This window comes from Drosophila ananassae, chromosome 3L, assembly GCF_017639315.1.
Source record: "Drosophila ananassae strain 14024-0371.13 chromosome 3L, ASM1763931v2, whole genome shotgun sequence".
Lineage (NCBI taxonomy): Eukaryota > Metazoa > Arthropoda > Insecta > Diptera > Drosophilidae > Drosophila > Drosophila ananassae.
Genome location: NC_057929.1, coordinates 3,861,399 through 3,924,693, shown reverse-complemented (window position 1 = coordinate 3,924,693; position 63,295 = coordinate 3,861,399). Strand labels below are relative to the sequence as shown.

At 43.0% G+C, this 63,295-nt stretch overlaps 7 protein-coding genes and 1 long non-coding RNA gene across 19 annotated transcripts; 6 read left to right on the top strand and 2 right to left on the bottom strand.

Annotated features, from left to right (window-relative positions):
• Positions 1 to 9,451: 9,451 nt before the first annotated feature.
• LOC6495058 (carbonic anhydrase 13) lies at positions 9,452 to 12,879 on the top strand. The gene is made up of 3 exons (XM_001959115.4): positions 9,452 to 9,574; positions 11,736 to 12,228; positions 12,284 to 12,879. The coding sequence occupies exons 2-3, from the start codon at positions 11,741 to 11,743 to the stop codon at positions 12,696 to 12,698; spliced, it is 903 nt and encodes a 300-aa protein (XP_001959151.2). The 5' UTR covers positions 9,452 to 9,574; positions 11,736 to 11,740; the 3' UTR covers positions 12,699 to 12,879.
• Positions 12,880 to 14,857: 1,978 nt separating this feature from the next.
• Positions 14,858 to 15,206, bottom strand: LOC6495585 (daisho1). Its single transcript, XM_001959114.4, has 2 exons — positions 15,049 to 15,206; positions 14,858 to 14,978 (listed from the first exon to the last, which is right to left on the bottom strand). The coding sequence occupies exons 1-2, from the start codon at positions 15,122 to 15,124 to the stop codon at positions 14,926 to 14,928; spliced, it is 129 nt and encodes a 42-aa protein (XP_001959150.3). The 5' UTR covers positions 15,125 to 15,206; the 3' UTR covers positions 14,858 to 14,925.
• A 1,021-nt stretch (positions 15,207 to 16,227) lies between these two features.
• Positions 16,228 to 16,639, top strand: LOC116654705 (daisho2). The gene is made up of 2 exons (XM_032450645.2): positions 16,228 to 16,448; positions 16,509 to 16,639. Exons 1-2 carry the CDS (start codon positions 16,382 to 16,384, stop codon positions 16,580 to 16,582), a joined length of 141 nt encoding a protein of 46 aa, XP_032306536.1. The 5' UTR covers positions 16,228 to 16,381; the 3' UTR covers positions 16,583 to 16,639.
• A 73-nt stretch (positions 16,640 to 16,712) lies between these two features.
• LOC6495059 (inositol-pentakisphosphate 2-kinase) lies at positions 16,713 to 25,900 on the top strand. 6 transcript variants are annotated; one of them, XR_004309880.2, is made up of 12 exons: positions 16,713 to 16,978; positions 17,580 to 17,768; positions 17,836 to 18,488; positions 19,123 to 19,275; positions 20,188 to 20,288; positions 21,976 to 22,290; positions 22,360 to 22,418; positions 23,288 to 23,434; positions 24,000 to 24,618; positions 25,045 to 25,283; positions 25,356 to 25,707; positions 25,768 to 25,900. XR_004309880.2 is itself a non-coding variant. In XM_032450641.2 (12 exons), the coding sequence occupies exons 4-12, from the start codon at positions 18,161 to 18,163 to the stop codon at positions 25,510 to 25,512; spliced, it is 2,118 nt and encodes a 705-aa protein (XP_032306532.1). In that variant the 5' UTR covers positions 16,739 to 16,856; positions 16,921 to 16,978; positions 17,580 to 17,768; positions 17,836 to 18,160; the 3' UTR covers positions 25,513 to 25,900. The 6 variants fall into 6 exon arrangements, 5 of the variants coding, with proteins under 5 accessions (XP_044571398.1, XP_032306535.1, XP_032306532.1 ...); XM_032450641.2 differs by having other exon boundaries at positions 16,739 to 16,856; positions 16,921 to 16,978; positions 25,356 to 25,900; XM_044715463.1 differs by having other exon boundaries at positions 25,356 to 25,900.
• A 400-nt stretch (positions 25,901 to 26,300) lies between these two features.
• Positions 26,301 to 29,072, top strand: LOC6495060 (calcium and integrin-binding family member 2). Its single transcript, XM_001959112.3, has 5 exons — positions 26,301 to 26,418; positions 26,507 to 26,541; positions 26,962 to 27,104; positions 27,217 to 27,339; positions 28,731 to 29,072. The coding sequence occupies exons 1-5, from the start codon at positions 26,368 to 26,370 to the stop codon at positions 28,946 to 28,948; spliced, it is 570 nt and encodes a 189-aa protein (XP_001959148.1). The 5' UTR covers positions 26,301 to 26,367; the 3' UTR covers positions 28,949 to 29,072.
• Positions 29,073 to 30,332: 1,260 nt separating this feature from the next.
• LOC6495584 (homeobox protein orthopedia) lies at positions 30,333 to 49,995 on the bottom strand. 7 transcript variants are annotated; one of them, XM_032450853.2, is made up of 8 exons: positions 49,335 to 49,995; positions 48,621 to 48,917; positions 42,699 to 43,000; positions 41,940 to 42,095; positions 32,623 to 32,827; positions 32,401 to 32,526; positions 31,481 to 31,647; positions 30,333 to 31,419 (listed from the first exon to the last, which is right to left on the bottom strand). In XM_032450853.2, the coding sequence occupies exons 2-8, from the start codon at positions 48,649 to 48,651 to the stop codon at positions 31,084 to 31,086; spliced, it is 1,323 nt and encodes a 440-aa protein (XP_032306744.1). In that variant the 5' UTR covers positions 48,652 to 48,917; positions 49,335 to 49,995; the 3' UTR covers positions 30,333 to 31,083. The 7 variants fall into 7 exon arrangements, with proteins under 7 accessions (XP_032306744.1, XP_001959147.2, XP_044571395.1 ...); XM_001959111.4 differs by having other exon boundaries at positions 41,940 to 42,074; XM_044715460.1 differs by having other exon boundaries at positions 49,340 to 49,995.
• LOC26514313 lies at positions 43,238 to 43,951 on the top strand. The gene is made up of 2 exons (XR_001408690.3): positions 43,238 to 43,784; positions 43,846 to 43,951. It is a non-coding gene; the product is annotated as an uncharacterized LOC26514313 (long non-coding RNA).
• Positions 49,996 to 57,180: 7,185 nt separating the features above from the next.
• LOC6495061 (carbonic anhydrase 1) lies at positions 57,181 to 58,423 on the top strand. The gene has a single exon (XM_001959110.3). It carries the CDS (start codon positions 57,266 to 57,268, stop codon positions 58,361 to 58,363), a length of 1,098 nt encoding a protein of 365 aa, XP_001959146.1. The 5' UTR covers positions 57,181 to 57,265; the 3' UTR covers positions 58,364 to 58,423.
• The last annotated feature ends 4,872 nt before the right edge of the window (positions 58,424 to 63,295 follow it).

Here is a 63,295-nt window from a genome sequence, read left to right as displayed (position 1 = left end):
ACTAGCCGGGCATACTTTTCCGGAACAATAGTTCTTTCCGGTTGCGGTGCGGCAGCCATCGTTGCTCTCTTCTTTCCGCCCGCCATCTCTCCCGCTCTTTTCCGCCAATTTGTTGGCTGGCCTTTGGCCGAAGGCTGTGAGATTTTTTCTCTGTAGGAAATGTGAGGAGCTTTTCTAGCCGCAGAACCTTAGAGGCGACAGCAGCTTGTTGTTCGTCTAACAAATTAACGAACGCCTCGAGTGTTGTTGCATGCTATCCCGCTTCTACCAATCCACACTCCCACTCGCCTCCTTCCCCCCATTCCGTTTGGGGCAGAAACTTTGAAGTGTTAATGAATTGTGCGGCATGGGGTGGTGGCGTAGGCGTGGACGGAGAATAAGAGCCAGATAGGCAGAGTAATGACCGCTGGCCGCTTTTGTGGTCAATTTTCTTGTAATTGAAATTATGATTTAATTTAATTTGCCGCAAAAGAGTTGACAGTCCGATGAGATGAAAAAAGGATAAAAGTAAAGGGAGAGATAATCTTAAAGAAGTAGGGACATGCAGAAGACTCCTCCCGCGTTTCAGAAAAAGTTTGCTAACTTTAGTCTACATAAAATATTTATTAAACAGTTGTCAAAACCAACAAAGGAATATTAGAGCTTTGTCTAATTTTTTGTTATTTTCTATAAAATATACATAGGTATAAATGGAATATTTACATTGAAAACTATAATGGCAAATTACAGAATTAAGTCTGTAATTAAATTAATGAACTCAAAATCCCCATTTGTCGAGATGTATGCTAATGACATTCAAACGACACTGAACAGATGATCCGAGGCCATCCTAAATAATTCAAATGGGATTATGTAATGGGGCATTTAATAATTCGAAAGTGCGATATGTGTTTTAGGTGTCATTACAAATCATTACAACCCCAATAATCCGCCCAAATGGCTCATTAACAATTAATTAAAGCGCCTTATAGATGTTTCAAGTTTCTCCATGTCTCCCGGCACAGACACGCATATAAACAAACACTTGCCCATATGCATAATGAATGTGATGGAAAACTAAGGAAACAAAGTCCTGCCTGGCTGCAATTTCAAAAGTGTCTGAGTGGGTTGGGGGTGGGGTGGTGGTTGCCACAAAACCAATTACACACTCGATTCCGAATCGAGATGAGGACGTTGTGAGGCGGAAAGGCGTAATAGCATAGAGGAGGGGGCGTGACGGAGCAAACACTTAACATAAACCCAGGAAACTTCGCAACTGGTAAGTCTGGCATGGGAGAGTGTGAGTGGAGAGGAGCATCCGAGTCCCTGATGGCACATAAAAGCATTTAATTTAAATACTGTTCCAATGCTAATAGCATGAAGGCGGTTTTTAATGGCTACACTAGTGTAATGTCTTGACTGAACTTGATTTTTTCTTTGGAATCTGCAATCAGAGATCTCCTAGAAAGTACATGTTGCCTAAAAGTAGGCAACATTTTTGGGCGAAACCATTTTAAACCCTTGCCACGTTAAAGCCCCATAATCCCCGTGAATTTAAGACTTCACACATCCCATTTAGAGCTGCCATTCAGTTACGGTTCAGCACTCCATTCGTGGAAATGAGTAGCCAAAAATTTTTAATTAGGAAACTTGCACATATGCTTCTAATGCGCCCAGTTAATGGCGGCGCAAAACGGAAGTGCGGAGAGGCGAAAAGCGGGGCCAGGAAATCGCCATTTCCGATTAGGCTCCTGCCCTGACTAACTGGCAATTGTTAGCCGTCGACTGCCGCACCTGGCCCGATGACAAAAGCCCTTTACGATTGTCGCCGCTCTCGAGTATCCTGTGTGAGAGTGTCCTGTGTGCGCTTACAACGGTGGTTAGTACAATAGGAACTATTTTTAAACGACATATAAGGACTAAAATGCAGATTTAACGAAATGGAAATATAATATTTCAGTTGTTTCCTGACACCTTCACCGTTTGTTTAATCCTTCCTTTAAATTCGATGAGAAATCCTTTCGATGTGTGATGACACGTGTCCTGGCAGCCAATTAAACTGTTCATTTTGTCGAATTTTCTTTGTTTGCAGTCACTTCTGTGGAGGCCTCTGTTTGCCAGTTCCCATTGAAGTCTCATAATTGCTCATTAACCTGACAAAGGGGGAAATTGAGGGACAATTACCATTTAATTACATCGCATTTGTGTTGTAAACAAAAAAAAAGTAAATGATATGGGGAATCCGAATAAAATCAGGGAAACGCGGATATTTTTATGTTTTTCTTTTGAAATCGAGAAGCCACTTAGCCAAAACTCTCTACTCGGAGTCCTTTTTGGGCAATATAGCTGACAATGAAAGCACTTTGTTGGCTATTTAAGCCAGCAGACAGAAAACAAAAAAAAAAAACTTTAATTTAGTTGCGGTGGACTTGTGACTCTGTCTCTCTCTATGTTGCATGGAGCCGTCTCTTTCGATTTCTGGCTGCGCACAGCACAACATAAAACATAATAAAAGCAAATACAGCAATGGCAGGAGGGCCGAGATAAAAAAATTAATTTTCCACAAGCTAAAGCCTTCGAAATTTATGCTCTGCCTGCATAAACAAAAGCAAGAGGCAAAACGGCAGAGGCTAAAAAAAACAAGAAACAATTCAATTCATTGGCTGCAAAAGATGCAGACACACGGGGCCATGGATGGTCGTGGTCAGAACGCACTGGTGACCGGAGGACAAACTTTCTGCTGGCGAAAACTGGAAAATAGAGGGGTAGAGTCTGGCAAAGGCCAGCAACCAAGTAACCAGCAGCCAGGAGCCAGGAGCTATTCCCAGGCACTGGAGTCGACGCTGCAACTAACCGCAGGCATTCCATTCAACAAGAAAATACAACTTTGCTGCTTCTACTGCTGCTGCTGCTGCTGCGTTTTTATTAGCTCAGACACAATGCAAAAAGCCTCTGACTGCCAGGACCTGCGTATAAATAATGAATAGAGACCATCGACAATGGCAACAGCAACAACACAGCTTGCAACATCCTTGCGCAGCATTAACAGCCAAAGAAAAATACTTAGAGAGCAAAATAAAAAGAGAAACATACAAAAACAGGAAGCAAGAAGTGACTAGAAGTCGAATATGGCATATCCTTAAAGGATATTTAATAAATTTATACCAAAACAGAGTTTTAAGCCTTCAAATATGCCGCATCATTTTATTTTATTCAAATAAAATGTTTTTTAACTGAAAGATGAATTAAAAACAGGACATATTCTTGAAGGAAAAGGTTTAATTTTAATGAAAGCTTAATTGAAATAAGGACTTATATATATACATATTTTTATTTTTATTATAAAAAACATAAACAGCCAAAAATTTATAAAATTAAAGAGTATAAATCGAAAAGAAACGCATTTAAAGTTGCCAAAGCAATTGGAGCGAAGCGCAAAAGTTTTTACTTCTGCCGCTGTCAGTGGGTTAAGTGCACACCCCCACCCACACACACACTCTCCCACTCGCAGCACCAACACCAAGGCACACAGTCATGCAGCAAATTCGATGCATTGGAACTATCATTAATCAGGCAGTAGCAAATGGCAACCACTTCACCTTGCCTGCCACCCAAACTTGCCTCATTATTTCCCACCACGGAGTCTCTAAAGCCGTTCTCTTTTTGGCCAGCAAAATTATGCAGGATATGCCAAAGGAACCTGTTTATTTACAATTGAAATTCAAATTAGAGAATCTGTGCGAAAAAATCTGTTAAATTACTTCCCAGAATTTAATTTCGGAGTCCATGAGATGTTCCCATTAAATATTCCAGGACTATTTGGCTTTCATTCTGTGACCACATTAAAATACACGCGTTAAAGCGACTCGTTTGAAATTAGAAGCCACTGTTTGCTTACATCCTTTTTCAACTTTGATTCCTTGGCAAGTCTCCGAGGCTGGATCGTGGAGTTTTTCCTAAAGGGGGCGGCGGGTGCTGTGTCGCAGTCGCGTCACCCGGCGTGTCCTTGCTGGACTGACGTCCTTGCGTGTGTCGCATGTGAGAAATGTCCTTGTGCCAGCGAGTTATAACTTGCTCACCCACCTGGTCCACCCACTCACACACACACCTACATGGATAAATCCTTGCATATCTGTGTGGGTGTGTGTGGGTGGTTGCTTGGTGCAATTTATTTTGCGCTTTGCTGCTCCACAGCGAATGCGTTCTCCTCCTGACGTAATTAGCGAAGTTTACCGTTGTGTATTTTTATAATACTATTTTTCCACTCGGTTCCCTCCCAACCACCCCCGCAGGATTACAAATTGAGAGCTCGAAGGAGGATTTACTTTCATTAGCGTTTGATTAACGCGTTCAATTCCGCTTTGAGTTATAGCCGAGCTCCCTGGCCCCCGAAGATGTATGAATATGCAAGGACAGTGATGGGAAGGGTCCTTAATTTTTGGTAAAAAAAAAAATAGAGAATAAATAGAAGGCTCAAAGGGTAAAGCATTGAAAATAGTATTATGAAAAACCGAAATTAATATTTTTAATTAAAAAAAAAATAAAGATAACCTTTACCAGAATCACTCATCACTGGTCCTTTGTTTTTCTGGCCCTGGCAGTGAGGGGAAAATGGAGAATGGTATGTCAATTGAATGGCCAGAAATCACTGTTTAAATTTGCATGCATTTGCAAAGGCAATCGGGCCAAAGGACAAACGGAAGCAGGTCAGCGGGATAACAACGGTCGAGTCGGCTCTTAGAACCGGTAACAGCTACGGCACCGGCACCGGCACCGGGCAACTGGCAACGGCAACGGTTAACGCGCAGTTGCCACATGCATAAAACATAAGGATAACGAACGGGCATACACCCCCAGTCATCCAGCACTCACACAGACGCAGCGCTTGCAGAATACAAACAGGGACTTACAGGACTACAGCAGATACAGGACCCTGCCGGAGGCATTGTATAATTAAAACTGCATTCAGATGCAAATGCAAATGCGAGTGTAAGCTACAAAAGCGTAAGGCGAGCGCTGCCAGATTAGACAACTTCCTGGTCCTTGCCAGGATCCTGCCCTTGCCTCTACTCTTACTCCCATTCGTACTTCATTCATGATCCCGGCAGGCCATAGGATACCACAGTTCTAAAACATGGGGTTTTGCAATCCTATTAGCAGGACTGTTCAATAGGCCATGAGAAACACATTAGTGCCTAGGGCTTAGCTCCGGCTTAGGCCAGTTTAGAGCGGCAAAGGTCTGGCCAATTGTGTGTACTTGTACTCGATCCTAGTGAGCGCGTCCTGTGCATCCTACCTGATGAATGGCTGCCTCCTTCCCTCCCAGCCACAACGCTTGCTTCCACAAAAGTTATTTGATATGCTCTGGAGAAGAATCCAAGATATGAAATAACTTGGAAAAGCATATTAAATGCGTGGCCATGCTATTCGAGGCATCGTTTTTTCGCATTTTATGCAAATCCCAGGCCAAGCATCTCTGCAAATTCCAGGCATATTTTTACTGTGCATTGCATTTTCGCACCTCGGATTAAGTCGCCCGCCGGTGCACCGGTGGGTTGGAAATCAACACGTTACCTTTTTTTTGCAACGCCCTTTAACCTTTAACCCTTAACCCGCAGCGGCTTAGTGCACACGTGTCCTGGCAACAGGTAGCAATTGTTGCGCTGCCCGCAGGTCGTGTGCCGCTGTCGCTGCCTCAGTTGGCCAGACACGCGTTCGGCAGCCAGGTGACTTCTTGGCCGGAACGATTTCGAATGCGGGCCAGAAAGGGTGACACACGTGCTCCTCTAATTGAAATGCAATGCGAGGGCTCTGCCACAGGAAAAAACGCTCCACAAAGTTGTCAAAAGGCACCTTGAAGTGAAAAATGGTTTTAAAACTGTGAAAATATGTACATCTGGGGAAATCGTTCTGAGAAAAGAGCACTCCGATGCTTTAGTAATTTTTTTTTAATTTAAAAAACGAACAACTTAAGCTGCAATATGAATTGAAGTTCTTTGCTTAGCAACTCTGATTATTTTCTGTAAAGTGTTCATCTGATTTCACAAAAGGAATGTTTTCAAGTTGAACTTCCAATCCTGGAATCATAATGCGATTAGTTTTGACAAATCCAATTTCGATGGCACTAGTAGCTAGGGAAACCTTAATGAACTGCAAATATTTGCTCTGGTTCTCGATTCCTCCTTTTTTGTGCCACACCATTGGGGGGCACCATGGCCACGGTGCACGTGGCTGGCGTTTCAATATTTGCTGCATGTCAATTTAAGCTCGAGCAATCGAGTGCAACAAATCGCAGCTCAACAGCATATCATACTTTGCATATTAATGCCCCTGGCAGAGACAGTTCCCAGTAAAAAGCGTCCACAGCCAGCCACTCCAATGAGATTCCAGCTGAGGATAGGTGTCACCACAGGAGGTACAATGGGATCTATGATTTGACCTTATTGGTTTGCTTTTTTAGAGGAATTTGAACTATTTTATATATTATTTTCTGTTTACCAACAGGGCTTCAATTCAGTTGAAATGAAATACTAGATTATGGTATAGATTTTTTTTAAATAATTCTTTTTCCACTGTGCTCTACAACTAAAAGCAAACTAAAGCATCACTTCCAGAGAAAAAATCTGCAAATGAAAGAAGAACAAATTATTTGTTTTCCCTCATTGAAAATCGCGAAGAGTCCACATTGTAAAAATAAAAAAAATCTGCACTAGAATCAGTGGCTGGATAAAAAAAAATGTAAATGAAATTGTGCTGGGGTTCGAAATGGTAATGGCGAATAAGCATGACCATGATAGTGAATCCATTACCAGAGATTCCTGGGGAAGCAGATATTTTGCAAAAGTCAATCAGTACTCCGATCGATGGTTTTTAATCAGGCCTGTGGTGAGCGCTGGAATGATTCCGGCCTTGATTTGGGAATCATTTCGGAAAAGTATGAAATTAACATAGTTTGCACTCCATTGCAATTTTGCAAGTTCTGGCTTGAAAATTGAACAGAAATGGGAAATGACTTGATGTGGTTTATAAAGTCTCCAGCTTAAATAAACTATGAAGGGTTTCAAGCTCAATATTCCAGTTTTTGAGCTTCAGTTTTTGAGCTAAAATTTGAAGTGCCTTTCAGCATCTTTTTTATGTTGTGACACATTATTTTCGCTTTGGCACTTCCGACGATCCAACAGCTGGCAAGGTTGAAAGGCGCATTTAGGACCCATTACCATTAGAGGACACTTTGCCTTGCCTCGAAATCAGCCATAAGCCGGAACGGGCAGGCCGCTTCCTCGACTCCTGCCCCGATGGCATCCTTTGGACAGGACATTTGCATGATTTTTGCAAGAGTAATAAACGTGGCAAGCGAAAAGATGGAAAAAAAGCAATGAGAATAGAAAGGGGATTGGGGATCGAGGGCCGAGGTTCGGGAAAGGCCATGGTAAGGGCAATGGCAATACTTAATGTCAGTCACGTAGCTGGGACACTTTGGTCCATTGACATGACCAGTCCTCCTCTTGGCATTCCTAGGAGTCGTGTCCCTGCAAAGCTGTCGAATGTCTGTCAGATGGGTCAGTTAGTTGGCATGCAAAATGTTTCTTGTCGGGCACTTGCACCTCTTCACTTTGTCATTGATTTGCAGTCGCTCCCGGGGGGCAGAAAAATGGAATATTAAAGTGGCGTCAACACGGTTATCACTCAGCTGCTGTTGCCAACCTGTGACTGTCGTGTAATTCGATAAGCCCCGGCTTGAAAAATAGTTGTGGCTCAAATGACTCGATACGCTTTTAATAGTTTTTGCTCTGTCGACTCCTGTTCTCCGGAAAGTTTGAGGAACTTTCTTTCCGGTCCACACCCGTTCCCGTTCCCATTTTCTCCTTGCCCCTGAAACTTTTGCACTCCGATAAACAACAACAAAGGCTCAGGGGAGCGAACAAGGACCAAGGAAGCGCTCGATCCCAGAGCTGGAGAACCGAGTCAAAGGCAAAAAGTGTTGACAGCTTGATGGGACACACGAAGGAAGGGACCCTGAACTTTGGACAGCTCAAATGCATTGTATACAAATGCAGTTTCTATTGGCTCAACTGCAGGAAAAGTTTGCTTTTCAATTTCCAACTTGGACGAAAACACACATATGTAGAGAGCTCTAGAGCTGGAGTGCTGGGGAGCTGAGGAGCTGCAGAGAAAGGAGCTGCTGTAAAGCTCGGTGTGCAAAAGTTTTTAGCAACACAAAAGCCAATCTCCTCCAAAGTTATGCCCTGTGTTCTCTTCGGGGTATTATTAGAAATTGAATTAGATTTCATTTGGCATGGGGCAAAAGCAATCATCATCATCCACTCAAACTGCAATAGCCCAGCTTGCTAAGGAGCCCTGATACTAAGGCACCGGATACCGGAAGTTCCACCACTTTCCGGCTCCTCTTCATTTACGAGAGAATTTCGCTGTGGCAGTCACATTGAAAGTTTGCAATCAAAAAACTTTTTCGCGAGCCCAAAAATTTGCGTGGTGGAAAAAATAACCTTAGCATTAAATAGAGTACAAAGTTGTTTTTGTGGCCCCCGACTCCCTTCCCGGGCTAATCCTTTTAATTTCGAGCAGCAACTTTCTCCGGCGAGTTAGCTGGAAAAAATAAGATGGAAAATAACCAAGCAGAGCCAAACATGCGACGCACTTGGCCAAAGTTTTTTAATAACAAGTCCTGTAAAAGGACGAGCCAGATCCATCGCAGTTATCAGCTGGTTTGGGGCATAAATTGCGCTCTAAACTGCACGTACACTGCATACATTTCCCCGTACTGTGCCGTGACTTTTGTTGCCCAAAAACCGAAAACTTTCAGCAGCAACTGTGCCGGAGGCGGCCTCGGTCGAGCTCTCTCCCATCTCCACTCATGCCCCTGCACTACTCCTTGCTGTAAAGTCCGGCCAGCAAAATGCAAATACAAGTTATAATAATTTCTTTTCAATTTCCAGCCAAAGCAAGCACTTAAGGGGATCTCAGTTGGAGGAAATGAAAGGGAGGCTTTCATTTCTAAGTAGAGAATTGCAGCTGACCAGCCGAATAGTGGGTGGTGGCGTGGAGGTCCTTGCCGTATTTGTCATTTGGGCTCATCACTTCTGTGATTGCGCTGAAATTTGCATAATTCCAAGTAAACAAGCAATTTCATTGAGTGTGCTAGGAAGGCCCACCGAATTGAAAAGGGGTGGGGCAGGGAGTTGGTATTAATAACTCCTTGCAGTCGAAATTGGATATTATGCCGTCCTGTTGCCCCGACAAATTCCATTAAAAAGTTCATTTAAGCACTATGGACAAAAGGGTAATCAAGATTTGTTTTTCTAAATATCATTTAAACCACAAAGGGTTAAAGGTTTAAAATGTCATACATGTCGTATGAGTTATACAAAGAAACTGGCAGATTCTGCAAACAGTCGTTAAAAAATATTACAGATTAAAATCATCAAAAAATGGAATTAACAATCAGATTAGCCTAGAAAAGTTTAGTCACATTACAACCTGGCTTCCCAGCCGAAAATCGAAACATTCTACCGGAATTCCTTATATCGAATTAATTTACTAATTTCCCCGAAGTAGCTCTGGCAAAGGAAAGAGGGTAAGTGTTTCAAACTTCCTTATGCCCACAAATCAGGCTTTATTTCAGGCAACGGTAAAGTTTTCTTTTAGCGGCGATAAAAGTTGCCGGTATATACTATATTTTCCCCGGAGAGTGCAAGTAAGTGGCATAATAAATTTGTTATTATGTACCTACTTATGTCAACTCACCTGGTTGCAGCGATATTTGTGTATTGCCATGTCAAAAGTTATCGCCAGGACCCACTGAGCAGTAGTCCACCCAGGAGTCTGCCACACACCCCCCCCCCTTTCCCCCTTTCTCTTTCCTGGTTTTGACATCCTTTTGGGTGCTCATAAATGGAAGTTGCACAATTATTACGGGACCTCCTCCTAGGACAGGTCTTTTCATTTTTGTGTGCTCCTGCCTTGGTCTCAATTTAATTACCAAACAGTAGTTCGCATGGCGAGTGACCCGCAGTCCACAGCTCACATAAACGGGCTCCACTTGGCCGTAAAACCCATAACCCATGAGCCTGTCAATCGCAAAAGGTCGGTTGCCCCCAGCCCTTCAAAAAGTCTGCTTGGCTGTGAACTTTACCTATAACCACAACAAACAAGCATTTTAAATTTAAAAAGCAACTAGGATATTCAGAAAATGTTGAGGCCTTGAATTAACTTTAAACTGAAAACTAAAAAGTTTTAGGCTTTTGGCAAAAATTCTGGTAATGGGGCACTTTTCGCTTCGTAACTCCTTTTATTTATTAAATGAAATACCTGTTTTTGACCCAAATTGCTTTTAAATACTTCTCATAAGTCCGTGTGTCCCAATTTTAATTACCGAATACCATGTCCTTACATTTATTTTTTCAGTAAGTAGCGCAAACCCTTAAATCTTCTCGGCAAATACTCTGTTGCTGGCAACAGATGATTATTTTATGGAAGCCAAGACCGAACTCCCAATGCAATTTCACTTCTTTGGTTTTACTCTCCCGGGCGACTTTGCAACTTTTAATGGCCTCACTAATACATTTAAGACCCGGCACAGACACCCACATCCACACACGCACATGGATGTGGGTGTGGAGAGACGGATTCGGGGTCGTATACAAATAATTACATGGCAAAATATTTACATTTCGGTTTTGGCTTATGCACCGACTAGGCCAGACTCTAAAAGAGTAGGAGCTGCCAGGGGAGGGGACGTTCTGAATGCCCACAGGCTGGGCTGGTTGTGCTTGGGCAGCAACTTTTTCGGCCACTTCATATTTCATAAAAACATGCATTATGACTATTTTATGAAGCACGCGCCGAGAACTTTGGCAGTCAGGATGCAGGACCACAGCCCAGGACCTCCTCTGGCCACAACTCCCGTGTTTCCTAGCTGTGTGCGTTGCCGGTTTGCCGGGCTAGGTATTTATTTGAATTGCCAGGACAGCGGTGCGTGTGTGTGACTGTGTCAGTGTCTGTGTCTGTGTCCTGTGTCCTGGCAGAAAGCCCCATAAACCGACATCGTTGTTGTCCCCTATCCTGGCCTATCTGCTTTATGGCTCAGCGCTTCCAGTGCATCCAACGTGGCCCAAACAAAAGGATCCCCATATTTAGGACCTGTGGGGTCACAATTCCGTGCGGCCTAAATGGCTCACTTTGGGCCAACAAAACTTCAAAGCCTATCTCGCAGGCGAGGCCAGCTGGAAATTAATATAGCGATCCCAGTCAGGGGCAGTTTGCTTTGGAGTGTCTGGTCCATTGTTGGATGTTCACTGCGGCAATGACGGGTATTTGAAATTTCGCACAAGCTGCACCTGAAGCGCCTTGCACTCAACGCTTTGATTGGCCCAAACTCAAAGCCAGCTCTTCGTTAAATTATTAGTCGATTACCAACTGAGCAATAAGCCGGCTAATTGAGTAGCTCAGCAAAGCAGTTGTGCAGGTTTCCCCTTCAGTTCTTCGGTGTTTGAAAGCCACACGAGGATGTCCATCTTAATCATTCGCATCCGGATCAGAACAAGGTCAGTGATTTAGGTGGATGGATAGATTTTGTGGCCTGGACTTGACGTTTTGCATCGCATGCATGAACCGAACACCTAGTAAAGTAAAAACTTATTATTCTTCACTTGGAAATACACGTCAAATATAGTTTATATGTTTGATACTAGTCAAAGGCTATTAAATAATTTTTTGATTATTTTTAAAAACTCTAGGTACCATGAGAAACTTCTTTGAGATGTTTTCAATTTTGACCTCCTTTTGGGATAAGCTAAACTATTGTTTTAGCCACATTATGGAACTAGCAGAACAGTCAAGCTTATTAACATGGGTCATAAGCTGTATAATGGCCGCCGCCTTTATTATGCACTTGCAGTCGGGCACCATAATCTTCCAGGATGTAATGCAGACAATTGCGAATACAAGGAGTCGCTCCAAGTCTGCTCACCAACCATCGCCGATTCACATTTTGGGCACCAAGGTGAGCAGACGCCAGTTGCGGTTGCCATTAAGATGGAGCCACTATGAAGTCCTTCCATCAGCTGCTGTACTGAAAAATAACGGGAGCACGGTCATCCTGAAGTTATATACGCCATCAGACAGTAGACCCGAAATATGTGGAGGAGAATTGGGAGGAAGCTACCATTTCGTGGAGGCCAGCTTCAAGTGGGGTATACATCGGTCCGAGCACTCCATTGATTCCCATACGTATGTTGTCTAACTTCACATACATTAAACGAATACTAACCAAACTTTTTCCTAGATTTTCGCTGGAAATGCAGGCTCTACATCGCTGTCCTCAAAAAAGAGGACTTTTTGAATACCTGACAATATCGTTTCTGTTTATGGTAACGCCTTTCAAAAACGGTCCCTTGCAAAACATCTCCGATCATCTGCGTTGGATTACGCGCCCAGAATCAACTATTGAGCTGCCGCCCTTTGACCTGCATCTGCTAATGCAACCATTTTCTGGCGGATACTACACCTACCAGGGCACCTATGACAACGGCGATATTCTGCTGCCCACCATTTGGGTAATTGGCTCCCATATCTTCGGGGTCAGTTCCCACCAGTTGGCTCAGTTCAGATCCCTCTGTCGCAACGACTGCAGCAGGATAAACACCAATGCCCGCAAAATGCAGCCCCAGGGCAACCGTTGTGTTCAGTATCATCCTTAAAAGGTGCCATTCCAGGAAAAGACTATGTTAAAATGGTTTCTGTAACTTCATAGACAAATTTGCCCGTTTAATTCTTTGGAAATTATTAATTGAAAGTTTTATCTTTGCTTTATCTTTTAAGTTGAACGATTCCAGTAAACGTTCTCAAATAAAACTTTTATTAAAAGTTGAATTCAATGCACACAGTAAAAAAATCATTAAAGGAAAGCTAACTTCGGAAAGAGCTTCGGAGACATACCCTGTTAGTTGGAAGTTTATATAATAAGAAGTTTATCCGATATATATTCGGATCGAGAATGTTGAAAATGCCTGGAGACCCCAATATGACCCACTGTGAAGGCCATATCTTGGCCAATTCATACGATTCTTGAGCGGAATACCTTAAACGATTTGTGGATCGATTCTCCATAAATCTGCATCAAAATCTTAGAACGAAATATTTTTTCAATTTTTTGTCAATTTTCCTGATGGGTCCTCTTCAAAATGTTGAAACTGTACAATTGTAGATTTCTTATAGTTCTTGTCCTCCTAACTACCTAACCTAAAACTACCAATATACTTCATCCTTTCAGCAGAAACATCTAAGGTAACGAGTGATGAAAGGCTGTTCCTATCATTGCACTTAAAGTTGAGAACTTTGAGTTTCCTCTTTGAATATGGCCAAATGCATCGGCAGGCACACACAGTAGGGTGAAAAGTGCAAAAGGCAAAAATGTTGGCCAAGCACGAACTGGCCCCGAGAATTTCTGTTCATTTCATCCGAGTTGAGTTTGAAAAAAAAAGGTAAAAATGCCTCGAAGCTAAAAAATGCTAAAACAGTTGCGCAAATTGTCGAAATTAATTTTCAATAAAGCCCCGCCGGTCAAAGGGAATCGAATACTGATTGGCTTAAAAGTTTCCCCATGGTGCCAGTGAAAATTCGCTTTGAAAATGGTAGCTGTGGTAACCAGAAATGACTTTGGCCAGAGCCGCTGGCGCAAATCAGTGAATTCCTCCGACTCCCATTGGGTCTGGAAATATTCAGTTATTGACTTGGCCAGCACCCACACTCAGTTATCCACCTCAGTCGGAGGGCAGACAAAGGGGACGGCATAGTTGGCCATTACCTCCAACTTCAAACGCGGCCAAAAGGAGCTCTGAATTCCTTCCCACGGTTATCAAAAGGATTAGCTGTAGGTCCAGGAAGCTAAGAAAGCATAGGTACCCCTTCCTCTTTGGTCCACCTTGTCATTGCCAGACATTCCAGACGGTTAACTAATACACAATAAAAACGAAATTTAGAATATTATAGCAATTAGATAAAAATTTACAATTTAATTATTTTACTATTATTTTTATATATTATTCTATTTAATTTTATTATCTTTATGATCCATTTAATGTTTGATATTTCTCTGTGTATTAGAAACTCTCATAAACGATTCATTTCAGGCGTAAAACCAGCGAAGGAAATATTTGCGGCAAAAGTTTAAAATAATTGCTAATGTAACGAACCATATAGAGGCGGTGGGCGTGGCCGCCGGCGCCACAAAGTCTAACAATGGGCCAGAAGCGAAGGAGCAAAAGGGTTCCAGTTGCATAAGCTAAGGGGCTACAACTGAAGTCCAAATAGTTTTAGCTTGGAAATTGTTTAAAGTTTTCACTCAACTCTGCTGACATATAATATATATGTATATATATATATAAATATGAAGGCATCTGTGGTGTTGTTTTCGAGTGGTCACAGTTTTGGGTTGGAATCGGAATGGAGCTCTGTAGCCAACCTTTTTCCTTTTGGCCGTCAGCAGTTTTCAAGTCAAACAATTAAAACAAGCACCAAACAATTTCCATTTAGATGCGAATAACAAGTTGTTAGACGCATGTCAGACTGGGGGCTATTTTTCCGGTGGATTGGGTGTGCAAGTTTGTCAATATTTTTTATAAATCAGGTGCGAAAGAATTGAAAGGTGACAGCAAGCAATAAAGAAACTGGCTGGGAACTTTTTTATATTGAATTTTAATTGGAAAAATAGCAATCATTTACGAGCGTCTACAAACTTGTAGACGATTATAATGATTGGAATTTTTCCCCTTTAGGAATTTTTAATTTTTGATAAGTAAAAATTTCTGAGACCCTGAAAAACTGAATAGCTGAAAACGAATAAATATACAAAGACAGATTTTACAATTAATAAATTTTATTTACAAAATCAAAGGGAAGACAGTTTTAAAGTTATTGTATCTGGTTCTAGCCGGTGCGAATGTACTGGGTGTTGTCGGTCTGGATGAGCACGGTTCCAGCTATAAGATTGAAAAATGTGGAAAATTAGACATATATAATTAATTAACTAGAATTAAAGTTTAAACTTACGTTGGGGAACGGGCTCGGCGTTGGCAAGGGCGGCAAACATGGCCAGGAGGAGGGCAGCGGCTTGGAAGAATTTCATTTTGGCGGTTGAGTGGTTTGTTGGTTGGCTGGTTGAATAGCTTTGAGGTATGACTGTGATACTGATGCTCCACTGCAGACCGGGAGCGCTTTTATAGCTGCACAATCGCCCCACGTTCTGGGCAATTCCAGGCATGGGGGATTGCACAGGTTAAAAGATCGGCTAATCAGTTCAATCGTCAATCAGAGCTTTGTGTTGTTCATAGCACTCTCTTGTTGTTGTCCGGTCCAAGCCAAGATGCGATTCGTGTGAAGCGGGAACCTGTCTGGGTTTTCTACGCAATTTAATTAGTGATGGTTATCGGCTTTCGAATATGACCACACGTAGCATTAGAATAACTGGAACTGAGTGTAAACAGCGTAGTATGCAATCCAGTTTGCGTGGAGTTTCATCAGAAAAGCAGTTAAATGTGCATGTGCCGCCAAGAAAGGTTCTGCGGCAGACAACAATTATTATAATTTAATTATTTGTTTGTTTATAAATTGTTTTATTTTGAAGGATGCGCATGTGCTTGACTTTTAGGTGCAAGAAACTCAAACATTCATTGGAAAACACTTTAATTGATTATATGTTTGACGCATTTTATTTTAATGAAACCTACTTTTAGTCTAAAACGTTTTGAGTATTTTGGCTTTGTCATTTTGCAAAGCTATAATTTTCTTTTGAAGTATCAATAACAGAATAAATAGAAAATATCTGTTTGTCTGCCGGTATGTGTTTAGAAATAAAATAATATACAGGTGACTGACTTGATAAGAAGATAAGACAAAGTTCGTTATTTGAAATAATTTAATAGTTTACATTATATACTGTAGGATGATTAATCTTAACGGAATTAAGCTGAAAATAATTTAATTACATTGATTAAAAGTATATATATTAAGGTATAACTAGTAATAACCGCATTATTTCTTCAATGAGGGTAAAAAAAGTTGTAAGTTTACATACTTGTAGGATTTATAATAAATACTGTAGCATGTTAATCTTTATTAAATTGGTTACTTTTTTAAACACGTGAATAAAAATATAAAATATAAAATCTTTGGGAAATTTATTCACAGACTCTTCCTATATAAATAAATAAAATTCACATATCAGTTGCAGGCGTATCAGCGTCTTTGGGTATTTTTTGTAGTCTATGGAAATTCCAGATTCTCAATCCAGCTTTAGCTCGTGCTCAATGCATCCGACCCAGCTATATAAGAAACGCTCCCAGATCTCTCCAATCAAAGTAGAATCTGATTTTACGCTGTAAACATGAACTGCCTGAAGGTCTGTGGATTTTTCTTCGCGCTTATTGCGGCTCTGGCCGCAGCAGAGGCTGGTAAGTAATACAATAAACCATTTTTTAATTCAGTTATTCATAGTTAACTATCATCATCAGGTACTCAAGTGATAAATGCCGGTGGCCACACGCTCATCCAAACTGATAGAGGGCAATACATTCGCAAGAACTAAATAAGAAGCAATGGAAAATACAAATAAAATAAGCTAAAAAAGTATAAAATATTTAAATTTGCGTGTTTCGAATTTTAAAAATGCCGCGCAGATGGGAAAAGGTCACTTTAAAATACCAGGGTAACAAACAGTGCTACCACACCTCAATATTTCAGAGTGATCGTATATTGAAAAATCAATATCGGTTATCGACTACCAAAGTTATTGTCTTCTTTGTAAACAAAAAATGTAAACAAATTTCAATCTGTATATTCTAGTTAAAGATAACTAAAAGGTAGCTATATAAATGATGTTATCTTAGTATAGAAGGGAGCTTGAAGGAATCCAATCTTTTTTAGCGCTTCTGAGGCTACCAGAGCAGCACCGACTACCTCTTTGCAATGAGGCGCTCAAAAAGTAAACAAACCAAAACAATTAATGGAAACTAAAGTTCTTTAAATATTATATCTGGATGGTAATTCTAAAGAGAGCATAATCCCCTGAGAAGTACTCCCTGAGAAGTATAGCCAAAAAGAAAGGATTTTGTGAATAAGGAACAGAAGCCGAGCTGCTCCACTTCGCTACAGTATTTTCTTCGAACAGCTGTTGTATTTTGAAATCTGATTTGTCCAGAGGTTTCATAGATTCCCAGATACACCTCTTAGATTCTCTAATGACAGTGGAATTCGTGCCTTCTTTCCTAATATGTGGGAATTGTTCAACAGTGACAATTCAACCTGCACTTGAGTGCACTGCGCAGTTCACCATTGAAGATGTCAATCCCGATTCCAGCGACTGCCTCTTCCAAGAGAAGAATCATCAAAATAAAACTCTTTCTAATATAAACCGGTTGTTTTATGGCCCTGACCAGTTACAGTCTAGATTCCAGAGATTCCCAATAAAGCCTCAAGATTCTCTCTTCCCGCCAGAAATTTGTATTTAACTTCTTCTCGGGAACGATCGGGAATACAGATTATCTCGTATTATATATATGAACTGATGATTATTTTTATTTCAGAAATTGAGGAGACAACTAAGGAATTGACATTGAAACTATGACCGTTGTAATCGTAATTAATTCTTAATCACAACTAGAATTTTTCCTACCTCAATAAACAGTCTAGTGTTAGTTTTTATGAATACGAATCTATTTAAAGAACTTCTTAAAATAACACATTTTCTTAAATCTAAATGCTGAAAAGTTCTGGTAAGTTAAATGAAATACACCTTCTGGTGACACCGTTTAAATTGAATTTAAACCTTCTGTCCTTTAGTTCAGCGCGTAGCAGGCGACGAAGAAGACTTCCTGGCAGCCACATCTTATCGCCGCCCGGCTGACGGTCAATAAATGTGCCCACGACAGGACAAACAGCAGCCACAGAGGCAGCAGAAACAATAACAATAGTAAAGCCGCAAAACTCAACCACAACAAGCCACAATCGGCAATCATCAACACTGGCGCGCCGCAGACCGAGAAGGGATCAGAGGCCACGGCAGAGGACGAGAAGGAAGGAGTGGATGGGTTGAAAGCTCTCCCATTTTAAGGGCGCCAGTTGCATTTTGACAGCGCCAACGAACCAAAAACACCCGCGCACAGCCATGACATCTGCACCAGAGCCCGCCCGCGAGCAGGAGCTCCAGTTCCAGCTCCGGCTCCAAATGGAATCCCAACAACATAGCCAGGCCAAGAATCTGCACGCCCTGCTGGATCTGCCCGCGGCGATGGAACTGCGCCAAATTGAGTTGATCTATCGGGCGGAGGGTAATGCAAATTTGGTGCTCGCCTTGCCGCAATTTAAAAAAGTTTTACGTTTGCCAAAAATGATATCCAACAGACTGCGGCAGGAGGAGTCGGCGCTGAAGCGGAAAGGGGACTGCCAGCCGGAAGGGCAGTGCGAATCATCCGTTGGAGCCGTTACCAAAAAAGGTTTGTACGTTGGCACAGCTGTGGTCAGAATAACAGTGCTAGAATAACTTCATTATCAATGCAAAATATCTGGAAAGCGTAGTTATTCGATTTCTCTTTCAAAATATATATTTTATGAAGAAAATTTGATTCTATTCCGGATGGAAGAATATTTTCTCCAATTTCATATTCAAATGTTAAGAATATTTAAATTTTGAACTATGCTTTGAGAAGCTATTATTTAAATAATCAAACATTAATGCTATTATTTTGGGCATGGATGTGTGATGCGAGTTATTGTTGCCCTCGGAGCCTGGCTGCCCTACGTTCTTCCATTTTTGTTGGTCAGGAAATGGTTGCGTGCAACTTCAAACACCCAGACAAGCTGCTCCTCCTGCATCTCCACAGCCAATTTGAGTATTGTGCTTTGGTTATTGCCCGCTTGGCTGGATTTTGACTCACCACTCGCCACTTCCTATTCCGTAACCCCGTAGCCCTTTATCCCTCCATCTCCATCTCCATCCGTCGCCCACTGGGGATATCTCTATATCTTTGTGCATCTTTTGGCCATTGCATCAAATGTGTTTATTTCATTTATCCACATCTCTCTTATGTGCTGCCTCGTGTTGGACTGCCTGCCTCGGTCCTCCCCCAGCTGGCGACTTGACAATGCCGGATTTTATGGCTTATATCGGGATAATGCGCCGTCTATTAGGAAATGAGTTTGTCTGCGGAGCGGATATTGTTGCCATACCAAAGGAAGACGATAGATTCTGGATAAACGAGCAAATACGCGCCCACAGACCGGGTAAGTGCACTGAACGAACCAAACTATCACTATCTCTGAGTTGAGGGATAAACTATATAACTAGAGACTACTATATGCATTTTAAATATGATTAAAAATATGAATACTATAACTTTCCTTTCATAAAAACTAACATTTTGTTTTTAAATCTAAATAAAACTCTACGTCAACTTCAGATACTTTAAACTTCAACTATAAACTGACCTCTTGTTGACTCTCTCTCAATAAATTTCCAGTGTTTTGTTCGAACTTAAATCCGTTTATTATGTAAGATGGGAAAAAAGCCAGCCAGGAGCAGAAGTTTCCGCATCAACAAAGCGGACTTTCCCCGTTACAACAGTGTGTGTTAGTGTTTGTCCATTGTGGCAACAATTTTGTATTTGATCAGTTTTCGCTGCAGTGGCTTTCACTGGCCTCTGCCCTCGCGCTTCACACTCCACTGTTCACTCTCCATTCTCCATGCCGCCACGTCCTGCCTTATCCTGGCCAGTGGCCAAAGCCTTTTAGAGCCACTGCAATCAATCATAAACGAGCGTTTTAGTGCTCCGTCCCAGGCCAGTCGCTTTCACTGACGTTTACGATGCACCCACAGACAAACAGAGCACGTCCTGGCTTCTTGGTCCAGTTTCTCCCAACCGACACCGGCACCGACACCGCCCCACTTGGGACTGATTAGTGGCGGACGCCATAGTCGTGGCCATATATCAAGATCGGGTTTATGCCCAGCAGCCAGCAACAGGCTGTGTACTACATACTACTGGCTACTGGTACTGTTCGGGCCAACAATTTATCATTCACCGGCGCGGCGGTCTAACCCAGCGGCGTCTATATATCAATAATCGCCGGATGCTGGCGCTTGCACTTTACATTCATTCAGCTCACAGACCTCTTTCTTTCTTCCTACCATTTCAGTTTCGCGTCTGGATAAGGAATTTGTGGGGCCATTCGGCCTGCTTCTGCCAGATGTGACCCAATTGCCTGCCACGTTCGATGTTTTACTTGCCAATTTACAGGTGAGTTGGTCGTCGCCGCCGTCAGCTGCTGCTTCTGCTATTGCTCCTGCTCCTGGTCCTGGATTCTGGTGGCTGGTGGTTACTAGCTACTGGCTACTGGACGCTGAATGTGGAACGCTGATGCTGCCGTTTCCAACGTAGTCATGTTGTTGCTGTCCAAATAAATTGTGTATTTTGTACAAGGACAATATTGGCATTTTTGGCCATATGTGCAGGACACGTTAGTTGCCGCTCCTGTTGCCAAAACCGCTGTTTCTGATCCTGCGGTGGTTTTAGTTGCTTCGCTCTAGAACACTGAAAGAAATCTAATCTTTATTCAGATTTAGAAGTCATCAGTAACTCTACTTCTTATATTTTAGAAACTTTCCTTGTTTAAAAAATATTTAAAATGGTTAGAATTTGTTTAAAATTTTGATTTAGAGCTAATGTTCACAGTGGAATGACCTATACTAAAAATTTAAAGATATGTTTCCCATTTCGGGTATTACTTTTTTTTTCGGTGGCTTTTCGAAGCCCACGACTTCCATCCCTTTGGACCAAATTCAAAGCTAAAACCGTCGGCCAAGGCACATAAATCAACGGTTCTTTGTTTTGAATTAAAGTGGGCAACAGTGTAAACACTTTGTTGGTGTTACTTGCAATTGTTGTTGCCCCGTGTGCTGCCGGACAGGACAACCTTGCCCCGTTCGCGCCACTGCCTCCGGCTATTTCGATTCGTTTCGTTCGGTTTTGGGCTAGTGCGGTTATAAAAGATGCCGAAATTGCTTTGAAAGTGCCGCCATAGCTGCAACTTTTATTATATGTGTATGCTTCATGTCCGCGTAGCATTGGGAGGCCGGAGCATGGGCTAGCTAGGAGCTCATATGAATTGGGGGTAGCCCCCGAAAGGCCAGACCTCTTCGTTAGAGGGTACGCGACGGTTCGATCCGACCCCCATCCAGGGATTTCGCCATTTTTTGGCTATTTGTTCACTTTGTTCGGTGGGTACATATTGAATTTATGGCTTTGGTGCCAAAGCATTGACCGAAATAAAATTGCCAGCAAAGGAAACAAACAACCGCCGGAGCAGGAGTGAGTGTGGGAGTGAGGGAAAAAAATCCATAGAAAGTTGTACACACATATATATAGTATAGCGAGCGGGGGCCATTACTAACGCCGTATTGTTGGCCCGCCCGGGATGGAATTGCGGCAGAAAATCCTGAAAAAATGTGATCCCAGAAAAACGTTTTAATTGCGGCTTTAAATGTTAATTTTCAATTTCAAGTTTGGAGACGGCAATGTGAAACTATGGCCATGTCGTGCCGACCGGTGGCTCCATAACTCATCATACAATCAGCGCAACAACTTTTGTTTTATGTCACAACGGCAACAGCAACAGTCGCCGGAGCAGCAGCAGCAGCAACAAAAGCGATAATCTGACCTCCAACCCAATCCCATCCGAACCCACGGTCGCTTTATTCATGATGGGTGTTTTTTCGTCCTGTGCTGTGCTCCTTGCTGCATTTTCAAGTCAAAATGGCATCAACACCGGGCAAAAGTTCGCGGTACACGGCAGGCATAATATTTCATGGCAGGACATGCCGGCACCTTCCTTTTACTCCATTTACTCCTCCGGAGTAGCCGGGTGCAGGACTGCAGGGTGGCAGGTGAAGAGAGAGCAAATAAACGAAACGATATAATTTTGCAGGCAAAGGGCAGAACAGGAGATGGAACCAAAGAGGAGGAGCAGGAGGACGGCAGGAACCGGAGCTGGAGCGGTGTCCGTCGTCTGGGCGATACATATGCCATCGAAATAAAACCCAAACAAGGCTGGATCCAGTTGGCAAGTGATGTCAACGATTTATTTGATTTAATGCCAGCCATAGCAGAGACAAAGCCAAACAAGGATACGGAGGCAGAGGACAAGAGGGCGTCGGAGGCCAAGGAGCAAAAGGATCAGGAGCAGCAGGCATTAACCCGAGACAAGTGCTGGTGTCGCTACTGCAACATGCAGCTGCTGAAGGTGAGTTGAGTGAGAAGATACTGGAATAACGAAGGTCGTTTTAGTTTTTCCTTTCATTCCTTTCGACAGCTGCACAATGGGAAAATCAAACGTTTGGGCCACTACTGCCCGCTGGAGCTATTCTCCGGGTATGTCATCGAACCCCCCGGTCTGGGATCAACGAACAATGAACAGGGAACAGGCAATCGGACGGACAGCGTTCCAACGTTCTTTGGCACGAACATCGAGTCATAAATTTCAATCTGCTCCATTTGCGTGTCCTGTCGTGCTTCATAATTCCAACACTTTCGGTTACTGTTTGCCACTCCTTCAGCTTTGGTGCAGTTTTTTTTTGTCCTTCCTCGGTCTGTGTTTCTTTTGCTTTATTCTACGTCAGGAACTGAGCGGCCAGGACCACTAGGTCCACTTCAATTGCAATCCCATTGCCAGGACCGCTCCACTCATTCGTTTATTTGCGGCCCGCTGTTTCAAGTCATGCGTGCATCCGTGCACAAAATTCAATTTGCTTGTGCTTTCATTCCGGGTTGCCGCCTGCTCCTCCCTCAATGCCCCCTCCAATCTCTTCCGACTCCATTCCGGTTCATGCTCCTTTCACCAGTGGTCCGAGCCGGGCCGAGCCTTTACGGCCTTTTGAAATTTGTTGCCATTTCTTTGGTTTCGTTTTGGGTGCCAGCATCCTTCATATACATATTCCATATGCGCATACATCAGTTTTAATAATATTATTCATAAGTACAGTGCGCGCCACAAGCACAACAAGATATCTTGTATACAGTTTACAATAATATTAGTATCTTGAGGGTGATGTAGGATAACTATCTTAGTTAAAGGTTAGGTTTTTGAAAGGATATTCCTTTTAAACATGTACTTGTCCTTTGTTGATTCAGTTCCTCATCAGTTTTTTTGGCAATACCTTATCATTATAAACCCCACTGTATCAGAGACATGTAGGCTGATGTATTCTCACATTCTCATTGCATTTTTTGTGCGCTTTTAGTGAACCCAGTCGTATGCTCAGTGCCTTGGATGCACTTCTCGCCTGCCCGCAAAATAATTTACGTGTATTTCGGGATGGCAATTTAATTTATGGCGATCACGCGAATTCGATTTCCTTCGATGAATTGCACTCGCGTGTTTTTCCCGGGTAAGTCAACGTCAGCCATGAATGGCTGAAATTCTCAGTAGATTCTCGATGAAGAGCAGAAAGAATGTTGGTCTGGGAAAACAAGCAATTTAAGATTGCTTTCAAAATAATATTTCCATAGCATTGTACTCTTTTAATTACTTTTCCCCCAACGTTGGCTGGACATAAATTTTCAAACCTAAAGAGAGAACAGAGAAACGGAAGCAACTGCTCCGAAATTCGGGTAACACGCAAATATTCAATAAATAATGCAAGGACCAACAGCCAAAAACACAAATTCTCGAGTGCCAAATGCCAACATTGCTATTTTCCTGGCCGCGTTCTCTCTCTCTTAGCATCTGCTCTACCATTTTACCACCAGGTCTTCTCTGGTTTTTCAAGTATTCCTCGATTTTTCCGTATGCTTTTCCGTGGCTTTTTTCAACACCTTTTGGCACAACGTTGACAACGCCGACACCGACCTCTCCAAATGGGACTGGGCATTGAAAATGCTAACAAACAAAAATTTCACCAATGCCATCGCCATCGCCAACGCCGTGGCCATAAAATCTCTGAAATTCTCCAGTGAAATGATGGTGCTTATAAAACATTTGCTGGTAGCTTGCCTGCTCAGGGAATACGAGGATGGCCAAAGGCTTCAGCAGAGCTCTAGCCAGGAGATCCAGCCAACACCGAGTCGCGATACTATTGGCCAGATGGAGACAATAGCCGGAGCCGTTAATGTTGACAGGAAGGCGGAAGAGTGGGAAGCTGGCTGCTTTGTCGATGCTGGTCAATCCTCGACCCGGACAAGAGCAGCTGCCGCCACGACCACGACAGAGACCCAAAGGTACACAAAGCTGGCCCGAATAGACACAACAACAGCTGCAGCAGCCACTGAAGCTGCGGCTGGAGCAGCAACGAGGACAAGCCAACTGTCCGGCAATGTGTTGGCAATAGCAACTCGAACGGAAACAAAAACGGAAACGGAAACACTGCCAACTCCAGGCCCAAGTACGAGTTGGAATCTGAATTCGAATCGGAATCAGAATGAGAATGAGGTCCAGTCCCGAAATCGGAATGAGAATGAGCCTGAGTCCGAGGCTACGAATCAAACTCAAGCACAAATCAACAAAGCGGAAATATTTCGCTTACCAAAAAATTGTGTGCTGCAAAAAATTTTGAATTTGCAATTGCTGGTAAAGGTAAGCCAACTAGATGCCCTGGCAGTCCAGTCCGGTGGTTTGTTTATTTTTCTGGCCCCAAGAGAAGCCAAGGCAATTTGAAATATACCCTACAGGTTTATGTTTAATTTTTTCTAAAGGTTTATCAAAAAAATTCCAGTAAGAAAATGTTTTTTTTTTTATTTCTTAGAGAACTCAAAGATGAATATTCTTCAGTTTCTACTATATTGGCTTAAATTTTATCTAAAAGTCCTGAAGCTGTCTTAGAACCCTTTAAAAAAATAATTAAGACTTATTTTTTGGAAAAACAAAGATATATCAAAAGTCGAAAGGCTTTCCTATTACTTTCTCGATTACCCTGGGTTGCCTGAAAACTGGCCATCAAAAGGCGTCTAAATGGCCAATGGATGTTAATGCAGTTTGAGTAAAAATTCTTGGCAATTGCAGAAACATTTCGACTTCATGTGGCACTCCGGCTTTGCTCACCACTCCCAGCGCACTTACAACTCACTCCGGGGATTGCTCTCCGCTGCCGTGGCCGGCGAGGAAACTGAACTAGACCTGAAACCAGACCCGGAGCAGGCTTACATGCTAGGAGCAACGGCACTGGATTGCTCGATTATGTTGACGTTTCAGGAAATCGAAATCGAATGGGAAACCGATTGCCCCGCTGGTGGCATCCAGAGGTGGGTATCGTCCGTGGAGAACCACGTCCTGATGGGTAGCTGGTGCTAATCGAATTCGAAATATTTTTGCAGCGCCGCCGCTCTGCAGCCTTGGTGTGTCTCCCTGCTGGGTCATCACTTTCTAACGAAGCTCAGTGTCCTGGATTTGGACCCCAAGCCCGACAGTCACTTTCATAAATTCATAGAGCAGACACGTGAAATGGAAAAGTGCCGTCGAGCATTAAATTAATTGATAAAGTTTACACCCAACTAAAAGCCATACGCATCGACAGTCGAGCGGAGAAAACTGTGCTACAATTTTCTGTTCTACATAAATTTAGTTTCAATTTTTTGCTTTTGGATTCAGCTCCTCTACTTTCCTGCACCACATACCTGTTCGACGAGAATAACAAGAGCATGTTGTAATCGTAAAGGAGCACGTAATGTAGATAATCCTGCCCTAGGACTTTCTTCGAATTTTTTGTATATATTAGCTACTTTTCAGATTATCAGACTTCCTATTTGTATGGTAAATGGGAAGAGTTTTAAGTAAAGAAGAAATTCCTGTACTTATATTAAAGTTTTAAAAAATTATTGTATTTAAAATATTGTTTTTAAAATAAACTATAACCCAACCTTCTTTATGATTTATTAATCGGAATACCAGGTATTGATTATTCGCTAGATTCCCAGTTTACTCTTAGTTGTTCCATATTTTTCCTATTTTTTTTTTACTTTGGGCCGCACCTACAAAAACGCAAAAACGGTTTTTGCCGCAGCTTGACAGCGAAAAGGCAACAGCGGCAAACAAGCCACAGGATACACGGCGCTGCTCCTGGCAGTGGCAATAGGAGCTTAGGTTTAGGGGGGCGTAGCCAAAGGCGGGGGATAGTTATGGAGCGGGTGGGGTTCCAGGGCACTCCTTAATTAATTTCCATGCGAATGCGGGCGCCATACGTGTCCCGGGCCATGCAAAGTTATAGCTTGGGGGGGGAGTTGGCCCGCCGCGGAAACTCCGCTACCATGTCAGCCGCCAGTTGGCATTCACGCTTGGGACTAACCAGTTGGGCCAGGAGCTGGACCCGGCTTACATTGGCCAGGAATAATGGGGAACAAAGTTGTGACATTCACCGAGCAGCAGTTGGACGACTACCAGGTGGGCTTACCATCAATCAGTATCGGTTCGATTGACCCCAAAGCTAATTTCTTTTCATGCACTGACGCTGCGACCCGGAAATGGGTAGGATTGCACATTCTTCACTCGCAAGGAGATCCTGCGGTAGGCCATTTGTATTGCCGTAATAAGCCGTAGCTATTTTATTTCATATAACGGCGGACAAAGCGCTGCCAAAGTGATGCCATTGTTCGCAGCATCCTTTTGTTTGCCATTCGACAGCTACAAACGGCAGGATAGAGAAGAAAATACCCACATTACAGGAGCACAAAGGCTGCCATCGCACACCCACTCATTCCGATCTTCCACTTTCAATACCCTATGTGGGGATAGTTGGATTTCTTCTAGTTCATAATTCCTATTTCCTTAAAAATAATCACTCTATAAGGATACATTCTTGATAGTTAGTGTTGATATATTAACTAAATTATTACTTAAGATAATGAAAGTCTTCAACTATGTTAGGGTATTATCCTTTGCGGTTATCCTGAACTAATAAACTTTATTGTTTTGTATATGTTACAGCGTCCATAAAAGGTTTCGAGAGCTGCGTCCGGATTTGGTGCCACGCCAAATGACCGAGGGTCAGGCCTCGAGTGTCAAGGTTCCCTGCGAGTGCATTGAGAAGATGCCCGAGTTGCGTGAGAATCCCTTTCGCCGGCGTATCTGTACGTAACAAAGGACCAATGCATAAGCTAAACAAAACAGAATCCCTCCATACCCATCACCCCCCAAAACAAACCCCACCAAAAATTCTAGAGCAATTTTCCAATCTTGCAGGCGAGGCCTTCTCACGCGATGGCCAGGGCAATTTATCCTTTGAGGACTTTCTGGACGCCCTCTCTGTCTTCAGCGAGCAGGCGCCGAGGGACATTAAAGTTTTCTACGCTTTCAAAATTTATGGTAAGTTGTGGTGCCTCTCGTTTTCATTGTTGTGGTGCAGGATGCACTGAAAAGGATATTAATTATGAAAAGTTTACTTATATTCTTTGATGAAATAGGTTCAAATCTTAATTATACTTCTTAGGTATAGTTTAGTAAGCCATTTTCTTTTGAATTGGCAATCAAACTTTATTTTTCTAAGAGTACTTAATGAAGAGGTCCTTTCCTAAAAGAAACTAGATATTTTTCGCAGTGTCCTGCCTCTAAACTCTGGTCCCATCTGAAGCGGCAGCTGCTGGCCAACATTTTCAGCTTTTGTTTATGCATTTCCGCCGCAGCCCATGTTTGTTGTCTTGGGTGCTCCCAATGCGTGCACTAGTGGGCTGTGTGTTTGTGTTAGTGTGATATCCTTTTGTGCCTTTGGCTTTTAGAAGGAACGCATTGCCCGTGGTCGCCGCCAAGCGTGGCACACAACTCGTGACTCGTGGCTCGCGACTCGACAATTTGTGGCGCCGTGCCAGCCAACAACAAGCAATGTTGTTGTTGCGGCTGCTGCAGAGACAAAGTTCAAGGACAGCCATAAATTCTAATAAGCATTTTAATTGAAATTTAAATTAGAATCTCAAAAATGTCACTGTAGATGGTGGAAAAAGTTTTCGTGCAAATTGATTGTGCACTTGGCACTCCAAATTAATGGCACAAAAATTCGAATAGAATGGTACTGGTACTGGTACTGGGTCGCCGGCAATCAATAGGATGAAAAGTGTCTCTCAGGTCGAGAGGTTGTAAAAAATTGTTGCTAGACTAGTTGGCCAAAGCCAAAGCCATGGCAGAGGCAAAGGCAAAGGCTCAGAGGTAACTACACTTCATTTCAATGTGCATTATTAGATTGACACAAATTGAAACGTGCAGCAAGCGATTACCTATGCGACACACACGAGCACAAGGTTGCCGGCAAACTCAGTTTGTCACACATCACTTGACTTTTGTGCTAGAAAATGTCAAGTTTTGTAAGGCACAAGGCTTACACTTTACCTCTTCGAGGAGCACTTGGAAAAACTAGTTGCAGATTAACTTAGAGAGTGGTTTTATGAAATATATGATACAAGTTTAATAATTCGATTTTTGGCTAAACGCTCTAACTTAGAGTCTTACCTATAAGACTTCCATTTTAAGGATACTAATTTTCATTATTAATAATATTTCTAGAAGACAAAAAACTAAGATTTTATAGCTATGTTATAGCTCTTGAAGTATATAATTCTTTTTTAGTTTTCAGTGTAAAAACTTTATGTGTTCTGTGTTTTTTTTCCAAGATCAAAACTGAATTTAAAAATTCTTTTCTAACTGTAGACGACATAGACCACCCACTTGGAATTTGTATGTACTTATGTCCGGACATAACTTTACAGATTTCGATCAGGACGGCTTCATCGGGCACGCTGACCTCATGTCCTGCCTGACAACAATGACCAAGAACGAGCTGAGTCCGGAGGAGCACCAGCAGATTGCCGACAAGGTAATTGAGGAGGCTGATGTCGACGGCGATGGCAAGCTATCAATTTTGGAGTTCGAGCACGTCATCCTCCGGGCGCCCGACTTCCTTTCCACCTTCCATATCAGAATTTAAAACCTGTCGAATGGGCATTTGTATTATTAAATAGTTGATGTGCATCGACCATACATACGAGAGCATAAAGTGGATAAATATTTCGCATAAAATTGCCATCTGTGTGATTAAGTTGGTTGGTGTTCCGGGTTCCGGGTTCTGGATCTGTTTCTGTTTCTGGTTATGGGTCTGGACAAAGGTTTAGCTGCAGGCTCCACGGGCCAATTGTCGTGACAATGTGCATGTCAAATGTCAGCCGAGCATTATAAAATTTATAAGCCTCTGCATGCAGTCGGGTCGAATGATGTTCTGGCGTCCTGCTCTTTTCTGACCCCGATCGAACAGGTTCTGGGCCAGGACTGGTGTCATGGCCAATGGAAAGGGTCGGTGCCAGCCTCAGACCACAAACACAAACTCAGACCGAACCATTATCAATGTGTGCGAGTCGAGTGTGTTCCATGTGCAGTGTGAGTGTGTGCCACACACTTTCAAAGTTTTATCAATTTTGCCAATTTTCAGCTTAAACTTGTTTGGCATTTGAGCATTTCCCAATCCCATTCAATTATTGTAATTGCATCTGCATGGGTTCAAAGGGCACCTAGCAGAGAGGACTCCAGAAAATTCTTGAGTTATTAAAATGTGCATGCTACCTTTCCATCAATCGGGCTTGTTTTGTATTTTGCAAATATTTTGAAATTATTTATAAGCCTATCATAGAAAAACAAAGGGACTGTAATTCCCCTCTGAATGTACTTCAAAATGTTCGTATTTCAGGCATTCAAAGGCATTGAATATTTTCTAGCAACTAAAAAATAACTGCCTTGCTGAAGATCAAGTTGAAAGAAGTTTATAGTTTTAGTTCTAGGTTGTCCTTTTCCATAGTTCTTTTGAGTAATTCGTTTCATTATTATTTCATTTTTAAATAGGTCTTTGAAGCCTTCAACCAAAATCCATATATTTTTTTATACTTCCTGATAACTTTTTATTCATAAAGTTAACTAAAAATCAATTTTCACACAATTCTGTCCCCCACAGAGCCACTTCATGATGCAGTTTGACTCTCCACCTCAATGCAAATCACGTTTCAATTTTAATTTAGTTTACTATTTAATAATACATAGTAATTACATACATAGTAATTGTTTTTCGTTTTTGTTTTTTGTTTTAGTTGGATTTAAATTTAGGCTTAAACGATACAAGAAAGTCTATTACAAGTATGCCATAATTGTATGCATATATGTATATATAGTTTTAATTGTATTTTGTTATAATTTGTAATTGGTAATCGTAAAAGTAATCCATTGGATGCGTGCAATCTGAAACTGTTTTAGATTGAGATTCGATCTGTATTTTGTTTTTGTTGAATTTTTTTTTTAGTTTTTAATTGAGAGTGTGCTAGGACACATTTTGCTATAGTTGGGGCTGCTCGTTCGATATATAATATTGTATTGGGTCGGTATCGCATATGATTATATGAAGATATAGCAACGGAACAGAAGTATACTGCCTATACACAAAAACAACAACACTTACATAAGAATAGATCTACTTAATACATACACTCCTAGAGGCATAATATGCTTACATACGAATTAAGCGCGAACTCCTTGGAATTCCCTTGCCGAAAATTATTGTGATGCCTCGAAGATGGGTTGGCTTTCATTTTTTTGCTAATTCCCTCGCCTGCTAAATCTTTTCTGTTTATTTTTTACAATTTTTATTTCTCGTATACTGCAAATGTTTAATGTCTACATTATTCATGCTGGAATAGAACGTATAGTTTTCTTAGGACTCTATTTTTTTTTCGAATACAATCGCACAATCGTACTCGTACAGTTTTCTAAATCGTTAGCTTCGTTTCTCGTATACATGGTTTACATTCATTATAGTCTTTTAAGTCGAAGATGCACTCGTCCCTTTCGTGTGTCCTAAATCATGGAACAAATAATGCAAACACATAAATTGTACAATAATTTAAACATAGGTTTTGGTTATCTTATAACGCTTCGATGCCATCCGAGCTGGAGCTGTAGCTGTAGCTGTAGCTCCAGCTCCATACGGATTTTACATGACCCTTCCTAGCCCAAGTCGTGGGCGCCAGCTCCACAGTTGGAGAACCCGTAATCCGAAAAGCTTTCGAAGCTTTTCAACAAATTTCAGTACACCGAATTGTGGTGCTCGTAGTTGTTGTGGGCGGCGTGATGTAGGTAGGAAGGAATCGATGAGTTTAGTTCCGATGCTCGCCGTCTCAGCGCAGCAATGCTGTGTCCTCGCCACACATCCTCCTCGGTGGCGCCATCTGTCGGCGACTGCATGGACTGGTGGCAGAGCGGAAGTCCTGCGTCCTGCTGCTGTTGTGTCGGCGTCGGTGGCGCCATCTGCTGTTGCTGCTGTTGGTGAGACTGTTGCTGCTGTTGTTGGTGAGATTGCTGCTGTTGCTGTTGCTGCTGCTGTTGTTGATGGCTTTGCTGTTGTTGCTGCTGGTGCAGTGGCTGTTGAATATTATTTTAATGGGTAAGAAAATTCTAGCATTAACTTTCTTAAAGGACTCACCATAGGTTCACCATTGAGCTCATTCTGGCTGGTATTGGGCTGCGCGGATAGCGGCGGCGGGGTCACCGACGAGCAGCTGTTCATATTTGGCGGCGTGGTGGCGCTGGGCGAACCACTTGGCCCACAGCTCACCCCGCCCACACTGTGCTGGTACATCATGGAGTCGCCTAAAGAAAAAAATACCAATATGTTGAAAAATATTTGATTTTTTTAAAAATAATCAAAAACTACCACATCTTTCTTCATCATAAAAATGTAACAATGAAAACTTTGCTGACGGAAGCCGAACGGAGCCGAAATATAAAAAAAAAAATCAAAACAAAAAAATCGACATGAACATGTCTCCAAAATGTCAATTAGCACAACTATATGAAACCAAATAAAGAAGTTGAAAAAATGCCTTTGGGTATTCCTGAAAATTAAACGACTGACTGTTAATTGATCGAACAAACATAAGCCGGGCATTATAAATAATACGATGCTATAGGAACCCATACGCATGCAAATGTTTTCGGGGCTACCGAAAAAAAAAAGTGTTATGAGTTCAAAGAAATGAGAGTCGTGGACACTGGCGTCGTGTTTGGTCAATTGTCGGCACAACTGGAAACTGGAAACTGGAAACTGAAAACTGGAACTCAAAACTGGACCTGGAACTGGATGGTATCGAAAGCTAAGTAAATAAATCGGATTGAAGCAAACGACCGAGCCAACAAAACTCAAAAATACAAAAAAAAAAACATACATATATTAACATGGCCAACGAAAAAGTGTCAACGGTTGGCTTTTGTTTGTTGCAGGCAGGTGGAAAATTTTGTTTTGGACTTGGGCATGTGATTTGGGGGCTTTGTGATGATATCTAGGAAGTGAACTTGGGTGGGACCGGCTGGAGAGGTCCGAGGCGGGCGGTGAATAACACCTACCCAGAGCGTTGAGGCCGTAGTGCTGGTAGCTACCCGCTCCCAAGGCGGAGCCCATGTTTATGCCAGAGTTCAGGCCACTGTTCAGCGTGGACGAGAGCGGCGACGACTGATTCAGTTGGCCAAAGCCTGAGCCCATTTCCAATTTGGCAGCGGTTAGTAAGGATAGCACGAAATACGAGAGTTAGTGAGGATGCCTTCCACTGACACTGGCAGGACACTCACCTGCTGTCATGGGATTAACGCCGACACTCCAGCGATCGCCGCCAAACATCCCAGTTCCACAGAGGCCGTCGCCCATCGCAATGTTGGTGATATTCGCTCCGAACGGTGGGAGTCCGTGGGAGGGCAGCAGGGCGCCCGGGGTACGGAAGACATTGGTGGTCTTCTTGCGCTTCTTCCACTTGGCTCGGCGGTTCTGGAACCAGACCTATAACAGAAATGAAACAATAAACTTATTATGTTTCTTTGAAACTTAATTAACCTATAAACATATACCTACTTATCCCTTATCTCAGTATCCTTAAGGTCTCATTAATTAAGGAATCATTCAAAATTTTCATAATTTCCCCTTCTTACCAACAACTCATACCCATTTAAGCCGATTTTAAAGAGCCTCCAACTTAAGATTATTGTCATGTACGTGCAAACAGTTGTATCCTTGACAGGCTCGTAATGCGTGTGTTTCGGGTCCGTGTCGGACAACACCGGCCACCCCCTTGGCGCCCCTACCCAGCCTCCAGGCCGTCGGGGTTCTTCTGCCTACAAACATGGTCTTAATCGAGATCAATTACCGTCGTGACAGTCAAAACATGTCTCGACAAAGGCACACACACGCTCGCAGGTACAGGTACAGGGAACAGGAGTTACATGCGCATAAATTCCATATGTAAATTCTTTGGCTATAGGCAGGATACAAGGCTACAAACAGCCACTTGCCCCCACTCCGGGTACTCCGCATCTTTGGTCACTCCAGGAGCCGGGCCGGACCTTCAATATCATCGGCTTTTGTCTTAGGGCCGGAGAGGTCGAAGCCCGTGTCGGATGTGTTCGCTTCAAATTGGCATTTCCATATGCATAAGAACAACGGAGCCGAGCTAGCCGACATGTTGAGGTTTTGACATTTACAAGGCAGCACACAAGCACTCCCTTCTACGTTTTAACCTCCCACCTCCTTCCACTCGCGCCATCACACATACAGGGAAGCTGGCGAAAAGAGTTGCCTACTTTTCAGGGCCTACTGATTGCAGGCTGCAAGGGTTTCTCAACTTCTAACTCTGCCAGGAGCCAGGAATCTCCACTTTTAGTCCTTTGCTTTGCTAAATCTTTGAGTAATGAAAAAAAAAAACAACAACAAAAAATGAAAATGTGAATAAAGTGCCAGGCTGTGAATGACTAGTGACATGAAAACGATTTCGCCAGGACATCAGGCCTTCGCATCCACATCACTCGCAGTCGGGTTGACAACCAACCTAACTGTTATACACACACAACTGCACACACTCCCAGTTGGATGTGTAGAGTGCTATATAGTATTTATAAATCCCAGCATTTCGTGGCAAATCTTGAGCTGTCACCGACTGTCGGCGTCGACTGTTTCTGTCTGAGTGCGCCAGACTAATGGCAAAAGGAATACGGTGAAAAAAACAACCAGTCCAAAGTGGGTTGGGTGGTGGGAGCGGTAGAGAAAGAGGGCAGGGCTTGAAAGAAAAATGGCAAGTTTCGAGCAAAGTAACTTTGCTTGTAAGGCCATCGGAAGCCCTGATGGTCCCCAGCGGGTTTGTCATATGTCGGACCAAGGCAGACAAATTCAAAATCAACCAGCAACCAAAATAAATACAGAGAAAAAAAAGTCTAGTTAATTACCATCCTATCCAGATTTCAAAGACTTTTTTCTGTTTAATTTATAAAAAAAATAACTTAAACCAAAGAAATAAAGCTAGACTTTCAAGAAGCTCCAATATAGCTCCAAAAAGGTAGCATTTTCTATAGCAATACTATTAAATACCATTTATATCTTTAGAATGTAAGATATTAGGATAAAATAAATTATCAATATTTAAAAAAAATAAAATCATAAAACACACAACTTTTCTTTCAATGCATAAGTGGCAGAAATCAGGATAACTGGAACTATCTCAGGTTGTTTTAGCGTTTTCGGAGGCTCGCGTTTTTACACCAGGGACACTAATGTGGCACATTGTGCAAAGGATAAGGGGTGGCAACGTGGTAAGGCGGCAAATGGGGTGTGAATTCCGAAGGGGGCGGAGGTGTGTCGGCGACCTTGACTTGTTTATGTTTTTTACGTGTTTATGCGTCGCTCTATTCATTAACTTTTAATTTAATAATTTAAGACACTGTCTGTCTGACTGTCTGCCCTCTATCCTGTCTCTCTGTCCTCTTCTCTCTACCGTCCTCTTTCCCCTTTTTCGTTTTTCGTCCTTTGGTCCTTTTTCTGTTGCCATCTCCCTTTGACTCATTGAGTTTGCTAAATTAAATTTAGCTTTAGCTGTTTTATTTTGCTATACAGATTCGTGTGAGGCCATTTCCCTACACACACCCACAGACTCCTACACATACAAACACAATCACGCCCACCTAAGAGAACGGAAATAAGAAAAAGGCAGCACTAGAAGAGGAAGAGAAAGCCAAAAGTCATTGCCTGATTTTTTGGTTTAAGGCTGCGGGCCATTAAATTGGCATGACGTGCATGGCACGTAAATAGGCGTTAAAATGTCGGTTAAACAAAACATTTATTTTTTATGTCTGCATGGAAAGTGTCTGTATGTATTCATAATATTCGAGGGTGTGTGCTCGGGCAATCCCATTTGTGTGTGTCTCCCTGTGTGTGGGTTTTGTTGTTGATTTGTTTTCATTCCTGTCTCCTCTAGGGCTTCCTTTTTTTGCCCTCCCATCCTGCCTTTTTTTTTTTGCACCCAATTTGAAGCGTGAACCCAAACAAAACATAAAAAAGCGAAGAATTCATCCTTATGTGGCGTTAAATTGTGTGTCTAACGGTAATTTTTTAAGCTTCACCCCCATGAATAAATTATAAGCTGCTGAGTGGCTTCCTTCAGTCGGACCACAAAAGAATTCCTTTGTTACCAATGCCCTATAAAAGGGTGGTGGTAATAAAAAGGGATAGGGATGATTAGGTTTGACTTCAACAAGTGGCATACTACCGATTTGATTACAAAGATTATCTTTGATTCTTAAATATAACTTGAAAAAAGGGTCTTAAATGAAAAACTCTTAAACATATTATGAAGTTTGTCTTTGAAACAACTGAATAAGTAGCCAAAAATTGTATTCCTATTTAGTATAAACACTTGCATACTCATAAAATCAAAGGACAAAGCTTTAGAAACTATATAGAAATAGTAAATTGTAAACACACCGGGAACATTAAACTTGAATTAACTCACTGAATTTAAATCATATTTTTAGCCTGAACAACTTTAAGTTAAAAACTGAAGTTTCCTCCTTGTTTTAATACAATTATTGTTAAACACACGGAATAATTTCATAGCCAACCCCCTAGAAATACCTGCCCAAACTTAATAAGAGTTCATTTAACAAGAATATTATACCCAATATGAGTTCATAATACCTGTTAGCTAGTTCCCAAAAACCAGAAACCTGCAAGCAACAGAAACCAAAAAAATAGAAACCAAAAACCACCGAAGTTGGGCAGAAATTTCTGCCATATGTTTCATACGAAAGCATTTTCGTGTTTGGACTTTTAATTTTCACTTCTCGACTGACACAGCAGCAGAAGCCAAAACAAAAAAACAGGATCAACAAAGGAAAGACACCACCGGCAAAAGGCAAACAACAACAATAATCGTGAGGGATTGCGGGAAGGTGGAAGTGGAAGTGGAAGGGAAACTGTTGCAAATAATAAATGAGTCAAGTTCATGAAAAAGCAATTTCTTGCGGCAGGCCGCAGATATTAGCACCCAGAACTCCGGACTCAGTGCCCAGAAACCAGTAGCACTTGCGAGGGGGAAGGAATTCCCACAAATGGAGGCAGAAGTCAGAAATTAAGAATGGCCCAAAATTACACGGCCGGGGGAACTGCGACTGCAAATGGGATAACAAGTGATTTGCTTTGATTTTATGGTCTGGATGGGGGTGGATGGTGTTCGCATTACCCGGATCTACTGGCTCTAACCCCGGCGAGGGGAGGGCTTTGCCATACGGAAGTGATAGGGTGGGTGTCAAAAACCCAGAGGCCCTTTTTATTATGAACCTGTTTATGGTGTCGCCCTGCCTTTGCAGCCTTATGATTGCACTTCCGTGGCATAATGTCCTGCCATATATATGATGACTGGCCTGGTGAGTCCCGGGAGCACCCCAGCTCATCCCAGCATCCTGAGCCTTGTTTACGATATCTGTTCGGTTCGTTATGCAACATTAATTGCCCATTATGGCTAATGGCTGATTAAACAGCTGTAAGGATATCCGCAGGAAAAAAACACTTCGACTTGCAGTTGGTTTTTGTGTCTCTTGATTTGATTTGCATATGACAGTCGGCCCAGTCGTAGACGGCCCAATGCGATGCCAACATAGAAATGCACTTTGCCACAGAAAGCCGCACTTCAGAAGCCAATTTCAAAATTATCAATCAGGGACAGGAAAACGCGAGCGTTGAAAACTGAAAAAAACAAGAGCCAGGTCAATTGGAACTGAAACTGCAACTACAGAATTGCAATCAAAATTCGATTAGCCTGCAATGCAAATATTATTGGCATTGGCTGGGCTAGTGTGGCAAGTATGACAGGTGGATGGGAGGAAGGGGCAGCATCTCTTAATAAACATTTGATTGGCAAAAGCCAGAAAGTGCAATAATATTTTTCGGCTCGATTGCGCTGACAGTTTTTGTTTGGCCCGCAGCCTGCATCGGGCCGGAGCTTGGCAGTTATTGGTTGTTGTGGATGGTTCAGTCATAATCAAAAATCAATTGGCCAGGTTATTGCTTTTTCTTGAGCCCCCTTCGCCAGTAACATGCCCCCCTCTGGGATGTCCTCTGGATGTCCCCTCGAGGCTGCCAGGCAACCAAAATATAAAATGGCCACTCGACAAAGTCCAAAGCAAACTGTCCCTTGGCTTTAGGCCTTTGATGTCGTGTCTTGGTCGGCAGCGGCAGCCATTTCCCTTCGTCTGTCTCCATCTTGAGCTCGAGCATCTTTTTATTATCATTATTGGGCCCCATCTACGCTTTCATATCCTGTGACTCCTCGGGCTCTGAGTGGTTTATGGAAATCGCTTTTCGGCCAATATCTTTTCATTCGTGAGCATATAAAAAAATGCGTATAAATTCATAAAATGCCGTCTCGACTCTGTCCCTCCCCCTATCCGTCCTCTGGCCGCCAGTCCCCCAGTACTATCCCACACAAATGCCAGTCGATTTATTTTATGTTATCCTTTAAATCCTGCTTTACGAGTCAGTCCGGGCAACACTTGCCGCGACCCCATAACGCCACACCACCCACTGTCCCGAGATTGGGAGCTCCAGCCCGCCTCTGAACCGTGACTACTATGACCGTCTCTCTCTCCCCACTCGCGCTGTCTCTTTCGCAGAGAAATGTCCTTTGATAGAAGCCATCAAAGTGTTTCCTTGGGGGTTGATGGGGGTGTCCATTCCCCCACCCCAGACCCACTTCTAAACTGGACGAGTTCAAGTTTTGATTTATGAAATAGTTTTTGAGATTTTTTCAGATTTTCGAGATGGATGCTATTAATTTTGGCCGTGTTTCCTGGGAAACTGCAGCCTCCTTCTCGATGCCCCTTCGATTCGGGCTACATATATATATATATAATTTTTTTTGGTAGGGGAGGTTGGCCAATGCAACCCCCGAAAATGTTTCGCTGCATTCGTGGAGCATGCGCAGGTTTAAGGCTCTGTTCTGTTCTGTTCTGATGCTCCCCAACGATTTGCTTTGTTCCATCTTCACAAACTTTTTCAACCTTTTTCGTTTTTTGTTTTTTTTCCGATTTTGTTTTTGGGTCGTGGGGCTCTCGTGCCATTCTATCAATGGCAGCAACATTTGGACCAGCTTATCCCATCGTCGCCCCACGGCAAGTCCGGCACTTTGGCACGCCATTTTCACACAAACATTTCAATGAAAAGTATCAACGAAATTGCTTTCGGAATTGCTTCATATGCCATAAACAGAATGCGTGCCAGATTTCCTTGATGCTCTTTATGTGAATTTTATAGGGAATCCAGTCGCTCCTCGCCACCCGACCAGCTCTCTGCTGCTCTACCCACTCCCCAACCTTCAACCTTGTGTGGCTGTTTAAAGCTATCGCTAAATTTAGCCCATCGTCCTACCCATCCACCCACTAGCTGGCTACCTGCCTTCCACATTTTTGCTTTTTTCTATTTGTTGCATATTTTCGTTTTTGGTATTTCAATTAAAGTTTAATTAAAATTTGCGATGCCATGGTTATATCAGACACGACCCAGTCGCCGTTGGCCCCACTTTGAGTGTCTCGCTTGAAAGGAGTCGCCACATTGTCCCCAGCTCCTTGACCCCTCGCCTCCGGCTCTCTCTCCTTAGCTCTAATATCTTCGCGTTTGGCGGGTTTTTAATAAAGATCCTTGCTCACTTTTTATGAAAATATTTCGTCTAATTTTTCGCAAAATATTCGGATATTGGCAGGATGCCCTTTCTATAACCACTCCCTTACTCCAGCCAGTGAGATGGCTATTATTAGGGGGTATTAAGCGGCTCAGCAAATAAATTAGTTCTGTCTGAAGTCGAGGCAATAATTTATCAGCTCTCTTTGTCAGTGGGAAGGCGGAGAAGGAACTTGTAAGATTCTGCAGAGAAATGGCTCGGAGCTCTTGGTTCTTGGCTTAAACCAATCGATATTCCCTATTCCTGCTGAACCTCAGGGCCTGTAGGTTATTTAAGATAGAAAATGAAATGATAAAGTTTATATAGATGAGACAAAGTTCATCTATTTAATGCAAAAAAGATTCTATTCTAGCAGTTATCACTCTGATTTCATTACTTTATTTAGGGCCTTGTGATATTTTATTATAAGACTGTTGTCACCAGTTACCGGACTCAGTAATTGCTATTTTTAGTGTCTTAGTCCAGGTTGCCTGGCAAATTAATCATGTGAGAAATTCATTTAGTGCACTGGCACCCACCCACATAGGCACACACACAGCCACGTGGCAGGACGACGTTCGCCTTTGACCTCACACCACTTGTAAAATTTAATAAACAAACCAATAAATGTTGCAACAATGCTTTTGACAATGCCGAATCATGATAAGTCAATTTTGTGGGCCATCCTCTGGGCCACCCCGCCAAGAAGACGTTCCCGGGGACTCCTGGGGCTACCCGCGGAGATGTCACGTGTGACAAACAGATTGTCCTTCGGCAAATTGTTCAATTGCCGCCCACTGGGCGAGAAAACCCAAAATTAACAATGCCAGGGGTGCCGCCCGCTGCTAAATGCTATTTTAACATAATTTAGCCAGCCTCCGAAAATCCGATTAGGAAAATGCGGAGGCCGAAGGACATGCCGCCATATCTCTGATTTTGGTTTTTATTAAATTATATTTACCATAAATGCCTCGGCCTCCTTGGCGGTTGTGTGTGGCATATGTGTGTGTAGGTAGGGGTGTGGGTGAGCCAGTCATCCACTACGTGAGTTTCATAACTTATGCACCTGCCCTCCATGCGAGCCGCTTGCCTCAACTTTGACTCCATTTTCGGGGCTAATACGGAGAGGCATTTTCGGGCATTTATCTGCGAGGGGACGACGGGTCTGTCTTTATGCCGTCATTAGCCTCAAATCCTTGTAGATTGATTTAGGGCCAGACGTGTGTGTGCATATTGAATGAAGGTTCGACCTCAGCACACACATACACAGTGTGTGAAAGTGTGAAAATTTCAAAGCTCTAAATGTTTTATTTCGCCTTCGGACTGCGACTGCTACTGCTACTGCGAACTTAATTTATATGCTAATTTTATTAAACAGCAATCCCAAAACTAATCCAACGGTCTGACATCCTCTAAGCCGCAACGACAACGCAAAATCAAACATTAAAACAGCAGGACTACAACAACACAACCAGGCCCGAAGGACGAAAAAATAAAAAAGAAAAAATCTGAACGGAATAAAAGCCGACGGCAGTTCTAACACCGACTCCGGGATACACCATCCTCCACCCCCAGCCATCTCGGTGAGGCGTCTACCCCCTGGCAGGTGACTGCATTGTCCTTATGGACAACCGGATCTGGGCGGCAGGCGGGATAGGGGAGGAAAAGGGCATTAACGGGATACACTGATACGCAATTATTAAAACAATTTATCAAAGTAGAACACATCCGGGCAGGGACGGGCTGCCGTCAGCAAAATCATCACGAAGGTGTCGTCGCCTGAGTTGCTCACTCATGGCTAATTGTTTTAGCCAGAACGGCTGCCGGAGAAGAAGCTTTCGGCCAATAGGATAAAGTTTTTTGGCATTCATTTGCACCGCAAATCGACTCTCGCACTGCACACACTTACACTCCGGCTGTGGGGAGAATCCTTGGCCAGGATATTCCAAAAGAGAGCAAGCAGCGTTAGCGGAAGCGGAAGCTTAAACACAAATTTAATGAAGCAGTAAATTCGATTGTCGCATAAACAAAGCCCGTCCGCATGCAAAAAGGACCTCCACGAGGGAGGCTGGAGAGCAAGAAAGAGAGAGAAAGAGAGCAAGGATAATGGCAGCAGCACAGGGGAGTCATGCCAGCCACAAAAGGATAAAGCCCGTTCTGCGTGTGTGTGTCAGCTTGGTACAAAGTTTTTCTGCAACCAAAGACCAGTTGGGGAGTTCGAATGTGGGTATGTGTGTGTGCCGGTAGGAGGTGTGGGGGTGTGGCTGGATGCCCGACTAAATGTGACTTTATGTGCTTTAATAAAGTATAATTTTGGGCGCTTAAATGGCATTCGCCGACGACTTTCAGCCCCGAGCCTCGTAAACTGTTGCAAGTTGGAAAAGTCAGCTTCCCGAAAAACGGAAAACCCAGAACCGAACACTGAAAACCGAAAACCCAAAAGCCAAAGCCAAACGTCCATTGCGGTTGTGTGCAACACAAGTGAAATGTCATGTCGGCCATAAAACGAACTAAACCCAAAACTCAGACAGCTCCCTCCGACCACTGACAACTGTCGAGCCGCAGGACAAAACCACGCAAAGTTTAGATGCACAGGACTAAGGTCTCAGGTAGGTTAATTTTCAGGTAGGTTAACTAAGGTTAATTTTCTTTTTTAATTATAGTTGTTAAGTGTTCATTTGTACAGATGGAGTTCTGAAGTTCAGATCTTCATATTCCATAATTGAATATATGAAGCTCCTATATTTTCTAATAGATCTCTCTTCCAACCCGCTGGTTGTTTTTAAAAATTTGACATAAAAAAAAATCAAAGATTATGTATTATGCAGAAAACAATCTTTGTTCTTAAAACCAGAGAAGAGAACCGGATCTGTACTTTATACCCTCTTAAATATTGTATAGTTCGAAATGACTCACCTGAACGCGCGACTCGGTGAGTCCGATCCGCATGGCGATCTCCTCGCGCATGAAGATGTCCGGGTAGTGGGTCTTCGAGAAGCATCGCTCCAGTTCGTTCAACTGGGCCGGAGTGAAGCGGGTGCGGTGTCGCTTCTGCTTGTTTTTGTCCAGGTGCTGCAATAAGAAAAAAGAACAAGTCCAGGGGGAAGGACTCTGTGAGAAAGTCGCCTGGAAACTGAAGGTCTAAGGACACAGACTAGGATGCAAGCTACATACTATGGATTACGATTTACGAATTACGGATTAAAGATTACGATTGAGAGTTTACGGGTCTACAGTGAATTACAGTTAGACTAGAGGATAGGAGTTCTACGGTTCTAAGTATGGAAATCAGAGTACACTTACTTTGGTTTATATTTTACGGATATGAGTCATAGAGTACGAATATGATTCATGGCACATTTAATTAGGTTCATTACACAATTCAGAACACACACATTCACGTATTTTTGATTTTTCAACAGATTTTCATTGGCATTTTCGTTTCGGATCGAATTTCGGATCGAATTGGTATTTGATTGGATTTTGGATTTTTGGCATAGCAGAGTAGTATTTGAAGGAAAAAAATAAACATCGAAAAGAACATGGATTATTAAAAAAGTTTCGTATCAACTAAGCGCTATCTTTATCTCTCTTCTCTCTATATAATTATATATATATATATATATATCTTTCTCGATTTTTTTTTCAAACATCTTATAGCGCTGGCCTGCTCACCTGATCCTGTTGTTGCATATTGTTGTTGCTATTGTTGCTGCTGTTGTTGTTGCTGTTGTTGCCACTACTTCCGTTTCCGCTGCTCAGTGCATTGGAGTTGTCGCACAAGCCACCGGATATATGCAGTCTAGCCACGCCTCCGCCGACGGGCACCACTCCGCCACCAGGTCCGTTGGCACCACCACCTCCTGGCACGCCGCCAAGATCGGCCAGGTTCGGGCCCACCGGCAGCTGGCCAAAACTGTTGACGCCCGCGTGCAGCGCCGTCAGAGCGGCCTTGGGCAGATCACAATCCTTGGGGCCTATTTTGGGTTAAATTTTGAAATTACAATTTTAATAAAAACATCAATTTGAAAAGGTATAACATTTCATTCCAAATGACCTTTAAGTTTTACAAAGAGAGATTTTATAATTTTCTTGAGAACAATTATAGTCTTATTGAATTGAAAATAAAAATTTTGGCGCCAAACCCTTCAATATAACAAACAGGAATATATTTATTATATAACATTATTTATAAAAGAAATCAAGTTTGGTAAATCTGTAGTTTTTTAGAAGATCCTTGACCAGATCCTAATATAATAGTAAGCCAATAGTTAATCAACAAAAAGCTCTTGAACTTGAGATTCAAAATCCGGAGACAATATTCAAAATTTGTTGAAGAAACTGTATTAATTAGTATCTTAGATAAGCACTATTTTAGTGTTGAAACTTAGTACCAAGGTTATAGAACACTTTGACTTTCTTTTATTCTACAAATCAAAGTAGACTAGCAATTATCAGTCTGAGTCCTCACAGCTTGTCTTCCTTTTCCGAATATATTTATTCCTTGAACTAAACTATGATTTGTCACGTATTGGATTGGTCGGTGGACCTGCTTACCCACCTCGTACACTGGATTATTTGGCACTTGTGCAAGTTACTGGTAATACAGGCTTTTGCCCTTCTGATAGTACTTGCCTACAAGATGGTTTGGCGCCGCGTGGTCGCCTCTTCTCCAGAGGAGTCCTACTGGAATCCGGGACGTAAAGCCCCCAAATCTATGCCGGAACCGTCACCCGAAGTTGTATCGGACAACAAATGAAGGTGTGTGGAGTTTTTAAACTTATTTAGTTAATCTGATTTGATTTCAGAATTTATATTGTAGCACAGAGGAGCACGGAGGCAATCGGAGTCACACGCTGGAAACTTTCTATTTTGATAGATTGTTGAATTACAGTTGATTCTTTAAATAAACTTCAATTCGATTCCGACACAATTTGTTTAGCGCCAAGACAGCGAGTTTGTCTTTTAATTGAATTAACTTTTGTGAAGGTTGCGCGAACTGGGACCGGTAAGCTAACGACCTAGAGGATTGCTCGGACCGAACTGTGGCGATCGGATAAATTGAATTTTTCAACAACCTGTCATTCAGCAGGGAAAAGATGCCAAAAACAGTAACAGACACGTACGCGAGAGCGAGAGAGCGCCAAACAACAAACTGAGGTGCGATACACAGATAGAGATACAGATACAAAGCTGTACAGATACAGATACAGATACGTATCTGTATGGCTGAGTGACTGAGAGCAAGCGAGAGAGTTGCGGAAGGCTAAACCCTTTTCATTTCCTACCTTTCGGGCCTCACTTGACTAACGTAACGTATATTTTTGTTTTATTTCCATTTTATTTGTACGTCTATATCATGCCATGTTGTGGGATGGGAATGGAAATTTGACGGTACGGGAGTACTGGTCTAGGCCCGGCCAACATCGGATTCACGGGAGAGTCTAGATGTGTGTGTGGGACACGGGGGTCTCTAGTCGCATCATCCTCATCGAACGGCTGGAATTTTTAACATGTACGTGCGAGAGAGACTCCGGTCTCAACTCTTTTAGCCCGATTCCTTTGTTGTTGCTTGTGATGTTGTTACTGAGCTCAACTGTTGCTACAAGTCAAACATTTGCTCATCGCCAGTTGATGCGAACTCTTCCCCGAGTCCCCGACACTCGCACTTGCTATTATAACCTTTTGGGGGACCCGAGATTCGTTTCACCGTCATGGGATGTCGTCATTTCGGGCCACTCAATTGGCCTAAAGTGAAGGTGTAGGTGGCTCGCTCGAAGTAACTGGCTAGCATTCTCTTAGCCCTGTGCAATTTCCGTTGAAAGCGAAGCCAAAATGCAAATCGCAACTAAGCGGAAAGCAGATACCCGTAGCTCTTCAATCCTCAATCCTCGTTTCAATTTCATTTTAGCTCCGGTTGGGATATAACGAACACTCTCGATTGCCGACTTTGATGTCGAGCGGTGGCGGGAATGGCGGCTCTCAATGATTTTTATTGTTTTCGAGATGGACCTGTTAAAATTTCGGCAAACATCACACACACTGGCCGACTGGCTGGGTCAGAAAACCGGAGCGGGATCCTCTTAGACCTCCGAACCTCAGGTGGAAGAAGGAGGAAGGTGGAGTGCAGTGCTTGGACGCCAGAGACGCCGCATAAAATCATAAATCTAAATATCAACAAATAAAATATATGGAGTTCCAACAAGCGACATTCCCTGTAACTGGCCATTGTTGTTGCTCTGGCCCAGTCGCGTTTTAAAACGCTGCCCGGAAAGTGCTAATTTTTACACATACACCCAGTGCGGCTACTGTTCATTAGCGATTTTCTGATGGTGACGTCCCCAATCGGGACCAGACCCCACTCTACCCCCACTTGGGGAGAAAGGAAAGGCTTATGATTTGATGCCGCACCACTGCAAAGTGTAGCACGAATCAATGTTGCTGCCACAAACGTCACTGACATATATTTAGAGCATTACGCACTTGAAAGATACCTCTCGAGTGTGTCTGCAAGAGTGGCTTTGAAAGCAGATCCCAAAAAACTCTGCTCGTGATTAGTAAATTTAAGGCGCGGTGTTAGGTGCGATATCTCCATCCATAGTTCAGTTGTCTGCAGCAACCTCATCGCTCTCAGAGGCTGGAAATTCACGCTCGATGGCAACATCTCAAACATGAATCTACGGCCGAGAGCTACTACGTTGCTGGTCCGTTGCTCCAAAGAAGTGCGACTTTTAACATCCATCTGTTCCCGCTTCCTTCTGTTTTCCCAAATCAAAGTCATACATACTCGTACATACATGGGCCCCCCTTAGGTATATATGGATACTTGCAGAGAGTGTTTTGGCCACGTTTGGGAGCCATAAAATAGCGCCACTTCTCGAAATCGCACTTGGCTGGCAATGGCCCCGGTCCGGTCCGGTCCGGTCCGTCCAGCTAGTTAGTTGCTTGGTCTAACTTTGATTTTTTCACCTCGACTTTTACAGTTGTAACACATAAATATTAAAAAAGCAGCAGCCCTAACTGTTCCTCGTGTATGCAGATCAAGAAAATGCCTCACCTGTCGGCCCATTCAGTGCAAATATCTCTTAAACATGTTTGTAGAATAGAAAAACTTTAAACTAATTAGTAAATTGAATAAAAGTGTTGGAAATGTTTTCATTTCAGTAAGCTAAGCTAAGCACTAATGAGCCATAATTTTGTAATCTATCATTGTAATTTAGTTGGCCAGGCCCCGAACTAAAAACACAGGTCAGGGCGAAATCACAGATACAGATACAATCCGACAGTTGCACAATCCGGCAGATACAATTACATCCTGGCCAACGAACTAGTTGGTCCGGCAAGAAAGAGAATGGCAAGAGAAAAACGAATGGAAAACCGCACAAAGCGATTAATTAATTAAAATTGGCAAACATGAATTTATCGCGCAAGCAATTTGCACAATTTGCGCAAATCAGTTTGTCTGTTTTTGGGAGCGTGTATACGCGAAACTCGTGGCCGGAGAATGCCAGAATGCCAGAATACGCACCGGGCTAGGACAATCAGGACAATCAGGACATTCCCTGCAATTGCACCCGGTCGTCAGTTGCATGTGCAATGTGCATAATTATTGAAATTTGGAAATTGTGCGGTTTTTAGCCGCCTACCAGGATATACATACATAGGCTCCATCCAGCTCCAGCTCCAGTTCCAGGTCCTGGCTACCTGGCAATGGCTATGGCTACGGTTCTGGCTTCAGTTGCGGATCGGCTGGCTATGGTTTGGAATCTAGGCTGCTCCAACAACTAACCGCAACAGGGAACAGAATCCGCAGTAACCGCAAAACATTTCAATGCAGAACGGATGCCGTTTTGGGGGAGGTATGGGATGGGTGGTTGGGTGGTTATAGTGGTTGGGTAGTCCTGGTGGTTGCAGGTTGGTGGTTGGGGAATTAAAGCACATATTTCACTAGCGCAGGCCACCGCAAAAATGCCAACGCACAAAGCGGTCTTCACGCACTGATTGCGGGGCACAAACATACATTTCAATACATACTTCTCCACAAAGGGGTACTAGGAGGGGCAACCATTGACATAGGGCCAGATGGAGGAGGGCGGTGCTCTGTGCAAATTACAAATGCTATCATTAAATTAATTTAATTAATGCGAGGCTCACGAGAAGCTCCAACCGAAAATGGAATAAAATGCCATTCAGGTTTCTTTCGCTGCATGCAAATTAAGCATTAGTAGGGGGGCACGTACCAAAGGCGGCAGCCAGGACTCGTAGATAGAGCGAAAAAGTCCTGCCATTTCTTTTGCATGCAAATTGCTCTTAATTGTACGGACCACCACCGACCTCCACTCCACTCCAGACTCTATACTCCAGGCTCCGTAACCACGCACCCAATATGCAAATTTGTTGGCTTTTTGCAACTGAATGCTGTGGTGGGGATTGCTCCGGATTGTTGTGCCACCAGAACTCCGAAAAAGGCTTACGGAATTTATTATGGCCGACTCTCGCACTGCGGGCAAAGGATTTGGGCAAAGGATTCCGCACTGCGAATCATTGATATTTATAGTTTTCCACGGACTTCCGAGCAGGAGTGGGGCGCGTGGGGACTTTGGCAACTTCAAGCCAAGAATTAACTTTAACTGCAAGCGGTGACAGCCGAAAACTTTTAAATGTATTGACTATAGTTTCCGATTCAATAATATGAATTCTTTTTCACGCTGGAGTCTAGACCGGCAACAATGGACGTTAAGCATACGCAGTGGTGGCCCGACCGAGCCAACGGCGTGTGAAAAATGGCAATAAATTAATAAAAGTAATTAATTACAACGCTCCGAAGGACGTCGGGAGTCCAGCCGGACCAGACAATAAAAATTGAATAAAAACGCGGTCCATAACTCATTCGATTCGAATGCAGTTCACTTGCCCAATTGCAAACTGCAGCTGGCAGCTGGAGGTGGGTAGTGGCGGCCGGCAGGCTAACAGCAAATTGATTGCCAAAATTGAAAGTGCTTGAACCATTGATCAACAATGTGGTAAAAATAATTTATTCCGATTTATTAATATATTAATATGTGTGGACAGAAGGAAAGTTTGATAATTATGTGCGTGCGCCATGAGCGAGCAATGTGCAAATGTAATTCACAATCTGTGGCGTATTTAAAAGAGCAATTATATCAATTAACACACATCCACCCACGCAGTGCCTGGGAATCGGAAATGAAATTGAAAATGGTAATGGATATGGGAGAAGGCTTGTCGAGTTAGTTAAATATACAACTTAATTATTGCTAAATGCTCGCGACACCCAGGTCCAGGCGCCATCTGGTTAGACGCCTCAATTATAGGCCATTTAGCAGACATTGGAGATGCCTCGGAATCGGAAGATCGGAAGTAACTACCCGACCGAACACTTCGCCTTCGAGCCCGGCGTGCTTGGGGCGGTGTGCTCAAGAAATTAGTTTAATTATGGCCAAGTGGATCGGATGGATTAATACACATATTATTATATATTAGCGCAATTCACTTGCCGATCTTAATTACAATATTATACCCCCCCTGGGCCATCATATTCGGAGATTCGGATAGGATACATTTCCATTAACTTACCCAGCACATTGGCCCCAAGATTGTTCAGCATGTTTGCCGAGAAGTTGCGTATCGATAGCGTCGACAGTTTGCCGCTGTATCCGTAAATCGTGTCAGGAGCCAAGATCACCTTCGTTCGAATCGTCGTTTGCGTTTCTCAAATTCAATTTGATTGAAATTGAGAATCGGTCTGGGGAGGGGCAGAAATCCCAAGGGGATTATCCGCTCGTATACTCGTCTATCACAGAACGTTGGCGTTCGCCTTCGGTGCGAATTACATTTCAATAGATCGGTGGCTTTGCTTTCAAATGGGTGTGGCTGTTAGAGTAGAGAATATAGGATTATAGAAATTATTATTCAAAAAGATTGTCCTTATTGATATATAGATTATAGGTTTAAAGAAATTATCCAAATAGATTGCCTTTTTTTATAATTTATTAAAAGAAAATAGAAACCAAAATCTCATAAAAATAAAGCCAGAAAGCCAACAGGTAATGTGATTCTAAACCCCTTCTTATTCTCCCTAAAAAATCTTAAACAAATTATGAAATATCTATCTAAGAACTATCTATTAAAGTGCTTAGAAATCATACAAATCTTGAAACTCCTTAAACTCTTAAAAACTTATCATTATCCTTACAACTAACTCCATTTCACTTTCCTTAACCGCAGAAACTTTGGTATATTCGATTTGATTCTGTGACTTTTATTGTTCATTTGGCTACAAAAACTCACCTCACCTCCTGTGAGTCCTTTTTGGCCTTCTTCTTTTGTATGTGGCACAGGGTTAGAGGGGTCAGAGGTCAGACCAGACGATCAAATTGCCATAGTAAAATTAATTAAATGCTTGACCATAAAAAAGCCAAAGAAATTAAATCGAAGTCACTTGGCCGGAAGTTGCAAAGTTTCCTTAGCACACATACACGCACACGCAGAGTGGTAAGGACACGCACACAAATACACACACAGACATTACACAGACAGGGACAGGTAACGGCACGCAACGGAGCGGAAGTTGAATCGTTTATTGATGAAATGTTTGGCCAACTGACAGCCGGACACTGTCCGGCGGCGGGGCTACGGGCACAGACCCACCTCTTTTTTTGGCCTCTGCGGGTGCGGTCTTTTTCTTTGGGTTTTATGTTTATTATTAATTCTTTTTTTAAGTTTAGTTTTTACTTTGATTTCTTGCACACTTTCACTTTGATTTTCAAAACAGTGTTAATAGTTTGGATAGTAGTTTGGATAAAAACGGTCTCTGGTGGCGACGGCTTTTCGGGAACGGATCGGAGCAGAACGCCGGAAACGTAGCGCTGCCAAGGCGGACTCGCTTGCATTTGAGGGCAGCGCGAAAAAATCAAATCGAATTGACTCCGGAGCTGATAACGTCGGGGCATCGACAACGACAACGACAACGACTGCGCAATCGCCCACAACCCTCCCCCTGGGCCACCCCCTGACAGTGCCCGCATCCTGCCTCTTCGCCTCCCCCCGCCCATGACACTGTCTTTCGTACAATCGACGGGGCAAGTCGCGCATTATCCGCCTGCAGGTTATCTCCGGCATTGATTTGCAAAAATCTCACAAAAAAAAACCGGATATATCTATTGGAAAGAGATGGCTGGATGGTGAGACTCTCCTGCTGTCCCATTTGGGTCGAGTGAGTGTGAGCGAGACGACTAGAGTGCGTCATAAGATTGGCCACGCCCTCATAATGGCCGACGAATTGGGGGAGGCGGCCAGCGAATCTGGGGATTTTATACAAAATGATATACTTTTTTGGCGCCCATCTCGATAACAGGTCCTTGCAGGTCTATCGATAGGCAGAGGACATCGAAGTGCCCGCGAAATGAGGCAACTACTCGACATCCGGTTGCGTGGCAACCTTGCTCTAAGCCCGCAGTTATTGCCAAAAGTCCACTCCCCGGTTTAAATTCTTTTTTTTTTGAGCATTTCAGCCACGTGTCAGCGCGGCTTCACCTGTTGTCGTTTATTAGTTTTCTGGTTCCCCTATTTTTACAGACCCCTGGCTCCTGGCCGGGCAGGGATAGCAGGCAGGGGGAGGTGTCCTTTGAGTCCTGCGAATGTTTGGAGGAATTTTGATAATATTTTGCATGCGCTGCACAAATGTTGAATTAGTCAGACAACGAAATGCCAGCGAAATGAGAACCTGCCATGGCAACCGCGCTTCACAAAGGCTGTCCGTCGCCCGTTTGATATGCTTATTCCCCCACCCACTCTACCTACCTGTGATTGATTCCAGTACTGGGTTGTTGCTTCAATTTTTCTTTTTTTTTCCACGGCGATAATTAGAAATTCAAAGTAAAAAATAAAGTCCACAAGAACAAGGCGTCACTGGAAACAGCTGTATCGAATCACACATTCCATTTTTTGCTTTATTTATTAGCTCATGGTGTCATATGATGGTTAATGTAAATATCTTTAAGATACATTGGCCTAGAGGTATTAAATCAGGGGCTAATCCACCAATATCATAATCCATTTAAACATTTTTCTATATTTTACACTTCAGCTAAAGATTTAAATACATTTTTTATAATAAAGGCAATTCTAGAAGCATATTCCTAAAACTAAAAATTGTAATATAACAAAAACTAAGGATATCCAAAAATAATTGAGAGAAAAATAATACTTAAATTATTCGTAGTATAGAAACATTATTTTTTAAACTTTAGGTATTAAAGAATTAGAGAAACTATAATGATATTGTTAGAGAAGAAATTTTCTCAGAATCTTAGAAAATGGGTTAATGGAATACGGGCATATTTCATTTTGGTTATATATTAATATTACTAAATTATAATTATTTTATTAAAAACATTTTCTCACAGGAAAATAATTCCTTTTTTTAAACCGAAATCAATCCGAAGTCTACTGTTTCCTTATATCCCCAGTTACCTGTTATTGAACGTCTTTTCGTCCAGTGTACCATTTGATTAGTGAATTATAAAGCAAACAAGAGGAATAAATCGTGATAACGTCTCAATTCGGCGTTTGGCTCGCTTATTAGAGCGTCCAAAACATTGTTCATTTCTTTTTTATATTTTGCCATAAAGCGAATATCTAACTTCGAGTGTGTTAATTAGACAAAGGCGTAAAAAAAAGAAGGCGTGTTACAAAAAAAAAATGTTTTTCAAGAACATATTTGTGGCGGAGAGTGAATGAATTTCACAATATTTGTCGGGCAGATAATCACCCCAAAATGGTCTCAATTAAAGGAAATTTTGAATGCTCGACATGAGCGGATCGTAAATCACTTTACGAAAATCCAAAGCGGAATGGGACAGGATGATAGTGACTGTGACTAGGACAGCGGCAAAATCCTTGAGGCGACTGGCCTCGCATACCAAAAAACTTCAGCCACAAAAAACGCAGTTCAAATGCAAAGGATTCAGAGTCCTCTTTCAACATGCACGACGACTTTTCGACTTTGTTTGGGAATCGTTTAAGCCAGCAAGGAGGCGGGGATGTCATGAGGCTTCCATATACACATACACACACATACAGGCACATACAGAGGAAGGACCAACAAGTACGTGCAGCCAAACAGATTTCCAGTTAGCAGCTCACAACAATTCGCTTTTAAGCCAGCGCATAAATCAACCTCAAAAGATATCCCCCAATATCCGACCACCCACCCTCCGATTCTAGAGAGAGAGGAAAAGTTTTTTTTTCGGGCCGCGGCGTTTTATTGAAAGGATAATCGATTGCAGCAACTGCTGGAAGCGCATTAAAGGATTTCACTTTGGACAAACTTTAAAACGTAACCTCAGAAGATGTCGACGAACTGAGAATGATGTGAAATGCGGCTCTTTGCGGTCAATTTAATTGAATGATGAATTGCACAGGACACTTGGGAGGATGGGGTGAGGGCGTTTGTTTGCCGCAGAAATTTCTTCAGTTGTCACGGGTACTTGTTATAAAGGATACTCCAGCAAAAGGGGGCTGGAGCATGGGTCCTTCGCCCGGGTTAAAGGCGTCCCTATTCGACGACAAAGACGAATACGCATAATCAGTCAAAATTTATGACAAGCTCGAACCAGAAAGCCAGCTTAACCATTTAATTGGCCCAGGTCCAGTTGTCCGTCCCTCAGGACGTCCCTAATTAGCATGGGCATATGCGGGATGGCGACCATTTTTTGTCACCACTTTCCTATGTGGGCCCGGGTCCCAAAAAAGATTTTTACTGTCCTCCGGCTCTGACTGATGACTCCTGGAGAACTCGATGGTAATTTGTCTAGGCCGAAAGGAAGGCTTCTGTCCTTCTGGTCTTCTGGCCTTCTTGACTTCTTGACTGACAGGAAGTTTTTGTCCTCCAGACTCCTTCGTTTTCCCTTTGTCCTGAGCTGTCCTGAACTCGATTTGCACTGCAAGAGGCCCATAAAAGATAGCCAAATAAAAACAAAAAAAAACTTTGCGACGTAAACCCGAAAATGTTGTGCTTAGTGCAGTTTCGTGTAACGCATTATTCTTGCTTAACATTTGCCAGTTTTCGACTTTTTTCATTGTTTGGTTGGATTTTTTCTTCTGTCAGCGATTCAAGCATCTGTAAGTTCCTTAAAATCAGTTGCGATATCAAAAAATTAGGATACTTTTTAAGAAAACCTAAGCGATTTTATTTTATTTATTTACGAGATGTGAGAAACTAAAGGGGCCAGAAACTGGCCCCTCAAAAACTATTAATGTGTCAGTTTTTTATATTTCCAGACACAAGTGTCCTGCGAGTCATTTTTTATTCCAACAGGAACTAGCGTTCCTAAATGAACACTATGCTCTCCTAATTATTTAGAAAACTCTGGAAGAAGGCTCGTTTAGGCATTGAAATGTTTGTAAAAAATTAGAATACGTTTATTGCTTACCTTTTAAAATGATTAGTGATAGTATATAAGGACACTTTTGGCCACTGCAGCCTCCTGTTACCAGTTTCTCCGCGCTCTTAGCCATCTATCGCCCATCAAGCAGTTTTTGCAAGCAGTTAACTGTTTGCTATATGTATATTATATTTCTTCCTGAGTACCTTATTCTACATGTAGCGCCCTCTGCCGGGAAATAATGACGAGCTTTTAAACTTGGGTTGAAAACACCGCTACTGGGGGTCCCATTCAAAATGTGGAAAATGGGGAGCATGATATGGCCCCAGCGATGGCCATTTCTTGGACAATTTCCACCCGATTCTCGAGCCCAATACCTAAAACGATTTGTGGATCGATTCTTCACAAATCTGCATCAAAATCTGAGAACGAAATATTTTTTAGATTTTTCATTAAATTTTCTGGTGGGTGCCCTTCAAAATGTGGAAAATGCACGCAGACCCCAAAATGACCCACTGTGAAGGCCATATCTTGGCCAATTTCCCTCCGATTCTCGCGGGGGAATCGGAGGTATACTTTAAACGATTTGTGGATCGATTCTTCACAAATCTGCATCAAAATCTGAGAACAAAATATTTTTTAAATTTTTCATCAAATTTTCTGGTGGGTCCCCTCAAAATGATGAAAATCCATGGAGACCCCAATATGAACCACTGCGCAGGCTATATCTTGTCCAATTAAAGTTCGATTCTTAAGTGGAATATCTTAAACGATTTGTGGATCGATTCTCCACAAATCTGCGTCAAAATCTGAGAACAAAATATTTTGTAGATTTTTCATCAAATTTTCTGGGGGGTCCCCTTCAAAATGTGAAAAATGCATGGAGACCCCAATATGACCCACTGTGAAGGCCATATCTTGGTCAATATATATCAAATTAAGGAATACCTTAAACGATTTGTGGATCGATTCTCCACAAATCTGCATCAAAATCCGAGAACAAAATATATTTTAGATTTTTCATCAAATTTTCCGGGGGGTCCCCTTCAAAATGTTGAGAATCGATGGAGACCCCAATATGACCCACTGCGCAGGCTATATCTTGGCCAATTAAAGTCCGATTCTTGAGCGGAATACCTTAAACGATTTGTGGATCGATTCTCCACAAATCTGCATTAAAATCTGAAACCGAAATATTTTTTATATTTTTCATCAAATTTTCTAGGGGGTCCCCTACAAAATGAGGAAAATGCATGGAGACCCCAATATGACCCACTGCGAAGACTATAAATTGGTCAATTTTCATCCGATTCTCGAACGTAGAAAATGTAGAAAATTGTATGGAATGGAATAGTGATTGGGTAGAAAAGATCATTTCCCATTCTTATTCTTTATTTTAGTTTTGAATTATTTTAAAACACATTCCTTTTAGAAGAGTTGCCTAAATGCGACTTTATAAGGTCTCTTCGAAATATATTAAAATCAAAATCAATTTAAAGCAATCCTACAGTAAAGATCGTACAGGCCGATCAATTCAGAACTAAATTAGCTAACGAGTGATCGGAATCGGCAGATTTAAGTTAAGAAATCATCCCCGACCGCTTTTCAACCCTGGAGGCGTTTCTGTTTTTCCTCTAGGGTTCCAAGTGCAATGATACTATTATTTAATGGATCTGCCTTTCAGGAACCTCTTGTACCTATTGGGATCTCGACAAAGGCGAAAGGGAAGTGCTCACGCTCGAAGAAGAGCCTTTCAGGATATCGCAAGGACATTGGAAAACATGAAAGGCAAGTAGCAAAATTGTAAACAAGCAAAACACGTCAACGCCCCTAAGCTGCTAATGAGGGCGACTGCGGCTGAATGCTGTGAAAACACGAATACACTCACAATCCAGGACAAAGGACGCATGCTGAGATAAGGATCAGGATCACATTAGCAGGCAGCTGAGGAACAGAGAGCGACAATGAGAGGAAGCAAGGAATGGAGAGTGAAAGGAATACGAATACAGTAGCAAACATGGTCGCAAAACGATCTTGAAGGAAGACTTTGCGGTAGAACACAATTCCTGGGTATTCCTTTGGCGGAATTTGCGTTGTTCATTTAACAATCGCACTCAAGCGATAATCCTGGCCCATGGAAACTATTTGGCCTAATTCTCCGCCTGTGAGAGAGCGGGACAAAAGCGTAAGCGGATTGGCCAAACACAGTTGAGTGGCCTCTTTACCTCTTCCTGATCCCTTGTCCCGGGCTCGGGCCGGTGTTTGATGTCCTGCGGCGCATATTAACATTCGGAAGAGATGCTCCTGGGTCACAGAGCCGAACAAAATCCCGGTAGACAATGTTATCGGAGCCCGGTAATTGTCGCGTCCCTGTCCTGGCATTCCAATAATGTGTGAAAATTTACACCAAGCCCCGGAACTCCTGCTGCGCTCGACTACCAGGACCTAATACTCTCTTTGCCGTAATCGGTAAATGTGGTTAAGTAATTTAAGAGGATACTATTAAACCGAAGTAGCAGCAGCAGCAGCCAACGAATCAATCAAATTTAAAGTGAGACTGTGATTGAGACAAACTTAGTTGCCATTATCCTGGTCGATGTTGTGGATGCTCGGCGGGTCCTTGTTGCTGTGGCACTTCAACAGCACTCCAAGGAGAACAGCACTCCGGAAACGGAAATTCCTTTTGCATGTTTCTGCAGTGTCGCAGTTGCAATTTGTAAAGTTATGACTGGAGTTTAAAGAAATACTTGCAGGGAAGGGAATTTTCTGAGACATTAAGAAGACCAAGCCACATACTAGGTCATAAGTTACTTGTCTTGTGCCATAATGAGGCAAAAGTAAATGCCATTTACTTCACCCCGCAACCAAAACAAACATCTAACAACAAGCCACCCCCAAAGTACGGAATCTGTAGCCTCAATTAACCCTGAGCGACCATAAAAATCGAGTCATTCGGTCATAAATGAAAACAAATGCCTCGGGGCATGGTAACTCAAAAAACGGTTATGATTGTTATTCTTTTACTTTGTTATTTGTGGCACCCTCTGGCCGGGCTCTCCTAACGATGTTAGTGTTTCCGTTTATGCCACATGCTTACCCATCAATTTGCGTGCAACTCGCATGCCCCGGGCCACTCTGGGCCACTCGGGGCACGGACAATTTGTAACATTTGGCAGACGTCAACGCCCTGTACAAGTGCAGGAAAATGAAATCAAATCAAAGCCAAACGAATTGATCAGAAAAATGTCATAATTGAATCGCAGTGGGTACTCCACCATGCCCGCCCCTGCCGTCAATAGGGCGTGGTTGCCTTTTGGTGACTTTATGCTAATCAGAGATGGCCGAAATGTCTCAAATTTCAAGAGTCATGACCTCGGACTTGTAGCCCTCGGATAGGGAAACACAAAAGGTGCCAGGATGCTGGAAATAATTTCCGCTCGTAGGACTACCTCATTTCGACTATTTTCCAGATACAAAACTAATTAATTTGCCCAAAATGCAACAGAGAATGGTTAGGGAGCCGGCGGGAGCTCGAGGGAGTAGCGCGGGAGCGTCACAGGATATTTGTGCAAGCAATTTCCGCTGCCGAAGAGAGAGTTTTGTGCGTAATTAATTTATGCAAAATACAAATGCAAACAAATTGCAAATGTTTTCGCACAAAATTGCCGCGCACCCAATTTGTTTTTGAAAATAATTAACTTTTCAGCGGGTTTAATTAGAAATTTTGCTCAACCGACCCGGAAGGCCAGTAGTTTCCTGTCTCCCTTTCTGGATTCTAAGTCAACTGGTTTCATTGTCGAACATTATATATATTTTATCTCGACTGGAGCAGTGATGTCTATATTCAGTGGATGCTTCAAGTGCAATATTTTGAAATGGTTCGGCTGCTGGTCGGATTATTTTTCAACTCAACTGCAGGATAATCAGACCCTCAAGTGGTTCCTGGCCATTGCTGTCGCCCTGTTAGTTCTGTTCAATGTCCACTCGGCCGTCTACATGTGCGATTTCAGTGATCGAGGTCCAGGGGGGCCAAACGATGTCGTGAACGAGGAGGAGGAGGATCCTGACAACGCTCCCAGAGAAGAAAATGAAGGTGAGGTGGGTGCTGGAGATGCGGGTCAAGACAGGACTCCCTTTCAGCATTTAATGGCATGTACTGTGCAAGGCCTGGCCAGTGCCTTCGACTACGGCATGGAGCGGGGGCCGCACACTTGGGACACACCGTGCAACAACCAAAGTCCTATCAACATTGAAACTAACTGCCTGACAACCACCTATTTTGACTGCGTCATGGAGTGGGGCCACTACAACGACATGCCGATGGGCATTCGTATCGAAAACAGCGGTCACACCCTGATCCTGCGCGCCGCATTCCGGCACGTGACACCTTACATCGGAGGCGCCGATTTGTTGGGTCGCTTCGAGTTCCGGGAGATACGATTCCGCTGGAGTTGGTTCAACTCCTCCGGCTCGGAACACACTTTTGACAACCGGCACTTCCCCCTGGAGATGCAGTGCCTCCACGTAGACGACGGGAGAGATCGCTGCACGTCCAGCCAAGGTATCCTGATGATCTCATACATGTTCGAAATAAGCGAGGAGAATCCCCTCCTAGACGTCCTTATCCAGCACCTTGTGGCGGTGCAAACGGCTGGCCAGGCAGTGGAGGTTCCTCCCTTCCCCCTCAGCTACCTGATGATGCCCTTCTTCTCACGATTCTACAGCTATCATGGATCACTCACGGAACCGCCCTGCCACCGTGGAGCAGAGTGGATGATCTTCCCTCTACCCTTGGCCATCGGAGAGCGCCAACTGAATGAGTTCCGCCAGCTGAAGGACCTCCGGGGAGTTCGGATTTCTGGCAATGCTCGTCCTGTTCAGGGACTCACGAATCGAACGGTCTACCTCAACCGTTATACAGCCGATCGTTAAATATTCAATAAACGTACGTCCTCCCATCAGTGTTCGGAGTGAAAAGCAAGCAAAAATCAGATCAAGTCTATTGAGCAAATCGATTTCATTTCGTTCCCCCTTTGATTGAGAATTCCAGATACTAATTGGCTGCATGGTTGGCTGATTTGGACTTGGTCCTGCAAAGTCTTCCGCACAATTTCCTGGAGGTTGCCGTTTGCCGGCCAAATAGTTTGCTTATATAGTAATCCACTAATTAGACGCTCAAAGAGCATTAGCATTAGCCAGAGCCGGGTATGGTAGAGCAGGACCAGAGAGTCCTGAGCCTGCTCATCTACCAATGCGTTTAGTCGCCGCAGGATATGGCTTATGCGTGTGTGTCTGTGTGTGTGTGTGCGTCAGTCTGCGTTTGTAATTTCGTTAGTGCAGCGGAAACTGTTGCGGACATGTTTGCCCTGGCCGGGGCATACAGATTGAGATTGGCAACAGGAATAGGAATTGGAATGGGATTGGGTTTTTGGGTATTGGGTACTGGGTACTGGGTACTGGGTACTGGGCCTCCTGCGGCGACGCACCCTCATCTCCTGTCCCTTACCATGTCCCATACCACATTCTTCACCCTCTGCCCTCGCAGCCTCGCAGCTACATCTGCTCCTGCCGCTTGGCAATCAGAGTACCAGTTTCCAGTCCTATAATTATCAGTTGGCGCCTAACCATAGATGAACATTTTCCACCGCACAGGGTCATTGGATCGTAATTAGTTTTTATTTTACTGTTGGGGGGCGATTGGAGCGTCGGTGGAGCGTCACACTCCGCTCCTCCCATTGCCATTGCCATCCTTGATTTGAAATTCGATTTGAGGCAACCAGCCGGCCACATCGGCTTGTTTAATCAATGGCAGGCCAAGTGAATTTCAACGCATTTGCAATTGCATTTGCTGCAAATCAACGCTAATGAAATTATACAAACAAGTTTCAGTTCAGTTTGGTTCGACCCGGTCTGCGTCTCAGTCAATATTTGTGCTGCGTTCACATTCGCAATTTGCATGTTTTGAAAACTTAATTGAATTGCAATTTCCACAAATAAAGCTTAATTTTTTGATCGCGCTTTTCGTTTTCCATTGGACATTGGTCCAGTACTGGACCAAAACAATTTGCCGGTTTTTGGCCGAAAAACTAAAACTTTTGTCTGAGAAATGCAATTAAAAACGGGTAATTCCATTTATTAATGCTTGATATGCAAATTGATTGCACACAAAATGTTCAATTAATATGAAAATGTTTGTTAGAAAATTAATGCAATTTTTCCCAGAATGGCAATAATTATTCCCCAATCGAGCGGTCGAGCGGTTTTTCATGAATGAGGGATGTAGTTTTGGGGGGTATGGGGCACAAATTAGATGAAATTGAAACACTAAAATGCAAATAATATGCACATAATTAGCTAGAAAATCTATTTTACCTCAATGTAGGATAAACAATATTTTTTGAAAATTATTCTGTATAAATAAAAGTCTGGTTAAGGCTACAAAATCCGTTTCAGGATGTTTTCTGGGCAGAGTATAGAAGTATCTATTTCTATTATATTTTCTAATCTTATTGATTTGTCCTTTAGTTTCCAAGACACCATGAATCCTAGCTCCTCTTTCATCCTTAGATATCCTGATTGAATCAATAATAGTCTGAATCTACGACTTAACCGAATCAGTCGCACAAAAACAAACATATCAATCAACATGTTTAATTGAATGTAATTAAAATAAAACAGCCAGTCTGGCAAAATCAACCAGCTCTAGTAGCTGAATAAAATGAATCCAAAGAAAAGCAAACGCCACTCCCATCCACCGCCGCTCAGAAGTGGCCCAGGAGTTGGTTCTTCAGTGAAAATGGCAAGAAAATGAAATTAGACGAATAGAATGACGATGTAAGTGCCATGAAAAGACGTTAAGGCGCTCTAAGCCAAGATGCCGGGTAAGAAGACGATGGTGGCGGCGAAGGCGATATGGGACGAAGAAGGAGAGTCCTGGCTGCTGCTAAAATTGAGGCAAATTGCATTTAAGTGTTGCCGTTTTCATTTAGCCGCATGAATATGTATAGAAGAAGGCTCCCAAAATGGGGAGGTAATCGGGGGCGTGATGTTGGTGGCAGGCTCCGAGCCAGGTCTGGGAACTTTGTTGCCTTGCTTTTGTGGCATGCAAAATTGAATGAATAATTGAGGAAACGAGCGCATGATGGCATTAGTGTGTGATTGTGTATGCTAGTGTTAGTGTTAGTGTGTGTGTGAGTGTTTGCAGCTAATGAATTTTAATTGCTTTTATTAAGGCACAAAGAGGCTGGCTTGGAGAGAATGACTGCCTGCCGAGCCGAGAGCCGAAAGCCGTCTGCGTCCTGTGTCTGCATCAAAAATCCCTGTTCAATGTTAATTGTTAATCATTAAATATTGTTGCCGGCAAAATCAATATGGCGGCTGACGATTAATCAACGCCATTTTGTAATTATCCCGCTGAAATATTTAATTCAATTAACTTTGCGGACGAACAAACTCGTCATCCCTGCCGAGTTGTCGGCCTTCTTTGCTGGAAATGAAAACAAATAAATGTAATTGAAAATTGTTATTGGACAGTAACCGCACTAAAAGCCGTAAAAAAGAGCTGCGCAAAAAAAAAAAATATGGATGGATGGATGGATGGGATAATAAATAATAAAAAAGGAAAACACAATAAAAAGATGTGTGCACATCCTGACAGACTAAAGAGGCGGGGTGGTGTGGAGTGGAGCTTGCCCACATGGAAATTAATTCGAATGGAAAACTCGGTCCTTGCCACGTCCTTTGGCGTCGACAACCCTCTCTTCGACCGTCTCTGTCGCTCAGCCCTTTGGCGCACTTCCTTTTTCAATTAAACGCCACCATTTTCCATTAACGAATTTGCATGTGTGTCGGTGTGAGTGTGAGGGACACACACACACACACAAACACAGACATGGAAGACTTCCGCTTCTCTCCCTTCGATGCTCACACACACACATACCAGCGAACACCGTACGTGTCTGTATTTCTATAATAAAATTAAATTAGAAGACCAGAAAATTAAATCATCAAAGCTTGACGTCTGCCGGCAGCGACGGCTGCTGTTTCTGGCTCGTTGTATGTATGTGTGTGTGTGAGAGTGTGAGTGTGTATGGGTGGGAGAGACTGGCACACACACGAACACGCATACTCTCGTATAGCCCAATTTGCAAAAGCGACAGTTACGAGTTCATTAATTTTTCTTCTTTCCCTCGGACCCACTTTTCCCACCCATTTAGCCTTGTTCTCTGCGGTTTCTGGCTACCACCCACCACCCATTGCCGCCCCCTTGCTCTCTCCCTCTCTGTTTTGGGGCACCTCATTCCGTCTCTTTCGGGGCTGCTCGCTTCGGCAATGGTGTGAGCAGCATCATAAATTAAATTCTTCATCAACTCAAACTCGTTAAGCGCCAATAAAGTGACAGAGAGTTATTTTCATCACTTTTTCAATGCTGGTCTACCACAAGGCACCATGTGTGTGTATCTGTGTGTGTGTGAGAGGTGTAGTGCGCCGAAGCGCTCTTACCCACCCACACAACCAAGCCGGCAAAACGAGAGAGCGACTGGTTTAAGCCACGCCCCCAAAAACGCAGTGGTGGCAGGAGAAGACACTGTCCATTAAACTGGTTCGCTTTTATTTTTTTGAGACACTTACGCATGCGCAGAACGATTTAGATTTCGAAGGCTGGTCTTCCCGATAAGGGGATTCGGCTAAGTGCAGCTCCGACCATGGACACATCTGTCTGCCCGTCACATGGCATCGGCATCGGCATCGGCATCTCAGTCCTCCTTCCTCTCCGCCGGCCTGTCAATTATATGACACTGCCGCCCAACCGGGCGTATACTTAATCTGAACAAAACGAATACTTCTCTTTCCATTCTGACCGTCGCCGTTAACTGCTTAACGATAAAAGCAAACTAATTAAAGCCAAAGGAGGAGAAATTGCCACATAATAGAGCAAATTAAAAGCAAATTAATTTAAAACAAAAAGCACAGAGAGAGTGGCTGGCTGGCTGGCTGGGAAGTTGAGTTAACGGTGCGGATGTACCTTAAATGAAAACGACGCGAGGATAACAACTGCCCACCCACCCACTCTCATGAGCAGGATAAGTGGAAGCACACACACACACACCCAGTCATACAACCGGAGACAGATACAGTCGCTGAGCAGACGGAGATAACCGAGTCGGATGGTCCGTCCGTCGCTCCACTTCAATTAAGCAGCGCGCCAACATGGCAGCCTCTCACACCCACACATAAGCAATGGGGAGAGCATAAGAGCCAGACACACACACACACACACACACATACATTCGTAGAACGTAATTACGTTTGGCAAGCTCGTTATGCGTAAGAATAAACGCGCATTAAGAGCTCATTAGTTGGCACAAATCGAATCGGAGTGGACGGAAGGGGGCGTTTGGGCCATCTAACGCATTGGTATGTGTACTCGTATGTGTATGTGTGTGTGTGTGTGTATGGCTATCTGGCATTTTCATTTAACGTGTAATGGGAGATAGCGTAAACGAGTAAATTGAACCGAAGCCCAGAAGAAACTGAATGAACTGGACTGAAGCGAAATGAAGTAGTGGAGAGATGGCTGGATGGAAAAACCGCAACTCATGACAACAGGTAAGCTGCACAGACTGCTGGTTAAAATTTAGTGTTAATGGTATTGGCCAGGCTTAATGGCTGGCTGGACTAACTGACTGCCTCCACTACCCTGCTGACAATCAAATGTCGGCGTAGGGGTTCCATTCATCGAACGACTGAAGCCTTCTCTTTGGATTATAATGATAGCGGGTTAGGCAGGTTCGACCAGTTTATTTTGAATTGATTTAAAGGTGGAATAGTGGAGACCACAATGTCTTAGTTGTTATTAATTTT

Coding starts and splice junctions, on each gene's coding strand:
- LOC6495058 (XM_001959115.4), top strand. CDS start 11,741: ATGAGAAACTTCTTTGAGATGTTTTCAATTTTGACCTCCTTTTGGGAT. Junction 12,229..12,283: donor CACTCCATTGATTCCCATAC/GTATGTTGTCTA, acceptor ACTTTTTCCTAG/ATTTTCGCTGGAAATGCAGG.
- LOC6495585 (XM_001959114.4), bottom strand. CDS start 15,124: ATGAAATTCTTCCAAGCCGCTGCCCTCCTCCTGGCCATGTTTGCCGCC. Junction 14,979..15,048: donor CGCCGAGCCCGTTCCCCAAC/GTAAGTTTAAAC, acceptor TCAATCTTATAG/CTGGAACCGTGCTCATCCAG.
- LOC116654705 (XM_032450645.2), top strand. CDS start 16,382: ATGAACTGCCTGAAGGTCTGTGGATTTTTCTTCGCGCTTATTGCGGCT. Junction 16,449..16,508: donor TCTGGCCGCAGCAGAGGCTG/GTAAGTAATACA, acceptor TATCATCATCAG/GTACTCAAGTGATAAATGCC.
- LOC6495059 (XM_044715463.1), top strand. CDS start 18,161: ATGACATCTGCACCAGAGCCCGCCCGCGAGCAGGAGCTCCAGTTCCAG. Junction 24,619..25,044: donor ATTTGCAATTGCTGGTAAAG/GTAAGCCAACTA, acceptor TGGCAATTGCAG/AAACATTTCGACTTCATGTG. Junction 25,284..25,355: donor CCCGCTGGTGGCATCCAGAG/GTGGGTATCGTC, acceptor ATATTTTTGCAG/CGCCGCCGCTCTGCAGCCTT.
- LOC6495060 (XM_001959112.3), top strand. CDS start 26,368: ATGGGGAACAAAGTTGTGACATTCACCGAGCAGCAGTTGGACGACTAC. Junction 26,542..26,961: donor ACTCGCAAGGAGATCCTGCG/GTAGGCCATTTG, acceptor TATATGTTACAG/CGTCCATAAAAGGTTTCGAG. Junction 27,105..27,216: donor TCCCTTTCGCCGGCGTATCT/GTACGTAACAAA, acceptor CCAATCTTGCAG/GCGAGGCCTTCTCACGCGAT.
- LOC6495584 (XM_032450853.2), bottom strand. CDS start 48,651: ATGCTGAACAATCTTGGGGCCAATGTGCTGG. Junction 43,001..48,620: donor TCTTGGGGCCAATGTGCTGG/GTAAGTTAATGG, acceptor AACCCAAAATAG/GCCCCAAGGATTGTGATCTG. Junction 42,096..42,698: donor ATATGCAACAACAGGATCAG/GTGAGCAGGCCA, acceptor TTCTTATTGCAG/CACCTGGACAAAAACAAGCA.
- LOC6495061 (XM_001959110.3), top strand. CDS start 57,266: ATGTCTATATTCAGTGGATGCTTCAAGTGCAATATTTTGAAATGGTTC.